This window comes from Alternaria postmessia (assembly GCF_024291825.1).
Source record: "Alternaria postmessia strain BMP 2775 chromosome Unknown scaffold_49, whole genome shotgun sequence".
In the NCBI taxonomy this organism is placed as follows: domain Eukaryota; kingdom Fungi; phylum Ascomycota; class Dothideomycetes; order Pleosporales; family Pleosporaceae; genus Alternaria; species Alternaria postmessia.
Genome location: NW_026260122.1, coordinates 1 through 67171, shown reverse-complemented (window position 1 = coordinate 67171; position 67171 = coordinate 1). Strand labels below are relative to the sequence as shown.

The following is a 67171-nucleotide window of genomic DNA, read 5'->3' as shown; positions in this document are numbered from 1 at the left end:
GTTGGCGATGTTTCTTCAGTGTTGTCCAGCAACGGCGTTGCGGTCCCTACGGCTATCATAGAGAGTGTAGCGGGTAGTGTGGTGAATGCTTTACCCACACCAGCAAATCCGACGAGCATTGCTGCTGAGATTACCGCGACGAGCGCAACAGAGGATGCAAGCAGCACAGCCAGCAGTACTGCACAAACGTCGACAGGAGCATCATCAACCAGAAACGAGGCCTCAAGCACCGCATCACAGGGATCAACTTCATCGAGCTCTGCCGCAGCGGCATCATCACCATCTTCAAATTCAAGCTCTGGACCATCAACAGGTCTCATAGCTGGTGTAGTGGTAGGAGGAGTCGCAGCTCTAGCCTTGATTGGCATTTTTATCCTCCTTCTCCTCCGTCACAGAAAGAGGAAATCCAGAACGGCAGCCATGAACGACAAGGAGGCCAGTGCAGCAGCGTCTTCGTCGTCCGATCATCCCCCACCAACACAGGGTGCATATGCCCGTGTCCCACAACAGAATGCGTACCCTACCACAACCACACTCCCTACGCAACCCGATTTGTCCTCGACACAGCCGACGACAATGATGTCTCCAGTTTCGCCTATAACACCAGGAGGCCAAGCACCATGGGCGTCAACATCAACTTTCGGAGGCGCAACAGCAACGGGAGCCGGAGCTGGAGCTGCAACGGCAGCCGCAGGGCATGCACTACACAGCTCCACCCCAGCGCCTAGATACTCCGACGAAAAGCCACCACAGCGCCACCAATACATCGATTCGAAGATACCGGAAAGTAACGAGATGCCTACAAACGCAAATGTCTGGGAAATAGATGGTAGGGAAATGCCGCCACCTAGCGAACTCGATGCAGGAAAGAGAGACGGGTTGAACTTGGGGAACATAGGAAGTAATGCACAGGCACAAGGGCAGACTCAGCAACAAGAATATGTTGCGTACAGGCCGCCGAGCGTAGGGAATGGACAGTCGAATTGGAGTGGACAGAATGGCGAGTTTTCGGGTAACAAACCGGTTGGTCAAGCCATTTGAGTATGCTGTACTATATAAGAAATGAAGTCATGAAACCTTGTATATACTTGAAGTCAGACTTGTACTACGTCAATGGCTTTAACAAACCTTACCGAACAGACCATACTCCTACCACTTGTGAAACACCAGGCGACGGGCAGTGTTGACTGGCGGGAGGGGTATGCCGACGCTGCATAACCGATACCGATACCTATGGTCTGAAGCGGGTCGTTGCGTTCGTGAGGTAATGGAGGGAGATACGCTAGTTACTGAGGGTCCACGGATAGCGCCATGTGGGGTATCTGGGGAGTGCTCGAAATACTTCAATCGCGATATGAGTGTACCTAAACGATTAATTCTAAAGGTCTTGTCTTTCGTAAAACCTTCCGCGGAAGGAGGGAGATGTCGCTACTTATATGTCTCTTATAAGATATTATTGTGTAGCACCTTGGTTTGTGGAGTGGATCTCACTGTCGGTGCCGGCGAAGCGTGGTGCACAGGGTATTATCAACTATGCAAATTCTGTAGCTCGAGAGCTTGTGAACGTATATGTGTTCTAGGAGAAAGCACACTCGATGTTTGTTACTTCCGTTGATCCCTGAGCCAATTTGCACGACGGGAAAGAAGCATGGAGTTCGTTTGTCATTACCAACTGGGGTAGGAACAAGAGAAGTGAAAAGTGAGGGTAGTTCTGAGCGCTTCGTGGACGACACTGGAGAACATGACGTGAGGGTAGAAATGAACCCGTTGGTCTGTCTATGGTCTAGTAGAACGAAAGACGATATGCCTGCATCTCCTGCTAATCAGCTTATCTATCCGGCTGTGGTGAACTTCGTGGCGTTTACAGATCACAAAGATATTGTGCACAGTTCCATCTCTCCTTCTATGAAGCTCCTTCCCAATCAAGTAGTTTGTAGAAAGAGTATGGCTGAATGTTCTACCCCTACTCTCCTGTCTACCTGTTTATGCATTCTTGAGTCGTAGCCTGTAATGACTTTCACCCTCTTTCCAAAACCTCAAACTGGAAAATCATCGAAGGGACTAGGGAACTCCATATCAAAGCCATAGTCGTGGAAAGCCCAGTCCATCTGAGAGTAGGATGCGTCGAAGCTTGGCCATATCTCACTGAGCTGCCTTTGTAAAGCTTCATCGCTATACAAATCTCCTACTTGGTCTGTAATGGCACTCATGTTGGCGGATGTGGGTAACTTGGAGACTGTGGTGGTACCAGACGTTGGTCGATGTGCAACTTGTAAGCCCCTCAATGTCCCATCACTTATCAGTCTGTGAAGTCGCTTTGCAAGCTTAGCTACACCCCTCACGCTGGTCCATCGTTGGCTGAGACAATCTAGCGCATTGCAACATCTTTGGAGGTCTTCTCGTGCTGCAATCATATCTCTTGCGCCATCATGTAATGCACGGTAGATGACCGTAGTAGACATGGACATCGCGTAAGGTACTAGTGGAAGCGGAGGGAGGCCTTCACACCCTTCGCGAGAGACGATTGCAAGTACTCGATCCGCTGACTTGAGACGGCGGGTGTATTGTACAGTGCCTGGTCCATTGTAGCGACAAGATAACATGGCGGCAACATGATACCATGTCTCCAAGTATGCTATTCCCTTAAGCGAGTTGAAGGATTGAGTTTGGGGAACGTCTTACCTTGATGTGACATGTGGAACTCATCGAAACTACTTCCCCCCATAACTTCTGGGAGTGTCGGAAATTCCCAGCAACCATCAACCATCGTCGTGGAGCTGGCTTTGTATGCTTTTGTTGCGATAGTCATTAGGTCTCCGAGCCTTAGGGCCACAGTCATGATTTGAGAGCGATAGCTATCCTTGCTGGGCAATATCCGTTCCACGCCAATATCTGCATCATCAATAAAGAATGGCGCGGCTGCCATGATTGGTTTACCCAAACGATCAAAGTTTCGAAGTGACCACCACAGATACTTGCACTCGGTATCATCAGGATTGCCAGGTATTTTTAGATGTATACACATGGACCACGCTTCGCAGATGGCCTGGGAAAGATAATTTGAGGCGCGGTCAACGCCGGCTAGTCCATCGTTGTGTAAGTGCATCAGTGCCAGAATCTGAATCTTGATAATGCGGTCGGGCTCAAGATCTGCTTTGATAGCAGCATCTAGTCCGGCCAGTAGTTTTGACGCAAAACCCAAAGGTTCGAGCAGGGGACCGGACTCAGTCAGGCGCAAGAAAGGAACAGCGTGCTCTGTTTTGCATACCACGAGACATATTGCCCTCACCAAATATATAGATGCGTTTCCGTTGCTGTGATGGCGGAATACAGCAGGGCCATCCGCAATAGGCACGAGATCGTCTAATGTCGAATTATACAGAGACAAGAGAGCATCTGTAGTTGTTTTGGGCAGTGCGGTGAATGCTCCTTCTTCTTGGAGATACTTTCGATATGATTCAGATAAGTGTGGCGGCGCGGCGCGAATTTTGTGTTGCTTGTACCATGCCAGTCTGCGCCGTGGTTCGCATGCGACAGATGGACTAGGCACTATAGCTTGTGGAGTAGGCCGCGATGCTACCAGATGAGGTGTCTGTGCTAAAGTGTTTATCCCTGGTTCGGCATCCTCTGACAGAGCTGTCAGAACGGATTCAGGGTTATACTCGCTCACGCGACCGGGGCTTGGGGTAGATTCGCTGGTATCGGTTCCTTGATAAGGCCTTTGAACTCGTTTTTCGGCTCTGTGAGTTTGTTCCTTCCTCCTGATCCCGCGATCCTCAAGGTGGTAGCACCGTTTCTTGCGTGCACGACAAGTTAGGCATGCTGCAGTCGTCCGTTTCTTCGGAACCTTTTCGCCCGACTGCCATACGATCTCCATGTTCGAGCAGCATCCCCGGTTTGAAGCTACTTCAAAGCATGCAAGACGCGGGCGCAACCCGCATTAGGCAAGATGTGAAGAAGGTGAGCTGTCGTCGTACCCGTCTCAAAAGGAGAAACTACCATCTACCCCGCACTAGAAGACGACCCACCATCTCTACGCGCGACACATGTAGGAGCATTGTTGGCCATATCTTGGTTGATGCGCCTCCTCCCGACCCTGATTTGGATGTCTCCGCCTCCCCACTCTCGCTATTGGAGTGAAGTGCGGGGATAATGACCACTAATCTCCTTCTGGGTCGGCAGGCTTAATCTCGTACACTCTCGCAGTTCCGCTACTCCACCTGAACACCCACAATGAGAGACACGATCGTTAACACGAGCAGTTGTTTTGCCACGACGACCTTTGATTTGATGCTTCACTGGTTCCGGTACATGGGTGTGGTCTTCTCTTCATCAATGTAGACACACAGTAAGATGTAGTATAAAAGCAGTTCCATGGTCCGTTTCATCAACATCAGTCAACCACTCCAATTTCTTGTACCTTTTACCATTAAGTTACGTGCCTAGTTTTCAAAGAAAAAATGGCTTCGTCCCAAGTCAAGCGCTATGTCATTGTAGGCATGGGCGTCAGATCCGCATTTTACTACCAAAGCATCATCCAAGATTTTAAATCGGTCGCTGCAGTAGTGGGCATATGCGACACGAACCAGACGCGTATGAAAGCTGCCAACGATCGAATGGTCGAGCTGGGCGGCGAGCGTGTCTCAATGTATAAGGCAGAAGACTTCGACAAGATGGTCAAGGAGCAAAAGGCTGACGTCGTCATCGTTACCACCATCGACAAATTCCATCATGTATACTGCATCCGTGCCATGGAGCTGGGCTGCGACGCAATTACTGAGAAGCCAATGACCATCGATGAAGAGAAGCTTCAAGCTATGATCGATGCCGAGAAGAGGACGGGAAAGCAAGTTCGTGTCCTCTTCAATTATCGATATGCGCCTCATCACACCAAGATGCGCGAACTTATCGACTCAGGCGTTATCGGCGAGGTTTCGACCGTGCATATGGACTGGATCCTGGACTGCGCACATGGATCCGATTTCATGCGCCGATGGCATCGGAACAAGGACACCAGTGGTGGCATTCAGATGCACAAGTCGATCCACCACTTTGATTTGGTACATTACTGGCTGAATACCGAACCGGAGAATGTCTACTGCGTTGGCAGCCTGCGATTCTACGGTAAAGAGAATGCGGAACGACGTGGAGAGAAGAACCTCGGCGAGCGGTATCTCAACAACGAGGCTGCCAAAGACGACCCGTTTGCCATTCACATCGATCAAAATGCCCAACTAAAGAAGCTTTATTTGGAGGCTGAGCACGAGGATGGCTACATTCGTGACCGTAACTGCTTCGCTGAAGGTATCACCATTGAAGACAATCTCTCTATGGTAATCAAGTACAAGAACAAAGCTGTCATGACGTACAACACGTATGCTTACGCTCCATGGGAGGGTTATCGTTGCGTTTTCAACGGCAGCAAGGGCCGCATTGAGATCAATGTCGTCGAGGGCGGATACTCAGCTGGTGGCGAGACCATCACCAACGAAGGGCTTGGTGAACTTGAAGCCAACTACATACAAGGTGGTGTGGAGAAGACGAATATCGTCGTCTATCCCTTGTGGGGAAAACCGTACGTGGTGGATGTCGTCAAAGGCGAAGGCGGCCATGGCGGGGGAGACCCTCTGCTACTAAAGGATGTCATCGTAGGAAGCGAGGGCGAGGACAGCTTTAAGAGAGCTGCGTATATTCGTGATGGCGGAAATGCTGTTCTTGTCGGCGTTGGTGCAAATAAGTCCATGGAATCCGGCTTGCCTATACAAGTACAGGATTTGGTTAAATGGTAGTTTCCAGTCTTTCATATGGGTTTACATGAATGGAGATTGAGTTTCTAGTCAGTGAGCTGTTGGTGGTCCACTCACATGCATCGTCAAAGGATCCTAGGACAAGTAGTATCTCATTCACTGATGGCCGCCACAGCACGCCATCAGCCTCGCACCAACATGATCGTTCTTATAATAGTCATTGGTGCATACAGAATATTGCGCATCCTTTCGGCTTTGCAAACCTCGGGGTCCGGCAGTCACTTCGCGTGCGGCAGCATTGCGGAGACCCGAAACGAAACAACACTAAGTGACTCTATCCAATCACATGTCGTCTACAGAGCTTCTCAGCCAATCACAGAACGAGAGGCAAGTTGTTTCACCACGTCAACGCGATACGCATCGCTGTTTGCGCTGGAACTGTACGTCAGACGTGTGAGCACTACATGCTCAATAAGGCAATTTTGTGGGTTGATAGTGATGATCCGGAGAATTGATGCGGGCCCAGGGTCTTCGATATCCAAGTAAAAAGAAGCCATCGCCAAAAGCTTGAAACTTCGTCATTCATTATTCGACATCTTCGAAGAGTGCAACAGAAAGATCAAGTATTGTGTCGGAGTCATAATTATCGCAAGAGATAAGCACTACGAAACCGAAGACCTACGAAACAGACGTACTCAACAGCACCATCCAATATGCGCAAGTCCTCCCTCCGAAAAACAACTCTCCTTTCCCTCCTCGGTGTTTCCTCCGCACAAACGTCATCTTGGGGCGAGCCATTCACTGTAGAACCCGCAGCAACAACTTCAACAGACAACCTGCTTCCCTCTGCCTCCCCAACACCAACATGGGGTGACGCCTTTAGTGTTGACAACAGCGCTGTGATTACCCCATCAAGCTCGCTCCCAACATCAGATGCCGCAGCGCCGAGTCTGGCAGTCGATACGTCATCACCGATACCTTCCAACGTAGTAACATCTGATGTTACAGTAATTAGTGGAATACAGAGTGTTGTCGCATCGAGGAGTGCCAGCTTTGATACAAACGCTAGTACGCAGAGTGTGACAGGGACGAGCAGTGCGGAAAGTACACAGAGTGCGACGAGTAGTGGGACAGCGGCTGTAGAGGCTACTGGCGCTGCGGTGCCGGTGAGAGGGTTCAAGAAGATGGGTCTTGCAGGCGCGATTGCTGGGGCTGCGGGGGTGATGTTTGTGTAGAGGGATGAGAGCGAAAAGAGGACGTAGGGAGGTGACAATCGATCAGACAACTGGGGTATCTGGGAAGGATAATAGTACTGATGATCTGATTGTGGCTTTTCAATTGGAACAATGAAGCGGCATCGACTTGTGTTCGGAGTTGAGAAGAGCCATGGGAATGAAATTGAGTATCCTTGGTGTTTGGCAAATTTAATTATATGTTGAAGAGCAGCATCTTCCAGAGGTTGACTGGAATGTGATTCTCAGACGCTATATCGTTGCATCAAGAGTGTCCGCTACAAGTTGACCAAGCATAAGCATGAATGACTGACAGGATTGATCCTACCATACCGCATGTAATATTAGGTAGCGTGCTGTTGAATCAGTTTGTATATAGATCTAGATATGATGCAGTGCATGGAAAGTGCAGAGGCAATACATAGCGTATTGATGAGGAGCACAAAGCTTTCGACTCGACTTGGCAACCATCACCATGGTTGTTACAGCGACGACCATACGACCTTAGTAAATCTGGGTAAACATGTTATGTAAATGCAAATGTTAACAACGATGATTATGTCAAGAGCCTGGTCATAATACCGAAGTACCAGCGAGTACAATAAAGCCGGCTAGCGGAAGCGAAGAGAGTGACTAGGCGGACAAGAGGCATACTGCATGATGGCGCCCAACGTTGGGCTACGGACTCTGCGGGTGGCGGCGGGCTAAACAAGAGAGATTCGATGCTAGGACGATTCTGCAAAAGTGCGAAGACTCACCGCGCACTGCTTGAGGCTTGGGTTCAGCTGCGCTCCATATTCCCCAGCTCGCCACCGTTTTACCACCCTTCCACATCCTTGTTTGGTCTTCCTTTCTCAGTGCCACCTAGAAATACTCTTCGACGCGGTCTGAGCCGTATGCGCCTTGAAGGTGCGCAATATATTGTATGGTGCATCCATTGTTCTCTAAGCTCCAAGAGTAACCGGACATATCAGCCTCGGCTTGAGCGCCACTGAACGGCGCTAATGCGAGGAAGTAATGGCAAGACGCTTGTTGGTTAGGGAAGGCTGTTGACCGCGTGATGTGAAGTATTTGACGCGCAGCACACGAGCAAGCAGTGTTACCTGTCTATGCTCCTTTGGGTTGGTATGTTGGTGGCTTGCCTGGTACACCGGTGTAGACTTGCGCAACATTTCTACCTAGTCGTGATAGAACTCGGTGTATGCCGGTTGGCTAGTCTAGTGGTGGCGATGCGAGTATCGCTGGTGAGAAGCTCTGAGGCTGTGTGTTCACGGGGCCGCCGTGAGTGCTGTAGTGCTGCAACCTTTAGAAAGGCAGGATACGGCGAACATAGCAGCTGAGGAGGTGTAGTTACGGTGTGGCAACGAGCAGCGGGTTCTTGCAGCTTGCTTATGCGTCTGTGGAGAGGTGGGAACTGATCCCGCTGTGGGGTCGCTGCAGGGCAGTCAACCACGGTTTCCAGCGCGCAACGAGCGAGCAAGCAGATGCGTTCCTCAACTCCGCGTTTCAAGTTCCTCAGGTGGGTGGAGATCCAAGCGTCATGCTGCGCACAAGCCAAAGGGCGATGAACCCAATGCTGCAGACAATCAGGTTGCTGCGAAGGACGTGCGGATCATGGCGCGCATGCGACGCACAATGACAGCTTCGTACCATGGTACTGACAGGCATGACGGATGTGGTACCACGCGGATGTTTGGTCGTGACGTCTGTGCTAGAAGAAGGATGATCTTGCGGGTAGGATGTGGATAAGAAGCATTCAAAAAAAAAAAGCAACATAACATAGGCCCTGTTTCATAGTAAGTGTGCCTCAAATGGAAGCGAGGGGATTCGAAGAAGCAAAAGTACATCCGACACATCATGAGACAGAAAGCATACAGCAATCATGCTGGTCAGTGGGAGAACAAATCAGGCAAATGCTTCCATATTATCATTTTCTGCTACGTCCATACAAGCTCTTTGCATAGCGTTCCCGTCCGACACATCAGATCACGGACGCCAATGCTCGCGTGACTAGATTGACACTAGATGATAGAGGGGGTTCCCACAGATTCCAATGCTAATATATCGTAAAGGGACAATTAAACTATGAAGTCGTGAAGTGAAACGCTTAAGCGAAGTAGGCGAAAGCAGCGGCGGCACCGAACATGGCAGCGATGGGGCTGCCGATGAGGTTGGCACCAGAGTCGGTAACCTCAGGGAGGCTAGCGCTGCCAGTGGCAGAGCCGGAGGCGGAGCGAGAGAGGGTAGCAGTGGAGACAGTGGAGTTGACACCAGCAGAGGGGCTGATGGAAGCGGAAGCAGATGCGGTGGTCGCAGCGCTGGTGATCATGCTGGACTTGGCGCTCTCAATGGCACTGCTGATGGCAGCAGAGGCGGATGAGGCAGCAGATGAGGCAGCGGACGAAGCAGAGGCAGCGGCAGAGGAGATAGCAGAGGAGACAGGGCTGTCTTCCTCGTCAGAACCACCAGTGAGAGGGAACTGAGCGGAGTAGTTGATGGTGGTTCCCTGCTGGATCTGGAGAGCGTAGTCGGCCTCGTTGGGGAGGGACTTCTCGGGGGTCCACTCGAACTTTCCACCGGTTGCGGTAGCTACGGTTCAGTTAGCATTGTGGACATCAGATTCTAATAGGATCTGAGACATACTGGTGAGAGTGCCGACAGTGTCAAGGTCGGTGGACTTTCCCTGGCGGAGGATGAAGGTAGTTGGGGTGTCGTCCGCAGGAGAGTAGGTGATGGTGTAGGTCTGGCCAGCAACAACGCCCTCAGCAGGGAATTGGTTGATCTCAAGGGCAGCGACGGCGGCAGCGAAGGCCGCGGCGGAAAGGATGGTCTCGAAGAAGCGCATGTTGACGGTAGTTGGATTGATTAGAGTATTAGAACTGTAGTAGCTGTATGGGTATATGTAGTTGGATAGAGAACGAATGACTGTGTACAGCGATAGTGCGACGTGAGAGTGAAGAAGAAAAGACGGCGGAGGGCGACACGGTATAATAAAGAATACGCTGACACCTAACGGTGACTTGGACCGGATCGAGACGCCAAAGCGACGGCAGAGGATGCAAAATTGCCGACCGAATGTGGTATAGTTAGCTCTGAAGCTAATGAAGTAAATGCTCATGCGCCCAATCGGCCGTTCGCCCAGTGAGACGCTTGGCCAGGAGCCCCCTTTTCCTCCTCACCCACAGCCCTCGAGACGCATCTCGCCTAGGAACAGAGCGAGCGTCTAGCCTTGGGGCCACTCACCGACGAAAGCATCCCGGCGCATGAGGAGCACACCAACGGCCGCCGTGCCACGATGCTAGCTGCTTGGAGCTTAGAGAAGAAGCCACCCAATAATCCGGGGAAATTCAGGGGCCTCGCTGCCATCCTGCTGTCGCCTGACCTGCAGGAACACGATAAGGCGAGTTCGAGTACAAAAAGATAGGGACGGACTGTTGTTCGAAGTCGTCGACGTTGGATACGATGTTGCGGGCGCGCGAGGCACAATCGCCATCGCTGCTGTACCTGCATTGGCGCCAACGGCCCCCCCTGTTACCTCGGCCGCCCCAGCACATACCATCTGACTTTCCCTGCCTGGCAAGTCAGCTCCACCACCACCTTATGCGAACGCCGGTTTCGCACATGACCTTAACCGCCGGAGGGCGACGTCATCTCCAGCCAGGGCGACTCCAACCAGCGCTCTGATCGCCCCCCTATCGATATGCGCCGACGTGACTGCGATCTGCGACCGTCCCTGGACAACTTTGCCAGCTTCGGGGCCAGACTATGTGGTCGGTGCGACACCGGTGATGAGCTTACGGTTTTTAGCACGGAGCCGATATGCCTCTAGACGGCCCGACATTTGCGCCCCACTGAAAGGAGATTTGATTATGAACTGTGCAGCTGGCTCGACTTGACGAAGATGTTCGGCAGTAGAGACGCGGTAGAATTGAGTGAAGCGGTCAACGTTCAAGAGAGGGATATCGCAGCTCGCTGTTGCATATGTGCGCTGGGTACAGCTGGACGCTGCCGAGAAACAGAATATGCTATGTCTGCGTACATTATGCGCGCTTTGCTTATAGTAAGCTAAAGCATGTCATCCTTACAGGTCTGCGGCGAAGCCAAATGTATGCCCAGCATCGGCAATGTGAAACCAAGAAAGACAAGAAGCTCAATGAAACCTAGAGAAAAAGAGAAGTAAGTGGATGTAGTCATACATGTACGAAGAGAGGGAGTATCCTGGAATGTTTGCATGTTTCTGGATGTAAACCTCTTGCATCGTCGATTTCACTGTGCTGCAGGCTCAAAATCTTTATGCGGAAATCCATCGCCCATATGCAAGATGTTCGAGAACATGCCGCTAATAGTGTGAAACACAACAACGTTACTAGCAACGAAGAAGCTCGTTTATATGAGCTGTACCCCGACTATATCGCATATAAAAGGTATATCCTATATTCAGCATTAACAAAGTAGCAAGCACAGGATGTTGAATTCTTTGAGGTAGACTATGAGTATGTGACTGAGAAGTATCTTTTTTTCGATAGCTGGGTTTACAATGGAGCTCGCTTTTACTGAGTCTTACCCAACATACTGCGACCTAAGGTTCCATTGAGATGCAGTTGACGATCGCCAGGTTTTCACTATGGAGTTCCTACGAACCATGTCCACTCTTACTCGTGCCTGTTTGCTCTGACCTGAGCTCGATGCTTGTCGCGACTCCAATTTCATCCAATTATGCCCATCGTCCTCTGAGAGAACACTTCCTCCTCCCACTTGGCCTCATTCTTAATGAACTCTTCGGCGTCCTCGGGGAAAGTGTCATCCATCGTCTCAAGCGGGGTCTGGCTCTTCTTTCCACGTGACTTGGGAGTCACCTTCTTTCTGGAGGGGGTCGCATCGTCGGATCCTGAAGAAGCGGCCTTTCTCTTGTTGGGTGTTGCTGGGGTAGTCTGGCCTATACACTGTTAATGTCGTGGTGATGAGAGGTCGAAAGAGTATCAGTACTCACCACGCTTATTGACAGGTGTCACGGCTTGGAAGGTCTCGCCCTTTTCGGCACGGGCTTTCAATTCCTTTGCCTTGGCTGTGATCGTGCGGAATTGATGCTCGAAAGAGCTTGCAGTACGTGTGCCGTCAAGAGCCGACATCATCTCATACTGAGCCTTGGTGATGGTGGTACTGCCTAAGGCCATAAGGAGGACAGAGACGCAGTCGGCTGGGACCACCTTCTGGCCATCGAGAGTAGCAGCTTTGGGGGGCATATTGAAGACCTTGTAAGAAGTGTGGCCTTAAGAAATATGATGCTGTTGGGCGGTGCTCGCGTTGGCCACGTAAGATGAAACTGCACTTCAAGCTTCATCCTGCTACAAGAGAATGGAATTGAGAGCCAGAGGACGAGCTCAAATAGTCAGGCGCCTCACTGTTGCGCTTGCGTGGTGAGATCACTCGTTGTCAAAACAGGGCGGTGGTGACGGTGAGAATCTGTGGAGCCTCACCACTCACCTTCACATAGAAAATGTAGGCTCATGTCTGTCTGCGAACAAGATATAAACATCATGCTCTAAGTGCCTGAGACAATTGTACAGCTCAGCCTATCCGTACTTATAGTCATTGTGGTTGTGGCTTGCAACGTTGTGGGGAGATACTCAATGTACAATGGGTAGTGATAAGTACTGGATCAGTTCAAAGACTATAGAAGCTCATGCCACTGATCACCCTATCAGACGCTGAAAGCTTTCTCCTTTAATTGTATAGTTTCTAGCGGTGTTACCTTTCCCAGAAATTGCCCGTCCTTAGCCCAGTCGCCCATATCCATCAGCCTGTCTCTCTGGACCTCAAGTTCTCGGTTCATGACATCGCTGTTCGGATTGCCAATACTTCTTTTCAGCTCCTCTATCATTTCTTCTGCTTTGGCCTTCACGCTCTTTGTGAATGCATTAGTCGGTCCATGGCTCAGGTGCGCAACATCCAGTACCTGCTTCACCAGCATCATGGCGATGAGGCCCATGTTCACCCCTGGCGCACTCACGCCCTCTTCGGTGCTAGCTAGATATGCAGCCAGCATTGCCATCTGCCATATCTGGACTACCCGAACCGGGTGAAAAGGGACCGGATGCAACTTAGGAAGGATGTGCTTGTACCGCTTAGCGCATTGTGTCCATGCCTCTTGGTACTTCCCTACGGAGAGCAGGTGTACAATCAGATCGTCACGGACCGCGGCATACGGTTGACGGTAAACTGGGCAGAATCTCGACTCATAGCCTATCTTGAGAGTTTCCTGAAGCGCTTCGATAACAAGCTTTGAGTCAGCCATTCCTTGGAGCTGGGTATACAGTTCGAAAGTCTTCTCCTGGCTCCCGGCCATTGCTTCCATTTCGTCTTTGCCCAACACGAACCGAGGATTTGCTGGTACTAACCAGTTGTCTTCTTGGAGAGTAGCTTTCTTCTGGCATTTTGCACAGCGACAGGTGAAGAACCATCGTGATCGAAGTTCTTCTTGCCGCTTGTGGTAGGGGTTGGTAGCGTCAATGTAAGAGATGAAGATTTCTTTGTCTTTCCTGATAGGCCGTAGGGTACGAATGCTCACCTGCGGTCCGTCCATCATGATGTATGCATTGGGATCGCAGGAATGATTCATGTGGCAGAGCATAGGATCTATCATAATACCCAGAGGATCGAGTGTCGGTGTGATCAATGTAAGGGCATTCGACATGATCTAATACGAGTTAGCAAGAGCGCTTGTAGGTCTCGACGAGCAACTTACTCGGCCATACATCGCGGCAATAAAATCCTTGTCGAACATGTTTTGTGACAATGAGAACTGACCAGCACCCATTGCCATAAGTTCGATGTTCTCATAGGTTCCACTGCGCTTGAAATCATCGATGTGGGAAGGTAAGCGGCAAAGCAGCTCCCATTCTTCATCGGAGATGAGATTGTGCTTGCGTCTGATGAGTAGTTCCACGCACGCGAGGAAAGCTTTGGGGAGATGTCTACCAACCATGGGCTTCAGCGTTTTGCACTCATGCTTATGACCCCGATTCCACGCGTCTTTTTGGCACGCCTGATGCATCTTAGTTTTGTGTGTTGATCAAGCATCAGCTCGACATACCTTGCTGCAGTATTGAAATCTCTGGCATGCAGCACATTTGTTCACTTTCGCCCCTTCAGGTACATACAGCCTCGTTCCAGTCGATGAACCTTCAGTCCAGAGGTAACAATTCGCACAGGTGTCGAGTAGCCGTTCGGTCTCTAGTGAGCCAACAAGCGGGCGCTTGAAGTTGGCAATCTCTTCGCCGGCCCCGAATCTTTGGTTAGCGAAAACACCATTACCGATGCTTTCACCTTTGCTGTTTACGCAAACATTCGATTTGGAGATATAGTAAGGTGCTGGTGCTGCTACAGAAGACGCTGGCTCGGTTGACATGATGTGGATAAAAGGTCTTTGTTTGTTGGCACAATGAGGATGTTCAATTTAGACTCTCTCACGACGCGTATCGTGCGGCGTCATGATGTCTCAGACCAGTAGTTATCTCGCGTGAAAACGTGAGCTTCGTAGCTCACTAGCCCGCTTAGGCTTAGACCAACAAGCTCCCTTGCCCCTCCCTGCCCCTCGACTTTCCTGCGCATCTTCAGCATCGAGCCTAGGTCCATTGCACCAGATTCCTTATACGATCGCGTTCGTCACCAATTCTTGGATGCACAATACCGTGGAAAAGTCAATACAACACTACATAAATATCATCCCTATGATGTCAGATTGATGAAGCATGAATACTGTTAAACTTGCAAAACACCGGGTAACGGACTTTCGCTGCAGCGTGTCCTTACTGCACAACCCCTTTCGCAACAAGGAATCTCTTCCGAAGCATCAAAGTCAACATCATAGCGCCCAGCACAAGCACTGGTATGAGGAGATAGCGCGCTGCCTGGAGCTCTTTACAAAGAGAGTCTGCGAAGTTGTTCCCATTCTGTTTCGAAAACGCGCATGCCCAGGTCTCGACAGTAAGATATCCGGAATATGTACTAGTCTCGCTCTTGACGGCACGACCCCACTCAACGAAAGTAAAAATGAGTACTATGAGTGGACGACCGAGGATGAAGCTTGCGACGAACAAAAGGCCATTGAGATATGCGGCTTGTTTGTTAGTCTTTGCACCGTCAGCATGTTTCTGTAGACCGCTATCAAGTGACAGACATACTGAGCCTTGTTTCCAGGGAGTCAAACTCCATAATAGAATGAAGAGCAGCATATCGACTAGGCCACCACATCCAGGCCAGAAAAGGAACGTCATGCCAGTCTTCTTAACACTAGATGGCAAGATACTATCAAGCTCATCTTTCAATGCTACTGCGTGTGCTGTAAGACCAAGGATGGCAATGCAGAGGCCGCCGATGAGCGCATTTAAAATGTGTATGAGAATATTGGTATTTGACATCGTGCAGCTTCTCGCTTCATGAGTAGAGAGGTGAAAGCCAACATCTTTTCACACGAGGAAAACTTGCAGCTTATGTGTCGTCTTCCATGTCAGCAAGAAAGCGTGCCTCCAGTTTCTCGATCTCTATAGCGGGGGCTGGCGTTCGCATCGGTAAGACTTTCGCATTCGCTTAAGCCTGTCGCCAAAATCTCGTTCGTCATCGTACATTGGCAACATTTCCCAGCCGATAGCATGGCATTCTTGATCGATGCACCAAATTTGCTGTCTAGACCTGTCGTGGATATCATAGCGTTTGCGGGTACCCAGGCCCCGCAGACATGACTGAAGCCTCACTGAAGCCGGGCGTTTATGCAGACGCTCCAAAACAAACTCTCTAGCCGACGTACTGTACTCTCCATACTGTACGACTGCGTATGTTTCTACAGCGAACACTGAAGAAGAAGTGGGGCTCTTCCTCAATTCCGTATCAAAACAAGCTTGTTTCGCTGACGAGACACCTAAGAACAAGAATAACGAGGAGTACCGCACTGAAGCGGCGAGCAGTTCATATACACACTTTACTATGAAACCGGGCAAGCATAGAGGAAAACTCTGAAAGTAGGTCATGGAGATAACTGCAATGAGAATACTCCAACTGATTGCTCACAAACTCGAAGGCATGCGGAGATCTAGACAACAAGCACGTCTTGAACAGGGGCTTAGCTTACTTAAAAGAACAGACAGGGTTGGGAATGCTCACAGAAACTTCTTCAAGGAGACACAGTACAACTTCTAAGTCAAATATATCCTGTTTCAGAGACTTCCACACAGAAGATAGGTGGATCGCCGGCGGCGACATCGTAGCCTTTTTTCACATGAAGGAAATTCAGTTCCGGAATGATGAGGTGAAAAGAAGATCCAGCTACAGTTCGTTCCACAAGCGATACCGCACCAACATACACTGACTGAAAAAAAGTGTGCGACGTAGCCATTCGCATACCGAACTGCTGAAAGGACGAAACATTACACTAAGGCCTTGAATACTGACTTGAGAGAGTGAGAAGATGCGATCGTGGTACGATGCGGGATTTAACGAAATGTTGTAAGTGCTATGAATGTGAGAGTCTCCGTGCTGGACCAACACAAGGTGGCACGGGCTTCATTAAGACGATTATGGAGCGACTAGAGGGCAGGCGGAGGTAGCAGGAAAGGACGGACGACATACGATGGGACCTCGAGCCTTGGCTCAAAACAACCAAAAGATCCACTCTTGTGTGTTCGAGAGCGGACCAACAGTTCTTCTCCGATGTATTAACATCACCTCCTCAGCACAGGACGCGTACAGACGAACACCAAACACGCTTCATGTTCTGGTACCGGTAAGAACTATTGATCGAATAAAGAATGACGGTGCTGAATATGATGGGAAACTTTCTGATTACTGCCATAGTGCCAAGATTGAACACGCGTCGACCCCGTGCTCAGTTCTGCTTTCGCGATCGATATCTATACACTGTTAGCCGTGTATGCAAATATAGAATGCCGGTTCCACTAATGCATATCCTATACGCTCTCCTCTTCCAAATATCCGAAAATGTTCCCACTCCAATCCATTTCCAGCACCAAGTTCGCGACGGGTCGCGTAATCTGTGTCACACCTTGTCACTCGTCCTTAAAGCTCGCATATACTTCGATCGTGAAACCATGTATAAAGTTCACATTGGGGTAGTGCTGTTAATCAAGAAGTATCTTTACCAGAGTATGGACAGTCGCTCTCTCTTTCGGAAATAACACGACGCTTGGTCATGGGTAACCTGGAGATGGTCGAATCTGCCCTGTCGATTAGGCTAGTGTCGCAAGGGGGTACTACGATACTCCACGATGATCTGGAGAAAGCTACTTTAGTGGGTGTACGTCGGCAATCAGCTTAGTGGCATCATGACTTATTCAGGCTGATGGAAGGAAGATTTCGAAAGGGGCGATACATGCCTTGTCACATGCGCAGCAGGTCAGCCGAGGGAGAAGATGCATTCCATAAGCGTGCTATGTGAGATCCGAATGTCGAGTAGATGTGCTGTGTATTATTGGATCGTGTTATATACCAGATGCGGGCTGACCTGCTCGGCGACTGTACCGAGTTGATTCACTGGATATTGACTGATCGCATCGAATTAAGTCAGCTAGGCGAATCACATTAGGCCTGTCAAATGTAAAGGTAAAAAGGCGTGCTCTCGCGATACTGCAAGGGAGTGGATCTAATCGTTAAGGTTTCGACGGACCTGGCGATCACGAGGCATATGCGCCAACTGTGGGGCCGAAGAACGGCGGCAGAAGCAATAAAGGGTTCGTAGGGGTCACTTAGTGAGGCCATGGCTTGCATGAAAAGCATGTGATGGACGCAAAACGTTGCATTATAGTACGCCCCATGATGTGATGTGAGAAGTCCCTGATGTCCAAGCTTCCAATGGACGCGCGATCCGCGCAGCTCCTTGACACCCCGATCGGAATGCGATCATAATGAGGATCAGCCCTACAAGAAAACAAACTAAGCACTACATTACCTAGAGGGCCATGTGGATTGACGTATCTATTAAGAAGCGGGTATGTAAGATTCGTGAAATGGGTATCTATGTTGGAGAAACTGGCGTCCAGAAATGCCGCCGTACATGAAGGTCGCCGAAGCGAGGAAAATGCTGGATATCGCTAATCGCAAAAGTTTGTACATAAGTTGGCGTATCAGGACGCGAGTGTCGGTGTGGCACTGGTCGATGATCGCTGGGGATCGCACGAAGCTACCCACTGGGAGTCAGTCAATGCGCAAGCTTTGCCCGCAAAGCCTATCCTCTGGACACAGCCTTCCCAAACATCGACAATCGACTTTTCTTGGGCTTACCTGCGGCCTCTCTCTCTTCCCCCCAAGGTGAGACATCATTTATCTGAAGGCGTCTGCCCAGACCTAGGCGTTCACGTGGAGACTCATACCAATGCTTGGAGAGCTCAGATGGTGCAATGGTAGAAGGTGCAATCGAATATGAATCATCGTCATCTTCATCGTCGCGATCTTGTCGAAGATCGTCGGTGCTAGCCAGTGAAGCTTCGTACAAGGTCGGCAGCGCTGGGGCTGATGGCGTCCTCCTATAGTGTGGCATGTGTGTAGAGCGTTGAACTGGTCGTGGGCCCCTAGTTGCCATCGGCCGACTGAAATTCTGAACTGGTCGTTGAGGGGCATAATGAGGGATTGACGATGCAGCCAGGGACGACTCGTATATAGTGGGCGGGTCACTTTGTCGGCGTTCGATGACAGGCTGGGGTTGGAAGAGAAAGTCATGTGAGTCAGGCACATGATCAGAATTGTCCTCAGTAGGTGACTGAACGGCATGTGCACCGCTTCCCCATGCACCTTGGCTGGGTCGGTCGTTGAGTTTTCTGAAGATGGTATCTGCAGTATCCATGACAACTGTATCCGTCGATGTCGTTGAAGAAGCAGGTGAATGCGGTCTGGAGTCTACCGATCCGTCCATGCTTGGACGGTCACTTGAAGTTGAGTCTGACAGTCGAACTGGCAGTTGTGAGGTATAATCGTACGTTGCGCCTGCGCTCTCAGATCTTGGGGGTAACGCGCCAGATGCAGCGGGGTCGTCAGGGAAGTAGTAAGACATCTCAGGGAGCGTGGTGGTAGATGGCGAGGATCCGAGTCCAGAAGCTTCGTCTCGCATGGCAAGATTCGACAAGGACATGGAGGCGACTGAGTTTGGTGGATTACGAGTCCCGTCGGTCATGACCGAAAATCTGGATTCGTTCCAGGGAGCATGTTTGAGAGGCGAGCCGAAGGAGCCCTTGGACGAAACGCTGCTTCTATTGTCCTTGGTTGATGCGCTTGATGTCGAGTAGCGGTTTTTGACGGACTCGGGGACACCGTCCCATTTCGAATTGACCTTGGGTACAGATGGCGGGAGCTTCTGGCCAACATAGTTGCTGCTGGCTCTGGACTGGGGTGTGGATGTTCCCGAGTTGGCGTTCTGCTTGCGCTGTTGTTCGGCGAATTGCTCCAAAGCAACTTGAGACGGCTCCTTTAGAGAAAGGAAGCCGAGCACGGAGCTGCCCTTTTTCTTCTTCTTCGATGACTTGGAGCCATTTGACGAAGAGTTGCTGGAGGATATGGAAGCCAGACTGGATGACGTCACGGAGGTAGTTTCGAAGGAAGGACGGGAGATGTTCGAAGGAGCGTTTGAATCCGGGGTCGCGGGAGGCTCTTGACTATATGCAGAGTGGGGCCCACTGTCTTGGGAAGTATCGGAGGCAATCGAAAGGCTGTCGGCCGGCAGCGGGTTTCTGTACTTCAGCTTGGGCATGCGCGCCAGCGGGGACTGTGCTGTTAAGTCTGCACTCGGAGCCATGGCTAAGGAAAGTGATTTCGGTCGCGTGGGCGTTTAGGGTTTAGCGGCCAGTCGGTGCCAGTTTGATCGTCGTTTGATTGGCAGGCTGTCGCTAAGGCGTGGCGCATGTCATGCAGGTAGAGGTAGGTAGTGGACGGTAGTCGAGGGTCGAGAAGTGAGGAATTTGAGTGGCATTGCGAGGGATAAAATGCAGCTGCAGAAGGGACGGTTTGATGACAGGACGGGACGGGTGGTGAGGTAAACGGGCGTGCTTGGATTGAGCTGGAAGTTCTGCAAGTAGAAGGCGCATTTGAGGGCTCGCAAGGCTAGGAAGAAGCAAGAGCGACTCACAGTGGTAGGACGCCGCCCTGCGCGGGTACGCTACACACATGGAGACTGATCCTGATGGCCATCCACGCGGCACTGTCTATCAGACCAACGCCATTGGCGGGCTGGAAATGGCGTTGTGGTGGATTTCATGGGTGGCTTCGCTCTCTCTCGCTGACCCTTGCAGGCGGTCGGCTGCGTGAATCTGCGAATATGCCGCCGGACGAGATAGACGCGTTTTGAGAGACAGAAATTGGCAATCTGACGGGCAGATCGCGAAAGCCGTTATGTCGGTTCTGAGTCGGCAGCAGCTTCAGATGAGCGCACTGACGCTGCTGCGTCGTGCCGGTGCCGTGTTTAGCTTGTTACTTTGTCTCCTATGTCCCCAAGGGAGTTGGCATTCTGCTCGACCAAGACGCAGACCGAGTGGACATGACCGAGTCGTCTGCAGAGACTGCCGACAAGCGGCGCATCACGCAGTCGCTGTCTGAGCATGGCTCGCACGGCCAGAGAGCAGTGTAAGCGACGTCGGGGGCTAGAGTAGATTTGTGATTGTGGTATATACCATCCTGAAGCCGAAGTAGCATCCATGTTCGGGTACACATGTCTCCTAGACGAGATGGAACTCCTTCCGAGCTCTCCGTCCAGCCGACTGCCAGCCAAAGAAATTCTCGCCCGCAGCCGGCCCCGCACACTCTCCCCAACCAAATCGCGACGTGTCGATAACTGCGTGGGCGTTCCCGCGCGCGCAATCTCAAACGACACACATTCCCATCGCAAATCGCATCTGGCATGGACGGCCCAGGCACAAGTCTAGACAGCGCCTAACCGCCGCCACCTCGCGGCGAACCACGCCGGAGATTTACCACAGCAGCTCCTAGGCCTCTGCGCGGTCTGCCCTCGTACCTTCACCGCAGAGTGGTCGCCGATCGGTATCCTGCCACGACTCTCCGGCTTTGCGCCTGGAGACGTCTCCCTCTACGCCGCCATGCCAGCGCTCCTGGTCGACACGACGACGCGCCCAGTCTCGTCCAGCGACGCCTCGACCGCCTCGGAGCACTCTGGCAACCGCTCCAAGTCGCCCACTCCTGACCGCCCGCCCGTGTCACCTCTCACGCCCACAGCTTCTGCTGCCCAGCTAGCTCCTGTGGAGCGCACCGAACCCCGACCCCGCCCTGCCCCTCCGCCCACTGCCACCTTCAGACCGCAGCCGCCCTCTGTCGCCATATCCGAGACAGAGAACCCGGATGCCATCGCCCTGCGATCCGCCATATCGCTCCTGCAGCTGCAGCGCGAAAAGAGCAAGCGCGACCTCAAGGCCCTCGAAGAGCTCAAGGCAGCCGCTGTGTCTGACCCGCAAGCCTTCGTCAAGTCGCTGCAGGAACAGAGAGCCCAGGCCTCCCATTCCTACCAGGACATACTCACCCCAACGCTGTCGGGTCTGGCCGACTCGTCACGTAGCAATGACGAAGACACCAATAGCGCAGACATGCGCAAGGACTCAACGCATATGGACGCGAAGCCAGACCCACCCAAGTTCCCCGCGATACCACAGCCCCAGAACATCGTGCGATGCCCGCCCATCAATTGGGAAAAGTACCACATAGTCGGAGAACCACTGGACAAGATCCATGAAGAGCAGAAGAAGTGGCCAGCATCTGCCGAGCCTCCACGCACAAAGTCTGGCCAACGAGCACCCCCGCACTCAGTGACGGCCCCATACTCTCCCTTCACGGATGGCATCAGCGCTGCTTCATCGTCGGCAGCCCAACCGGCAAACCACTCCAAGAAGACGCCGTCATGAGGCTGGGTAGCACCGAGCCAAGTGACTTCGACTCAACACCAAAGCGCAACGCGCAACATCACATTACTACCACAACCGCTTATAACGATTCCACTCAAAAGTCTGAGAGCACAGGCTGCTCCGCTCACGAATGTAATGCACTTACGGTCATCATGATAGACGATGCCTCATGAATAGAAGACGGGAGCATAGCGACAGACCCGAATACAAACGATTTAGACAGTCAAGTCTTAGGTCTACCATGGTGCGTCTGCTCACGTAAATGTGCTTCTGTTGAATCCAGTTTCTATTTGTGTCACCCGTAGTCTTGTCGATTCGTACTCGCACGCGCACATTGCGGCTGTGCACCCCACATCCACGTGGCTGACACATTTGCAAGCGCTGCACTCTTGCCCACACCTTTGCAGTCAGTACAGGACGAATCATTTTGATACTTTTTCTTTTTCAGAGCCTTCCCTTGTCGACCAACCAAAAAAATTAGGCATTATTATGCTGCAGTCGTACCTGCTTGACCCCTGCGCGAGTGCTTCGCTTAGCGCTACGTTGCGTCATAGTTCCAGGGTCTGAACAACATACGCCCAGCAACACGTCAACATTGTGGTCAGTGTGCTGAATAGGCCCTGATTCGTATTTCCAAGACGTTGATCTCGAGGCTGAGGCCCTGTTGGTCAGGTTTGCTATTCGCTTGTTGCCATGGCTGGGCCCTAGTGAGTGACGTGTGGGTCTTTTGCGCGGTCGTCGCATTGCAAGTTTGTATTTGCGCGTCACGTATAAGTGGTTGGCTCTTTCTTTATCGTCTTTGACATAACTCACCATCCATCGCTTCCTGTCTTTTGTCTGCGTTTTAGCCCTTCGTTGCTCTTTGAATACAACGCCATTCACTAGTAGCATCTAAAACGATCGCGACCGTCCACACATCTACACCACAATCGCAAAGTCAATAACACCACGACGATGCGGTTTATCGCTATACTACCGGTGCTCTGCTGTACCGCCGCCCTCATACTATCATTCCTATGCCTATTCGCGGGTCACAAGAAGGGTTTCATGGAAGACTACTCTCTCCTCACACTTAACACTTCTGCTGTTGGGCAAAACCTCATCTCCTCTGCAACATCAGATTCCGATTCCACACTCTCGTCGATTATAAACCTCATCCCTGATTCCATCACCGATAGCGTCACAAACGAAATCAATGAACAGATTGATGAGCTCCGCGAGCGCATTGGTGTCGAAGACTGGTACTCGGCACACATGTTGAATTACTGTCAAGGACAGTATGAGCCTGGAGAAGTGGCAAATGCAACGCTGAGTCAGAGCGACATCAGCAAGAACGTTACCGAGTGCGCGAAGAGCAGGGCTACCTACAAGTTCGACCCTACCCAGATCATTCAGGATGCGCTCAACAGGACGGGTGTAGACATTACCCTACAAGACCTGCAATGGCCAGATGATATTCAAACGGGAATCGACACACTCAATGCGCTCATGGCGGCCATGTTCGTTCTCTACGTCATCGCAATCTGCCTTATCTTTATTACGCTCATTACTAGCGTTCTTGGAATCTTCATCGGAAATGGAAGACTCACTCCATGTGTCAACTTCCTTCTCGCCACACTTGCGTTCCTGGCCATTGGACTGGCGAGCGCGCTTGTCACTGCGGTTATGGTTAAGGGCACCGATATTGTCAATGATAAGGGCGGTGAGATAGGTCTCAATGCAAAGTACGGCGGCAAGTTTCTTGCCCTTACTTGGGCTGCTACCGCGCTTATGCTTATCGCCCTCCTTGGCTGGATTGCGAGCTTCTGCATCGGCGGAAAAGATCGTGAGTCGCGCCGTGCTCGCAAGCCCTACAAGGTGTAGAGGAAGTGGAGTTGGAAGTTGAAGATTGCATTGTGCGCTCCTGAACTTATTAAGTTGGTTGTGTCGCAATGGGGCGATACTTGGAGTACAGCGGTTTCCTCTTCTTCTCACGACCCCCACGAACGAGCTCATGTCTTTCCTTAAATTTGTCATATACCCCCAGATACCAGAATGTGTTTCATAAGGATCTAGCGATGAAGAAGATTGTATACCCATAGTTTGTTTGAATCAACGTACTCAATATAGGACATCAACTTTTCATGCTCGTGCACCTCGTCTTATCTCCTATGAAACACCAGCCTAATCAAATAATTCCTAGAAAGGCCACAGATGACTCCATCACCCCTTCCTGCCTATACCATCGATACTGAGTGAAAAGCACTTTGTCTTGTACAATACTTGTAAGAAGTACTTTTGTTCATTGTCAGTTAAGAGTGACAGAGGGATTCTCAGTGAAGGACATAATATCCTGCAGCACATGTTCTCTTCACGGTCTGTCGTCCACGACAAGCCGTGCTCATCCGCCTCCAGACACGCCTCCGCCCTGTCCATAGGGGATGTGCAGCACGTACTCGACACCTCACCATGCCCCCAGTCACGCTCCCACTATCACGGTATATAGCGATCCAACTTGGTTATGCATTGTGATCGCTCTTCTACAAACTCTATAATTGAGATACCACAACCTTGACCACCAGTCCAGATACCCCGTAGTACCCTGATTTCTTGACAAAACTCAAACAGGTACTAGTTCCGCGCTATTCAACGAATACCACACACAAATACAAAGGATGGTGCCGTGGCGACCTGTCCAACCGCGTCGTTGCCAAAGTATCCGCGGCACACTAGGTAGCCCGGATAGTTATCGTTATGATCGTGCTACGTGAATAATTCTCTCTCACCGTCTCACTTAGATAGCATACGTCGTTCTACATATCGCCTTTTTTTCGGTTATCACTGACAATAAGGATGAAGATACCACTACGGTCCAGAATTCGACTACAACGGCTACCGCGATGGTTGGGGTGTACGAGAACATATATATACGCATGCCGGCTCGGGAAGACAGGTCAGAAGGTACGATGCTGAGCCCGACGAAGATGATTATTATTACGGCAGCCGACGGGATACGAGGAGATGGAGAGATAGATTTCGGTGTTGGTAGACTACCTTTTTCGATAAGCACAAGCAATTAGTCAGAGAGACGCAAATGTGGTATGGAAACTTTCGTTTGTATTAAACGGGTATCTAAATTCGTCACCTTCATCAAGCGTGCTTGGTTTCCGACCAACACAACGCATGTTCCCGCACTGTTTGAACCAAATCAGATTTTCCATCATGCACCTTCGCGCTAGGTCACTTATGAGTGGTCTGTAGAGACGATCTGTCCGCCTCTGCAACGATGGGATAATGCTGGGCGGTCCCCGATTTGGCAACATATCCAAGTGTTGAGCAAATCGCGTACTTGTGTTCCTGCTACTCATCGCTGGCGGATGATTTCTAGTAGAGTCCGGTATCAGTGGTGGCCGAAATGGAGTTGAAGAGGAATAAAGCTTGCGCACCTGTGAGAAACTCCTCGCTGCAAATACAGTTAGCCGTGATTCTGAGAACATGTTCCAAGCCCTCAAGTTGGACCACTTACAAGCTCAGTGTGATATAACCATCGCGGTCCTCGTCATACTTCTTGAACACATCCGTCATCCTCTTCAGACTAATGCACGCTTGCACAAATAGATCGAAGCTCAGTGCATTGCGACCATCACGGTCGTAGGTGCGGTACAGAAGGGTGACGAATTGCTGGGAAAGGCGGTATCCAAAGGCAATGAGGGCCTCATTAAACTCGGCGTAGGATATGCTACCGCTGTGATCTTGATCGAAACGGTCGAAGAGGCTGCGCCAGGCAGAGAGGAAGCCCCATAGTCCACTGTGAGCGACGTTTTAGCTTTAAATTCTGATAAGAAAGAAAAGGGGGCAAGAGCAAGTACCAGAATTCATCAAAGTTGACAGATCCAGATCTGTTGGTGTCGAACATCCGAATCATCATACGGACAGTGTGTGGGTCGAAAGGTGTCCAATCTCCGTTGACGAGCGCAGTCCGCAGTTCAGCTTCTGTGAGCTCACCACTCTCTGCCGCATCCGTTAGCATGGTACATGGCCAAGCTCGTGGCTACAACATACTGTCCTTGTCGACGGCGCCGAACAATCTCCAGAGTGCCTCGCGGTCATTCGCATCCCTTGGCGGCGCAGGCGTGGGCGGCGGCCTCGACTGTTGCGCCAACTGCGGTCTTCCATGATATCCCTGTGGTGGTGGTCCATGGCCGTAGTTGGCGGGTGGAGGCGACCCAACTGCCATTCTGTTGTCCTGTCTCGAGTCGTACCGGCTGTCGTAGCGCGTGTCGCTGTATGCGCCTGGCGGGGGTCTGCTATCATATCCACCACCTCCTGCGCCGCGTCCCCCACCGCCGCCATAGCGCTCATCTGGACGGGTGTCGTATCTCTGGCCGCTGGGAACGGGCGGGGGAGGTTTGTTGTAGTCCGGACGCGCTGAACTTGTGCGCGGTGGGCGTGCGGCTGCAGGTGCGTTTTGCGACATCATGGCAGCAGCCTGGTCTTCGTCAGTCTTGCATGCGTGTCGACAATGTTTGAAAGCTATACCTGCTCAGGCTCTGCATGCATAGGCAGCCTGTCCGGGTTGAAGCCTTTGTTGTACGCCATGATGGGATCAAATTGTCGAGTGTTTGTGAGGTGGAAAGCGAATGTCGCAACGTGTCGGGGCTGATGATATATGAATGTGACACCAAGCTTCAGCTTCTCGGCGAGCGAAGGCAATCGTCAGGCGCGCAACTGACTCCAAAACACAGGGAGATGCTAGTAGCTTACGGCACAAAGTCTTTATGATCAGCCGAGTAAGATGCGGCTCCAACGATCAAAGCCCAACTTCGCCCTTCACAGCCCGGTTGCGGCTGATAGCAACGGCGAGCCCTTGGGCAAGGCGTATGCGCAGCGGGGCAGTCGGCTTGGCCCTATGACGCAGTAGGTCGTGCCCGGTCAACATCACAGGGAACGTCTACCACGATACGAATACGGGCAAATCAGTACGCAGCATACGCAAAACTTGAGCCTGCCCTTCTTGCCAACGTTTCGCTTCCCGAAGGTTCGGCCAGTTGCTGTCGAGTTTGCACGTCAATCACTCGCTGCAATGTCGAGTCACACAGAGCTTGTATAATGGGGTACCCCTGGTTGTTTATGTGGACTAAGCCAAGCCGTTCATTGGTATTATTTACAAAGAAGTACATATCTTGACTCTGATCGTTCGTCATGCCATAACCGGTATGCCCAACAAGGTCCATGTGCAACCGTCAAATTGTGAAAAGAGACAAAATAGTAGATGACAACAACGACAATCATCGTGGGTATCCAACGCCCCTGCACCCAAATTCTACAAAGCCTTCAAACAAAATAGCAAAAAGTATAGTATGCATCGAGCATCGCTTGTTGGTCCTCAGGAAGTAAAGACCGGAATAGAAGCACCAAGTATGGGGTACAAATACAGCATAGCCGTGGAAATAGGCCATGCGAGAAAGACTGTCGCTTCAAACAACTTTTCAAACTCCGCTGCACTGCTCAGGTTTTGACCCGCTTTTGGTTGCCGTCATCCGAGCCCTGATCAGACGTCTTGCGCTTGCGCTCCGCCGAATCGTCACGGGCGAAGCTGGGTCCATTCGGGGCTACGGGTGTCTGGAAAGTCAAAGGACTCGGCAGCATGTTGGAGTCGCGACCAAAACCCCACTCGGGGTAAAAGCTCGAGGGCGAGGGAAGGAGGCCATTCTCCACAAAGCGGCTGGGAAGTGCTGAGATTGGCGTCTCCATGTCGTTGCGGCTACCGTATGAGTTACTGTTAGATGGCGGCGGCGGACGAGCAAAGGGGTTGGGCGGGCCAGTTGCACCTGCACTGAGCAGCGAGTTCGCACTCGGTGACGGAGGAGGCAGGACTACGCCAGAGGAGTGCGACGCATCAGTGCTTCGTCCTGGGGTCGCACCAGTTGTGCCAGAGTCCTTTGGAGACGAGTCGGCCGTGGCACTTCCAGCATCCGAGTGTTCGCTCGGGATCTGCACCCTCAATCTTGGCTTGCTTTCACCACCCATGCGCAGACTGTTTGTTCGTGACGGAGGAGGGATCGTGGGCATTGAGGATGTAGACTGCGTTCGCTGCGGTGGTTGCTGAACAGGTAGCTGTGAAGGCTGTGCTTGAGGTTTTGGTTCCCCGTTCGGCTGCAGTCGTGACATGGCGGCTACATCAATTGATTGCGCACGGTTCTCTTGCTTGATATATGGCGCTTCGCTGCGAGACAGGTTTGAATTGCTACTGCTACCCCAATGCGCAGCGAGCATGGACTGGCTGTCGTCGATTGGTGTGAAGATGCTGTGTCTGGCGGACGCGTGTAGTGGCTTCGGCTGGGGGAGAGGGGGACTCTGAAAATCGTTCTGTTGCGTGGGGGACGGGACGGTAATCGTAGGCTGTTGCGGGAGTTCTTGCTGCGGCTGAGAGGCTTGCGGAGGTGGAGGGGGCGGGGACAGTCGCTGTTGCTGCTGCTGCTGTTGCTGCACTTGTTGCTGTGCCTGCTGTTGTGCCTGTGCCTGTGCTTGTGCTTGCTGTTCTTGTTGATGCTGGTGTTGCACTTGCTGCTGAAGATGGTGCTGCTGCTGTTGCTGCTGTTGCTGGAAAGTAGGCGGCATTGACTGCCGACGTTGCTGCTCTTGTTGCATGTACTGCACTTGAGGATGCGTAGGCATGGGATGTGTAAATTGGTACTGTGCGGCGGGTGGAGTAGGCTGAGGCTTGGGGGCCATTTGCTGGGCAGTTTGCGGGTTGTAGAAAGGCGGGTTCGGCATGTAGGCATAGCTGTTGGGCGGTGGAGGGGCTTGCGAAGGGTATGGCTGGGGCGGCGCGAGGTTCGAGCTCGGTCTGCGAATGTGGCCTACTCTCGAGTTGGGTCGCGATAGGTGGTGAGGAGGCTGGGGAGAAGGACCTCGCTGTTGGAAGGGGACGCCGTTGCCGATTGGCGGAGACATTGATGGCGCTCCTTGTCTCATGTGCTGGAACTGCGGGTGCTGCATGTGATGGGGCATCATCGAGTGCTCGGGCGGGGTGTGCGAGTCTCGGGGAAGGGCGCCCTCTTCATCGTCGTCGTCGTCATCGTCGCCATCTTTCTTGCCCATAAAGTCCTCTGGGCCCTTGTGCTCGTGTGCGCCGCCATACTGCGTGACCTGTCAGTGTCATGTACTTTAGCGCAACTCTCTGTCCAGGGTAGCAGGGGATGCATACGTATTGGTACCGGCCAATGGTCTCGTTGATGTCGCCGGAAGAGAATTCATAGAGCTTCTTGTTGTGGCCGAAGATGATGACGGCGACGTCTACTGAGCAAAGCACAGAGAGCTCGTGCGCCTTCTTGAAGAGACCGCCTTTGCGCTTGAGGAAGGTTCTATGGCGTGTTAGTGGCTGATCGCAATGTGTCTGGGGCAGCTGGCTTACACGGAGCGGTTCCGGTCGTCCTTGATGGCCTTGATCTCGATCTTTCTGCGACCCATGGTGGATGGCGATGCTAGACGTCAAAGCGCATGGAGCGACGGTGATGTCTCGAGGAACTGAAGAAGACAGTACTAGCTTGCGCGGCCGAGGCGTGATCACGAAGACGCTGAGCGTTTCAGCGCTTGCAGCAGGAAGAGGCGGGCGGCGAAAGTCGGCGCGGTGGATGTGCAATTCTTTTTCGCGACTCCAGGGCTATATGGCTGTGATGCGCGACACAAAGGTCGGTTGCTGCTCTCACAGTTTCTGTGAGGCTCTGAACGTGATGTGCAGAGGAAACCATGATGGAGTGGGTGGGCGCCCCTATATTTAGAAATCTGGCGTCTGCAAAGCCCAGGCCATCCGATCGCTAATATGCCCGGTTACGGGTTATTTGCTGGGGTTGGGTCCTGGTGCCACGTCCGCTGTCCCCTTGCAATTGGGTGTGCAATCTGTCTGTCAATCATCACAGGCATGCCTAACTCCATCGAGGCTGTTTACTCCACTTGCAACGCCCAGCTGAGTTATTTTAAGGACATATCAGAGCTGGGGTCCAGCGGCCTCACACAGGCAGAGCAGACCCTTGATGCGGTACAGTATGAGAATGAGACGACCAGCCATTTTACCGGCATCGCGCTACTCACGACCTCTTCACGGCAGTCCCTGTTGACTGCAGAGGGTACTCTCAGATTAGCAAGACCATCTTACCGGCTCTGCAGCATTCAGACGGGGGTCGCTCGCTATTCTTGCGTGCCATGTCTAGCGGGAACACATATCGGCGCTTGCAGACGTGATGACGAAAGTCATGGCCCTGAGGTCGACCGAAGGCGGAGGCATTCGGTGCTCCCTGTGTGTGCGGCATTGCACTTGCCGGTGCGCCATTTGCACCCTTTCCCGAGCAATGTTTTGCTAGCGACACATGGCGGAGCATTCGGTCAATCATTTCTCTCAAACCTTAGCTTCTTTTACTGCAAAGGCAGTCCCTGTGTGAAGCTGTGGCCTGCCAACCAGTCCTTCGCTGTCTGCAATCGCTGTCATCCATCATGGATAGCCGTCGAGAACGCCCCGCTTCCCCACCGGATGCGGGACGGCTCAAAGGTGTCCATCTTCACAGTCCCCGTCCATCTGTATGCAGTCATGTCCCCGGCAGACGATCCAAGAACATCCAAACAGATTGTTTCCAGTATCTACTTCCATGTCCTAAGGTTGAAGTTGGAATAAAACTCGCAGCACGCGGTTCCTAGCGCGACTACCTCCCATGTCCGAAACGCGGTATTTTTAGAAGGCCATGCCGCAAACCCACATCTACCACTGGCATGACGCACCTGCTACTGCACCTGATTGACTGATCGACCCAGCTTACCTCGACACACACGACCAACACTCCAGAATGTTACACATTGCTAAGCTGCTGTTCGTCTATTCTTTCCACTCGCATCGTTGTTTCTTCCCGTTCTCATAATCTCACCCACCTAGCCGCCAGCTCCATATGTTCTCCCCACTTCACATTAGCTCGTGCTTCCCCATACGTACATTTCACGGCCAGGATGCTAGTGTATGTGATTGTTGACTTCACCTGCTGAAGCGAATGCGCCGCACCGAGCTGTCGGTTCTATCTCTCCACCACCAACCTTCACCATTCTAATTGAAGTATCACAGATACCGGCATCACTCAGCAACGCGTCACTCCATCAAAGAAAGGTGACGTTCACCGGAAAATAGGCGGCCCGGCGCGTCTAACTCTCTATCAGATGCAGGTACACGTTCGGCTGTTATTCTTAGTCTCACACGCACACCACCCGGCAGCCATTCCTTTGTTTCTGACCAGTACCTCGTATGTACCCTCCCAGAGGCCTGGCTGATGCAGGTACACAGATCTCGTGTTATTTTGGGCCGCACGCTGGCCCTCGTGCTTCCAATTTCTCCAACCGCCATGGCCTGTGGCCCCAATCCGAAACCTATGCCTCGCTGAAGAACGCGTGGTAAATGCAGGTACCCTGCTAGGACGTTATTCTTGGGCGATACCTCAGAACGACGTATGCCTACACGACCTTCATGATAGCCTACCGAATGCGATCTCCTGAGCATGTCAAGGAGGTCTTCATCTCATCTCAGTTTCAACAGATATCATTCTTGTCCAGATCTTCGGCCAATACGTTGAATTGATCGACGTAAGCGCTGAGGAGATTCGTGTACACAAATGGTAGGACCAATGGCAAATGCATCTCGATTGCAACAGGCTCTTCATCTTCGTCCACATCCTCACCTTCTAGATCATCCCCCTCTTCTCTCTCATTCGTTACTAGAGGAGCAAGCTCTTCCCTGATTTTCCTGGCGAGGCGGACATATGCGGCTTGCCCAAATGCAGGATCGGTTCTTCTTGAGAAACTGCAACTGTTCTTTCTCTGCTAACCATTCATATATCAGACACCCATCAAGTGCCTGCGTATCTACTTGTGTGTGGTAGTCATGCCTAAGAACACCTCGTAAGCCGTTGTGTACAGTGACCCGCCATTCTTCTTCTGCTTCCTGAGATTCCGTTCGTACGGTGGATAGCCTTTGCACATGCTTTACAGTGGCACCATCAAGAGTGATAGGATCTTATTTGACCGTAAACACGAGCGATTGTATGAGATGGCCTGGATCCTAGCGAAGGAGCTCGCGCTCGACATGTTCAGCCCATTTATTGACAAAGGTATTCCAGGCTTCATCGTTACGGTAATCTCAGCGGTAGATGACAAACGCCCGCTTGGGGCGGTCTCGAAGCTTATTGAGAATTCGGACGACAGTCCTTCGTGGCGCTCCCGGCATACCTTGGAATAGTTATGGGCATTAGCTTGGTGAATGGACGGGGCTCTGCCGTCAGATTGTAATGGCAGGTCAGGGCGTTCTGGAGAGTGGGTCAGCGAAATGTAATCTCCAAGTGCCTCGATGTGGTACAAAAGCGAGCTCTTCACATGACGCACGCTGCCTGGAGAGCATCATCTGGATCCATGCCATAGTTGCTTAGATCAAAGAACCCTCCCCCCTTGGTCTCATCATTTTCGTCTCATGCGTCGAGTAGAATCTCGAGGTCAGGACCTAAAACCATAGACGCTGGTTAACATAGTTCATCCAAAATTGATGTCGGTCATCCCGACAACCATTATACTCCACGTAGGAACGATTCCTAGTTTCTTGAGTGTCGGCACAATGATATGGTTGTAGGTCGGATATGGATGGCAACGAGCTGAGGGATCGAAGATATTGCTGAGGAAGTCAACCAGAGAAACAGCTTATCCTGGCTCCTGCAAGAGGAATGGTCAATAGAGGTGAGTGGAATAGCGGTGACGTACCTACATCTCCACGGCCAACCATTCCACATCGTCAGCGCCTACGAAAAAATCGTCAGGGCACACTTATCAAGAGAGCGGCGATGGGACGGATGGTTAGAATACAACTCGACATGTTGGGTGTTTCGAGTCTATCCAGACGTCTTCTTACAGCGCCTATCCTAAGCAGTATAGTAATTAATCGAGCAGCTATCGCTTCGCCAGCCGAGCAGAAAGAGGACTGCATGGAAGATTTTCTGAGTGGAAGATGAGGTATAAAAGTATTCGCTTTCGCAGATTTTGATTAGCTATAAAATTCCGGAGAGGTTGCGCCTAAAGATGACACTACATACATTCGTTTACGTCTGCGGAAAGTACACTCTCTTCACTCCAAACTTCGGCACAACGGAAAGACATGTGACAAGAGGAAACAACAAAACCCTATTATTGACCTAATCTGCATAGGTCGAGGTACCTTGTTGAGTGGGCTGAGAGACTACAGTTAGCAGTGGTTGAGCCTTTGAAGCCCCTACAATGATGTGTCATAGTGAAAAGGAACTTTTTCCTTGAGACAGCGACAGCAAACAAAGCACAGCGACATGATGCTTCAGTATATTTCGGTATTTGTTGGAAAGAAGAAGGTAGAAAAGAACTCAAGCCTTTTTGTGCTGGGTCAGATATCTCGAAAGCACCAGCCGCACATTTTCGAGTGCTGACAAGATGACACGATCAAAGTGACGGTGACGGGGCATGAGCAGAACAGGATCACAAGCTTGCGCACGTCTAAGCAATTGCACTACGCAAAACGTCTTGATTAAACATTCGAAAGTTCGCACCTCCTTCTCTAACATATAACATACTACGTGATCTTCGCGATGGTATATATTGTCGGTCATCGAACATACGTGACCGCATGACTGTGCATGTCCGCAAATATGTGTACCTAGACAACGATGTACATTCCTCCCGAGGTATCTCAGCAAAACGTAAAAAATCGAAAACTGATGCAGATTGAATGGAAAACAAGCCGATGTCAGACATAAGTGTATGGCGCTGACGGGTATTAAGTGTGAAAGCACAAATTATGCTGGTTGTCGTAGAAGAAAAAAACCAGAAAGTCGAATTCGGAAAGGGTATCGAGCTCTTTGTACGCTTGGAAAACAGATGGGGTATGTGATGCTAAAGGACGATCTGGGCAATTGTTAGCAGAACTCTGAGCAATAACGTAATGGGAGCCTTACAATGCGCATTCTACCACTGTCTTCCGCCAGCTCCTGCGCCCGGCTGACCATCAACATTGCCAGTGAGTTCAGCAACACGCGCCTTGATGCGAGCCACGCGGCTTTCGATGGTCTCCTCGCCACTCGTCTCGCCTTCGTCAGTCCGCTGGCTCTGGCTTTGACTTCGGCTACGGCGAACCTGTTCTTCACTCAGCCTCGCTGCGCGTTCGGCAGCGTTCTTCCTAATCTGTGCCCATCGATCTTGAGATGGTGATTGTTGCTTTGTGAACTCGACGGATTCTTCCGAGATGTCATCCGAATATTCTGGGGCACGCTGGGTCGGGGTTCTAGGGTTCGTCTGTTGCATCTGTCGACGAGGTACAGTTGGGGCAGCAGCGGCATCGTCATCACTCTCGTCGTCGGCAGGGGCAAAAGCAGGCATGTCTTCCATCGGGCCTTGGTCGAATCGTGAGAAGGCCTGGTCGATCTCTTGTTGTGTTGCTGGTCCACCAGCCACAGGACCGCCAGCTTGATTTGGCTCCACAATACCGGACGAAGCCGCAGGGCTAGGCTCGTGTTGTGGCGATGGCGCCCGTATAGGCTCGGGTTGATCATCAGTGTAGGTTGGCGATGGCTCTCGTACATTGGATTGGTGGTCGTCAAGTCGGGAGTTGCTCCGGAGGGCATCAGATGCTTGGAAGTATGAATCATCTGCAGGTGCTGTTGTAGCTACTGCTGCAGGCGTCTCAGTCTTCTTTCTCCCAAATAGCTTCCTAAAACCACCGCCTTCCTTCTTCTTCAACTTGTTTGGTGAGATCTTCTTCCCTGGTGCGGCTCCGTGATCCTCACTGACGCGGCTCTTGGGCTGGGGAGCCACAACTGGTTTCCGTTCGGGCACTGCCTTCCTCAAGGCAGGGTGCTGGTTCGGAGTCGTGCCTGACTGAACAGACTTCTCGTCCGAGATGGGTAGCGGCGTTGCGAAGGGCGTCTCCTCTATGGGAGTGGACTGGTCTTGCGCAACTGGAACAGGGAACGACTGCTGCTGAGGAGTCTGAGTGGGCGAGTCGTTTGGCCAAGGTACCGGAGTCACAGAAGCTTCCGTAGGCTTGGTATCAATACGAGCTGGTGAGCGTGACTCTCCTCTCTCGGACTTTGGTAGCGCGGGAAGATCGCGGTTGGACACCTCTGGAGGTAGTGGCGACGAGCGACCATTAGCAGATGCCATGAGATTGTTCTTTGAGCCTCTGCCGGCACTGACATCTCCCAGGTACTGGGCACGAAGTGCGTCCTTGTCAAGCGCGGCTTCGCCAAACTTCTTGTCCCACTGCATGGCCGGACCAGCCTCGTTCACCAGATGTGGTTGCAGCGTAAGCACACTGTTTGTTTTCACTGATGTGGTATCGTCGGTACGTCCTCGGCGTTGCGCAAATTCCTTTGCGTCCTTTTCGTCCCGCTCATTCTTAGCCAGCTTTGCTGCTGCAGCCTGTATCCTCGCGTGTTGATCTGGTCCAATACTGGTCTTGCTCATGGGTGTGTTGTTAGTTGTCCGGTTGTAGGGCTCTTTCGGGGTGGGCTTCTTGCCGGTCGACTTTCTGCGGCCAAGTCGTCCACGCCTTGTGAAGCTAAATTTGGACTTTTTCTCGGCGATGTAAGCACCTTCCTCAGGACCAGGAGATGCGCCTTTGACTTGCTCTTCCATGACTAGCCACTTTGCGCCTTGGATGCGTGTTTCAATCAACGTGCATCTTCCGAAGGCGGCTTTGCGATCAGTAGTCTCTTCGGAAGCCAGACTAATCATCCATACCCACCAGAAGGTCTCGTCGAGGTCGAACTTAGTTATGCTTGCCAACTCGCCAGGCTCAAGGTCATCTTCGTTAAGACCATTTCGCACATGTGACTGGGAGCTGTGTACACGGTTCTCTCCTAGAGGTGGGAGTTTCTGGTTGGGCATTAACAGAGTAGTCGGGGGAGATTGATTGTTCTCGTCGGCGAAGCCCGAGGACAAAAAGTCCGCCCACGAAGGCGTGGTAGGGCGACCCAAGTCGGTATTGTTGGAGTGAGGCCCCGATCGAAGACTGGAGAACTCTCGTGGGCTCCCTCCTACCGAGGCACCATTTGTACTGCTGGAGCTGTCCATTATGCCTGAAAACCCAAAGTCTTCAAAGCGGGACCACGACGGGTCTGGTGTCGTTGGGTCTGTTGACACTGTCGACTGGTTGGCTGTTGCAATACATTTGAGTACTCTCTGGCACTCATCAGTCAGAGCCTTGACAGTGTCTTCGTAAGCGGAGAACTGTTGCAGCGCTCTGTCATCGTCGCGGTACTCGAAGTTCTTTGCGCGACGCAGTAAGGCGAACGGTGTAGGCGAAACGGAATCTACGATCATGACAACCTTGGTTGTGCGCGTTTGCATGAGGGTCGGCGTTTGCGGAGGGTATTCGGTCTGGGTAAGTAGCGCTTGGAGAGAACGAGGCAAAGCTGAAATGCCACCAACTACGTTCATATCTGGAGATAGCGATCGCAGGTAGGCGAAGAAGAGATGGCTGGCAGCATCCGCGGCCCTACAGTGAAGTCAGTATGTATTTCACATGTAATGGATGGTAATGCTTACTTCTCCCATGTGCGATAGCCACCATCGAAGCCCTTGCCGTCTTCGACGAACTCAAATGCCCACCATCCGGCTAAACGAGAGAGCTTCCTGCCACCCATACCGTTGCTCTTGCCCCTTGCTGCGACGGAGGACAACAGATCGAAGAAGTCAAATATGATGCGCTTGCGAGCTTCGGAGTCGACGCTGATTGGTATGAAGGTATCGAATGCGTGGCGGGCGAAGTTTGAATCTGTACATGACATCAGCAGCCATCAGGGGTATGTCCTTGGTGCCAGCTTACCAGACTCGCCGATTCGGAAGAGCTCATAAGCGTCCCAGGTGACGACGCCGCCGGGCAATCTGCTCCAGCACCATTTAATGATGCTGCAGAGCGTCTGTCTACGTCAGCGCATTGCTCGATGTGGGGGTGCAGCTTTGTCGGCCTACCAATGGCTCAGTGAGACGCAGTTCCTGCGCCAGCCCCTCGCCTGAGTATTGCCGCGTGTTCTCGTAGGCGGCCTTGAAGAAGTTGCGTATGAAGTTGCGGGAGGCGCTCGTGTCGGAGGTGGGGCGGAAAGGGAGAAGCATAAAGGGCATGTCCAGGGCTATTGGGAGTCAGCAACGACGATGCAAGTGCCAATTGAGCATTCCCACGTACCCCTCGACTTCATCTCCTGTGTGCAGACGTGGATGAGCTCCTGGATCTCGTCTGGAGCGACATCCTTTCGCGTCCACGACTCCTCCCAGCGAGGTTTTGGCGGCGCGACGGGCTCGGGGGCAGTCTTGGCGCCCTTTTGCTTGTCCTTTGAGTGGAAGACACTCTTGAAGAAAGGCATGTTGGCGTATGGCGGGGTGTCTGGCGGGCGTCCCGTGTGTAATCGCTACCACCTGTAGCGGGTGACGCAGTTGCGCTCTGAGGTGGATGCGCGACGCGGTGGTAGCGCGATGCAGGGACTGGTGCTATTCAATTGCTTTTTCTGCGAATATGCCTGTGGTGTTAGCAGTGTAGGTGTAAAAAGGCACTGCAAAGAGGTTCCAGGGCTCCGGCGGCCGAGAAGGTGAATTGCTGCTGGCGGGAAAGGAGGAGGGCGAGGCAGTTGCCCTCAGGCAGGGCTCCTTAGGGTTCAAGCGAAATAAGTTCCAATCGACGCCCGTCAATCGCCCATCCCTGCCCCCCGCCAAGCCCTCCCTTTACAGCTAGTCGTGGCTCTCCTCTGTGGCACCTGCAGGAGAAAGTGCCTCTGTTTCGTATCTTTGCTTTAGTCGCCAGCACATTGGGGCCCGGGACTCGAAAATCTACGCGGTCAACGGCTGCTTCTGGTGTGCGATTGGTGGGGCTGAATGATGTGTTGTCCCTCTTCGCGTCATCCACCGCGCATCGGACCATGTCATCGTTGACACCGCCTCATATCGCGACCAGTCGCCCTGCCCGCGCTGCTTCATCGCCAGCAGCCCCATCCCAGCGACAAACACCACAAAGCAACACCATACGACGCCTTGTGGGACAGACCCTGCGTAATGCGCCCGCTGCTGATCCGACTAGCTCCCGAACTCCAGGGCCGTTGTCTCGTACGCATGAACCTGACTCCACTGTAAATCTAATACTCATGATGCTATGACTGAGGCTGGAAAGAAGCACTGCACGAGCTGAGCCCGTTCCCGAGACGCAGATACCCGTCTTGTAGCCGCTGGTAGTCGAATGCATCACATTTCAAATGGCTCCTACTGCCATCTCCTGTTGCCATCTCCTGTCACATGTTAGAAGTTCGCTTCAACGTTGACAACAGTGTACAGTTTGTCTTGATACAACAGCAGTCCTACAGGAGCCATGATGTTTTCATGCTCACGTCAATAGCCGTCGTCTTATCGCGTGAATGCTTTTTGGTTCGCGGAGAGACGCGTGAGAGACGTGCGTAATTTCCTGCAAACCCCCACTGGCGGTACTTCGGCGTATCTTTGAAACGGCAGAACAAAGTCAACTTGCCTTCACTCCCGCCCTCGTTCTGGCCAGACACCATAGTCCAACACTCGCAACCATGGGAGCTCGATAAACAAGAGCGCTGAAGCTGCATGGTTTTCCGGATTCATGCTTCATGCTGCCGTTTGCTTGTAAAGGTGAATCATCGGCAGTATTTCCATCGGAGGCACACTGTAAATTCAGATCGACAATTGTTGCACCGCGAAAGACACCGTCTCGACACTTCCTGATGCAGATGAATGCTCACATGGTGTCTTAGAAATTATGCATTTGCCAAGCGTACAAGCACGTGTTTTCGATCTGTTTTCGTGATCTGCGCTAGCAAAAGGGTCTAATTCCGTTCTGGCTTAGGTCCATAGCTCCCGAATTGCTGTCTCCCGTTGACATGTTGTCAGCTGTGCCCTGAGCGCACACCCAAAAGCAAGTCACAGTGACACCAATCAGCGCCATTGCTGCAGCCAGCCATTTCTCAAGTCGTCCTCGCACGTTCTGAGTAGTCTATTTTCATCCATCCCGCCCCCACTTGTGGGCTGTAAACAATTTCCGCCATGCCAGCCCAAACAACATGCCCAATACCCGAAGTCGACCGCGCACTGTCGTCATACATCAACAGCCGGGAAGACACATTGAGGATCCGACGAACGCTCTCGAAGTACCTCACATCAAGCCTGAGGCCTGTCAATGCAGCAACTCAGAACCAGCATCTGAATCATGAATGTCCGCAGAACCTCTCCGCAGCCAATACCAACCCTCCAGGCTTGAAGGACGTTCGTCTGGAATATTTGCAGGCTCTTCGGGCTAGATCGCAGGCGCAAGCCAGACATCGTGAACTCCAGGCATCGTTGGAAGATTTACGCAATCGTTATGTGGACGAGAACCCGACGCAGCCAGAGTCAGAATACGACAATGAGGTTACTCGAGGCTACGTCTCTTTATTGCGACAGCGCAGACGATTTGCAGAGCTTCAGGTCATTCAAGAGTCTCTAGACAAGCTTCTGACCGCAAAGCCTTTGACTGTTGCAGCTGACCCTAGGGCTTCCATCAAGAGCGCCATTGGTGAGCAACCAGATTTACCTGCCGAGAGGTTCGAGCAGCTAGCACAGGCTGAAGAAGACCAGACATGGGTCTTCAAGCTGAAGCAGGAGGTTCTTGAGGCGCGAACAGCTATGGAGCGTGCCCAAGCCGCAAGGAAGAAGGCCCAGGACGAGCTTCAGGTTGAGCCAAGCTTGCAGGTGCAAGTTCATGCACTCGAGCGAGCGAGAGATGAACTCGTCGACTGGGTTCAAGGAGAGCTGGCTAAGATGGAGGAAAACAGTGTCTTCCTCGAGGACGCCTCGCCCATCAAGCGCCCAGTGAACGCCGTAGCACCCGTCGATCTTGCATCAGCAGAATCGCAGATACGGGAATCATACAACAAGTACATTGAAGCTCGTGCTGGCTTACTTGAAGCTCATGCAAGCCTTCAGCAGCCATTGGACGTACAGACTGAGAACCAGAATGGCGGTCAATCCATCCCCTCCGAAGACAGCAACGCCACAACGACGAAGCCTGTTCGACCGATTACCAAGCTCTTGCCCTGTCTCCCACACCTTGCAAAAATAGCCAATAATGAGCGATCTCTACTCCAGCAATCTGTATACCTCCAAAATCAGATGGCATCCGCAAACCAGGACATGGAGGAAGCGCTTCTCCGGCTCTCTGGCGAAAGCCATCTATTACCCGCTGGCTCCAAGGATGTAGCGATATGGGGAAAGATGGCGCGAGAAGCGGAGGCGGTTACGGAAGAATTTGTGAAAGAGCGCTTACAGGCTAGCCGGCAAGAAGTGGGAAGTGTGAGCACGATTGTGGAACTTTGCTCACTGCAGAGTCAGGTCCTGGAATCGGCTTAGAAAGCAAATGTGAAAATTACATCCACTGAAAGGCTGAAATCACAGTTGTTTGAAGGATGATTGGAGCGCTCTAAAGCCAAGTACTTCGCGCGAGTTGAGTCAGGATCCCTCTTTGCGCTTGTAGAGGTGAAGGGTACTGCGGCCTTTCGTGCCAGAATTGACGGGGGATGCACCATCAGTAAAATTGAGTTTGATAGAGCATTCTGTCGCGAAATATGGTATCTCTAGACTCCAACTCGTATCATTCGAGACGTTTTGCATGCGTTTGAAATTTGTTGATATTACCACGTTAATTTCAAAGTACCCGGACAGCAAGCTATGGAAGGTCATCTTGCAGACGGGTCAAAGACGTCTCACAGTAACCCTACATCCGCGACTGCCGAATTCACCTGATCACCCTACATGGACTTGAACGGTTCCCTACCGCAGTAAAGGACAGTACACATGGTAGGGCCTAGGCTTCTGAAGAAACGCTATGACGGGCTGTGACCCTCCATAGTTTAGTAGTGTAAACTCAGTTGAAACGACGCACTCAATTTTTCCCTTTTGCCGTCTCTCCCAGCCGAGATAATGACAAGATATTTGGATGTGCCATTAGCTACCAACACAGACACATACGATATAACTTGAGCGACCACTCAGTTCAGGACGAAACAACAATAGGAAAATTGGTTCAGCAATGGAAAGGCTGCTCAGAAGCAGCTTATCAACAGAATGTGATTGGATCTCGAATGGGCGCGTAGTTCCCGTTTTCTTGCTCACGCCATTATCCTTGTTTGAAGAAGGCACAATATTCGGGAAATCTACGCATCCAAAAAGCACTCCAACATAGGTAACCTCAGCTGAATACAGAAAGTGGTTCCAATATTGGTTTCTCATGACATGTTTGTTTGCCATTGTGTAGAGACGAGAACGAGTTTTGAACGAATCCCGTCAAGCAAATTCGAGTAGCGCAAGATATTCATGTGTGCTTTCATCTTGCGTATCTCGTCTGCTCGGCTCAATCTGGGTATGCATGATAGCAATTTAAGCGCACATCACCTGTGCAGCCACACTTGCCGAGAACACTATAAACGCCTCTAGCCTACATTAAACAAGTGATGCATGACCAGAGTGGCTTGTTGTATATATCTTCCTGATTACTACAATGTCGTCTATGATCGTTCGCAACGCAGCTTCCCATCTCAACTTGCCCAGAATGCATCTCCTTGTAACTCTTTCCATCCTCGCTACTACAGCGCAGGCTCATTGCAAGTTCATCATAGCCTGTTTGAAGGCGTTGAGCTAACAGTTGCAAGATCGCTTTCCCAAGCTCATTCTTAATGGCGTTACTGAGGCGGCGGAATGGACATCCATTCGGCAAACCAAGAACTACCAAACTAATTCGGGTGTTACCTCCGTTACTAGCCCTGATATGCGCTGCTTCCAGAATCGCCCTGGGACAGGTACTGCAACTGTGGCTGCCGGCGATACGTTAGGCTTCGTTGCCGCAGCTTCTATCTCGCACTTCGGACCGGTGCAATTCTACATGGCAAAAGTACCCGATAGTGCGGATATCAATACGTGGGAGGCAGCGGGGAACGTATGGTTCAAGGCAGCGAGTATAAGCGCAGTGGGGAGTCCGTTGACTAGTGGGGAGAGCACATGGCCCGCATATCGTCAGTTGATCCGCACGCGTTATCCTTTCCGCCCTGCATAACTGATGCTAGACCAGAGAAATCGCAAGTTGAGTTCCAGATTCCAAAGAACGTGCCGAGCGGCAAGTATCTTGTTCGTGTAGAGTCAATCGCACTCCACCAAGCTTCTTCGGTCGGTGGTGCGCAAATGTATCTTTCGTGCGCACAGGTAGAGGTTATTGGTGGTGGAAGTGGTAAGCCTGGACCTTTGGTAGCGTTTCCGGGTGCATATAACGCCAACGATCCTGGTCTGAGGTGGTCGTACTATCCGATCGCGACGAGTTATACTGCTCCGGGACCTGCTGTGTGGAATGGCAACTGAGCTGCTTTGGAGCTGGTAGAGATGACGGTCCGCGCTAGTTATGTCGATTCAGAAGCTGGAGGTATATCTGTTGCACCATCTCTTTCTTACGGAGTCCGTATTTTTTCAAGAACAAGCACCTAGCTGGCGTTCTTTCTGCTCGGTCCTACCGGGTTCATGCCATGGAATCTTCTCACACCAAGTACCGCTCCATTCTCAACTTCTCCGCCTCCTCTTTCTTATTGAGTACAAAGGCGACCTCAGACCCAGCAGCAACTACAACAGTTGCTACCATACCGATGCCAGCTCCGATAGCCGCGAAGCCCAGGATCGTGAAACAAGTGTATCCAGTGAAAATAGTCAAGTACATGACACGGAAGAAAAGCAAGAAGAGGTCGTCTGATCGGGGCTTCATCGCATCCAGCTGAGATGCATAGTCGATACTCTGGAGCAATCAAGATATGGTATCTGTAGACGTTGCTATTTTGATCGTCGCAAGGCTGGGTTTCCGCTTTCGGTCTTCGAATACGAGGTGATGTTTGACGCTGATCTTAGTTGGACAGCACGGCCATGAAATTGTGGAGATGCGGTTCCGCGCCAACCGAGCGATCGAGTGCGTGAAGGGAAGAGAAGGGCATAGTACCACAACAAGTGATTTGTAGATAATACAATCTGACAAGGTGAAGCGTAGTTCAAGCCACGTGAACTGGCGTTCAGCTTGCAGCGTTGGCCGCGTCAGCCTCTCGGCGATTGGCCCTTGACGTCGTGTCCTCATGCCAATACTGCACAGTTCAGCGTACCATCATACTACCTTTCTGTTTATAGCAACAGCTGTGCAGGCGAAGACTCGTGCAGGAGGGAACAGACATGACGGAGGCGCCCCTGAAGGTTTCTAGACCGACGACAGAAAGCTGGGAAACAATATTTGAAGCAATGCAAGAATATTTGGATATGACGTTATAAGGGTTCTGCATAACTGTGAGGGGATTTGACTGCTTAGGAATGACTTTTCAAAGTCGCAACCTTGAATGACTTTGCGGACACAAGCGCGTTCGCTGATGTAATCGCCCTACCAACCCGCTGGCAAGCCCCCACAGACCAGACGTGTGCATTGGGAGAGGATATCTGATTTGCCGCTATGGGATTCGGAGGGCAAGCAATCATGTCTCTGTACCAAGGACGCTGCCAATCGTACGAGGACGTAGTGATGGTGAACATGTCGGCACCTTGATATCGCGCATCTGCACGTGTTGACGCGTTTGTCTTGGCACGCGTTAAGCCGCTCAATCGCCACGGGTTCATCTGCACATTCTCAGGCACAAGAGCAGCGCAAACCTCACCAGTTATGCTCAAATAATTTCTCAATGTTCAGAAACCCTCGAGAAAACCAGTCCTTACCGGAAGAATCTCGATTGACCCCCTCCACCGGCCGGCCTCCCTCGCCACCCCGCCCGTCCTCAGCAGCAGGAATGGCTTCCAAGACGGCAACGAAGAAGGTCGCGCCAAAGCCAAACACGAAAGCCCTTCCACCGAAGAAGGCCATTGTGCAAACTACTCTCACACCAGCCGACTTTGCCAAGAAGTCGCCCGCCGGCAATGGCAAGAAGCAGAAGCCGGCAGGCACGCCAAATGGCAACATCATGGCCTTCTTCAAGAAGGCCGAGGAGATCAACAGCCGCATATTCTTGCAAGAACGGGGGTCAAATCCAACTATTGTGTTCGACGGCGACGAGGACGACGTGGGTTGGAGTGACGAGAAAAGCAATGGCGTCATGACTACCGACAACGATGAGGAGCGCTACAATGAGAATGGCGGGAGCGTCAAGAGGCGAAAAGTCAGCGAAGAGGCGGTAGCACTTGTGCCGGCCTGTTCGCCACCTCCACCCACTGATGTAGAAAGCAATACTCTGGACGCGTTGGCAGCTGATGTTCCCAAGCAGGCGTCAAAGCCGCGGAAGAAGTCTGGACCCTTCGTGGACGACTCAGAATCCGAAGACGATAATGTAGAAGTACCTGCAACAACTTCAGGTATGGCCATACGAGGACAAAATGACGATTCGCCAATTGCTAAACCAACCGAGGGTCGGTTACCCGCAGATAGTATTGAAGACCACATCCCCCGCGAACTCCCACCGCTGAAGTCCGAATCCACGTCTCAAAACGGCGACGAAGCGCTAGACGAATATGAAGATCTTGAAGACGACGATTTGCTCGAAGGCGAAGAATACGATGAGAGGCGATGGATGAAGGAACAACAGAAGCTGGAGATGGAGGAAGCAGGCTTTGAGGGCGATCCTGACGAATTCGACGCTCCGCCTCTGTTTCCAGAAAGCGGTACCTCCGAACCCAAACAGGAAGAGCCAAATGCCAAAGATATACCCTCATGTCCAATATGCGGCAACGATCTACCAGGCCTGTCAGAACAGGATGTATCTGTGCACGTCAACGCATGCTTAGATGGCAACCCAATCCCGTTGCCTGTAGCAAAGCCCAAAGAAGAGAACAGGCTGACTACAACGAGCAAAGCAAAGGCATTCAAAAGACCAGATAGGCCAGCCAAACCGGGTCAGGCAAACCCATTTCAACTTGCGAAGCCCAGCACCCAGCCAAGTTCGGCTTTCTCGAAACTTATGGCAGGCCACGCTGAAGACGCAGCATGGGCGTCCGCTGCGGCGGAGAACAACAAATCCCGCGGCAAGCCCGCATACCAACGCACCTGTCCATTTTACAAAATCATGCCAGGTTTCTTCATTGCTGTGGACGCATTTCGCTATGGGGCCGTCAAAGGTCAGAACGCGTACTTCCTCAGTCACTTCCACAGCGATCACTACATCGGACTTACTTCGTCATGGAAACACGGGCCGATATACTGCAGCAAAGTCACTGGCAACCTGGTACGCCAGCAGCTTCGGGTAGATCCCAAATGGGTAGTTGATCTGGACTTTGAAAAGAAGACAGAAGTGCCAGGAACTGAAGGGGTTCATGTCACGATGATCTCCGCAAACCATTGCCCGGGTAGTTCTTTGTTCCTGTTTGAGAAAGAGCTGAGCAAGGGCAAGAGCTCAAGACTACAGCGAGTCCTACACTGTGGAGACTTCCGTGCGTGTCAGGAACACATTGAACATCCACTATTGCGACCAGACGTTTTGGACGCTGTGAGTGGAAAGAACCGACAACAGAAGCTTGACGCCTGCTACCTCGATACCACCTACCTCAACCCCAAATATGCTTTCCCACCTCAGAAGCAAGTTATCCAGGCTTGCGCAGACATGTGCGTTAGCCTCAGCAAAAGCCGCGCGGACGACTCCGATGGATGGGAGAGAATGAAAAGAGAACGCGCGGGTCAAGGTATGGTTCAGTTCGTTCGAAAGGATGCCAGTATAGATAATGCGGGCGAACCTAAAAGTCCGGAACGAGGCCGACTCCTCGTTGTCGTGGGCACATACAGCATCGGGAAAGAGCGCATATGCACTGGCATTGCAAAGGCCCTAGGGAGCAAGATTTTTGCGCCTGCCAACAAACAACGCATTTGCAAGGCTCTCGAGGACCCCGAACTGGACGCACTGCTTACGACGGATCCTCGCGCAGCCCAAGTACACATGACTCCACTGTTCGAGATCCGAGCGGAGACTTTAGACGATTATCTGCGCGAATATGCTGACACGTTTTCGCGCGTTGTCGGTTTCAGACCCTCGGGTTGGAACTATCGCCCACCAAAGGGCCGCTTTACTGAATCGCCTCAAGTACAGACTGTACTGCATTCTGATAACTGGAAAAGTACTTTTGCTATGAAAGACCTCACGCCCCAAGCCGGCAGTGGAAGTCGGGCAAGCTGCTTCGGTGTGCCGTACAGTGAGCATAGCAGCTTCAGAGAGTTGACCATGTTTTGCTGCGCTTTGCATATCGACAAGATCATTCCAACGGTCAATGTGGGTAGCGCAAAGAGTAGAGAGAAGATGAAAGCTTGGTGCGATAGGTGGGCAGCAGACAAGAAAAAGAACGGGCTGTTCAAGCTAGGCGAGCACGGCCAGGGCTGGTCATAACGACACTCCATTGCCATAAGCGGAATTCAGTTTATAGAATTTGTTGTTCGCTAAATCTCACATCTGTCGTGGTATGGATGCCACTTCGCCCATCACGCGCGTCAGAAGAAGCCGCTACGAACTACTGCAGATGTGAAGATACAAAGTCAGTGTACGTCTCGTATGCATTTCGTACAGGCGCAACTTAACTACCAGCATTTTCAACTTCACTAGTTTTCCACTCATAACCAGTCATCGGGATCCGAGCGCTACTCGAAACATGGGAGCCAGTACTTCCCTAATCTGTTTTGGAACAGAAGCGGAAGCACTTTGAACATTTTCGCTGCCTGTCGAGCCAGGTACCGTGGAAATCCATCAAGGAGCGAGTACCTGTCCATTCATTCATCGTCAGACGATTCCCAATAGCACTCTGAACAGAGATGATGGAAGTCAAGAGTGCCTACGCTCGGATTGTGCATGAGTGCTCACTCTAGATTTTAGGTGGCGCGGAATACTGTGATACTTTTAGAACAAGTTGTGGTAGGATCCTGGGTGGGCAGGGTCTTGAATATAGCAGAGGAAAGATGAGATGAATGATTCTGCCCATGTGAGATGGATGACTGCGTCATGTACAGCAGTTAGATTGCTACATGCAAAGGAATGTGACTACAATCATACTGGTTGTACATGAGATGGAAGCCGATGGGATCCAACGCAGGGGATTCAAGATAAAACGAAACGTGGCCAATATTACTGAAGCGGTGCAACGCAAAGACTGCGACATCACGCCAGAAAACTTACGCGGTTATACATCCTTCATGCGGAAAAAGTAACATTGAACACCTGAATACAATTCGGCCCTTAGTAAGCCTCATGCGGTAGCGCTGACCGTACGAGCTGTCGTCGCGTCCACCTCGACGGCCTTGACCACCAGCTCTTTCTCTTTCTTCAACTTCTCTTGTATAGCCTGGTAGTTCCGACTCATAGCATTTCTGGTAAACTCCTCTCCTGTTACCACTGGATACTTCTTCAGCGGACCTTGGATCTTAGCGTCTTTGCACGGTTGGTTGAAAAAGGCGATACTATAGCGCTCGCCATAATAGTCGTCGGGCTCACACGGAGCCTTAACGCGATGGAATGTGGATTTGAAGCGGTCGTCAGACCATGACATGAGCAAGTCACCGACGTTGCAGACTGTATGATGTGGTTAGAGTGCTCGTATTAAGTGTCGATACAATTAACATACCGATCGCGTTCTTCTCAGCGTCAGGCTCAACCTTTGTCCAAGCGTCTCCGTAGCCAAACGATGTCGAAACTTCCCGTCCTGGACATATCTCGAGGCCAGACTGCCCTGCCTTCTGGAACAGTAAGGTCAAAAAATCCCAGTCAGCATGCGCACCTGCTCTGTGATGCACTTCCCCAGTGGGATTCGGTAACCGCGGAGTTTCGAAATAGTGTAGTAATCGGCACACCGTCTGAGACTCTGGCCTTCTGACATCATGTGCTTTGATAAAATAGTCGTCCTCAAAACCCAATCCTCGCGCAAAGCACCTCATGAGGTTCTCGCTGACCGCTTGTACTTTGTGCATGAATGCCAGGGCCTCCGCCTGGAAGCCAGGCAAAGTCTCATCATCTAGCCATCGGCCTGATCATCAATCAGTATGGTTACACATATACCAAAGATGGAGAGAACTGGCTCACCGTTCATGCCTTCGCCAAATTGCATCTGATAAGATTCTTTGCGGTCGACTGCACCAGTCGATGGCCTGATTTGCGCGTTCTTCTCCCATCCAGCATTGTGCTGAGGGGAGAAAGGCACCTGAGACTTTACGGGATCAGGTTGGTTGAAGAAGCGTGCTGACTGGTCAAAGATCCCATCAACAGCATCGCGTGTTATGCCGTGGTCTACGATACAGAAGAATCCATGGTTCTCTGCAGCATCGAGAAGTTCCTGTGTAATCATGTCCATCCGAGAGTCGAAGTCGCGGAGGGAGATGGTCGGCACAGGGCGATCAATGTATTTCGTTGGTGCCATGATGAGATGTTGAAGATTCGGGTCGCTTGATGATGAGTCTGATGAGTCTGATGTACGAAACGAGTGTATCATATTGAGGGAAATCCATACCTGCTCTTATGTTCCGCCATTTTTGTGTAAATGCATATGGTGTCGCAGTAAGCCCCGAGGCGTACCAAAGCCGACGTGGCCAGCGCGGCCGCTCGAATCGGCCGTCATCGCCAGTGGCTTCATCGTAGTGCTGAGATAGGCGGCTGCTGTTTGTAAGACGGAATGGACGCGGCTGAACTGAAGTGGGGCAACTAAATTGGTGGGTTCCGCATTCTCGGCCGCACCCTGTTCCTTTCTGTTCCCTATCGCACTACATACCGACGACCAACTGACAGCCGGTGCCTCCTCTGGATGCTAGACACGTGGTTCTGGAACTCCGGTTCTCATGAGAACAAGGCGCCCTCGAGTGTAACAACTGACAGGCCGATACGGTCAACCTCACCATGGACGATAGTAATGCCTCGAAAGGGCCGCGACCCCGTTTGACATGTACAGAGTGCTATAGAAGGAAGATCAAATGCGACAAGCACGTACCTTGCAGTACGTGTACCCGAAGGTCAGCGCCTCCGTTCTCAAAACAACCCCGAGCTTTGGCAGTAAAGTGGGCTTGCAAGAGCGTATATTGGATCTTCACTGGGAGCTGGCAAACTGGCTTCTGAGTGCGGCTCTGCCATTCCAATTCATCTCATGCTAAGTAAAACAGGGGTTATGCAAGCTTTTGTACAAGAGAAGATATCACCGTGACATCCTCAGCGCCACCACCTGCATATCAAGCTCAGAGCGCGACAATAGGGTCTGACGACCTCGTGCGCGCACTACTCGACCGTGTAAGTCAGCTTGAAGCTAGACTACAGGAGCAATATAATATCGTCTCGAGCGAAACACCGCTACCACCTGCGCAACTGGCTGATAACCCAGCAAGTCCCGCAAATGATGAAGCGATTACTTTATCTACGGACAATAACATCACGTCACAATCTGTGGAAACTGGTGATGCAGCTACTGTGCTAGAATTTCTGGCATGGGGCCGTAAGAAGGATGCCGATTATGGAACTTCGCCAGAACATAACAGCGGGCCAAGACGACTGAGTGTCAGACACGAGGATGGAGCGACCACCTCAAATATCCCATGCGAAGCCAGCAGAGATGCACAGCTTGATGTACTCGAATCGCTTCTTCCCGACAAGACTCACATCATACAACTTGTGGAGTACCACAATACCTCCATCTTATGGTACCATGGCTCCTATTCTTCAGCGATGTTCGGAAGTGACCTGGACCTTTTTATGGGTGAATATGAAGGCAACGTTCGACATGAGGACCTGAATCTTCAATGGCTAGGTCTGCTGTTCGCCATCATGACTGGAAGTATTACATGTGCACCATCATCTATCTATCGGTCTTGGGGATTCTCATCGGAGGAGCGCATGGTCTTGTCTCAAAGGTGGTACGAAGCGACCGTGACATGCCTTGAAGTTGCGGGTTATATCGAGACTCATACGATATATTCTGTCCAAGCTATCGCGACTCTGACGATTGCGGCTCACATTCTAGGCAAGTCGAACAGCCAGTCAATACTGCTTGCATCAGCTGGTCGCATCGCTCAAAGCCTCGGTCTACACCGCCTTGGACCAGAGAACGCAGCTGGGGCTACTTCAAAGGAGCAGCTGCGTCAACGTGAGGCCGGTCGACGGGTATTCAATCAGCTTTGCACGCAAGATTGGTTCCAGATTCCGTTCTCTGAGTCATATTCATTGAACCCTCGCTTCTTCAAGACCTCGAAGCCTCTCAATTGCAACGATGAAGATATGGTACCCCTGCCGCTATCTACTCCAACCCAGGCGAGCTATTGTAACTATCGTTATGATATTGCGGCACTTATGCCGCAGCTATTGGATGCAATGACAGGCTGCAACACGCTTTTCACAAAGTATGAGCAGGTGCTGCGGTACGACGAGAAGATGCGCAAGCTTGCTACCGCATGTATGCCTACATTCCTCTCAAACAATGCGCCCGTAGCAACGGGCTGGCCTATTTATGTTGGATGGGCCAGACGCTCATTGGCTATATGTGCCTCGCACAAGATCATCATGGTGAGAGATTCCCTGTACGAACTGTATGTGACATGTACGCTGATTCCACACGCGCATCTTTTAGATACATCGAAAGTTCATTGGGCTCTCATTCTCGAACTCCGCATTCTCATTTACCCGCCGTACCTGCATAGCAGCATCCAAAACCATATTGAAAGAAGCATTATCTGACAACGACCAGGGGCCGACGCTGTGGATTGAGCAAGCTTTCTCCGTCGCAGCGGGGATCATCCTCAGCCTCGATGCATTTCACCGGTCGGCCATTGAAAGGAAATTTGAGGAACACAAAAAACTTGTCGAAGACGCAATCAGCTACTTGAGGACGTTTGAAGACAGCAAGATAGCTTCACGTGGTGTGCAGTTGCTATCTGGCTTGCAGCGTGAACTCCAGGATGGAGGAAGCGTCAACTCCAGGAAGCGCCAACAGCCTGCAGAATTCGGCGAACTGGCTCCCTCGTCTAGCAAGAGAGCACGTACGTTTAACGTGGAAAGCTTTATCAACAACGTATCTAGAGACTTGCAAGTAACAACCCCCACTTCTTCGACCGCAGATGTCCCTGCAAACGTAGGAGATACTTCATGGAATTCCTTCATGAATTTGTTACCACTACAAACTGGATTCGGGGGACAAAGTCTGTTCGATGATCTGCTTTCATTCCAGTTCTAAGACTATGTATACTTTAACGACATATGATTCCGTGCACCCACACCGCTCCTTTTACGGATGTCTGCTACTGACGTCTTCGCTCTCTGTATGATCTTGCTCTCATCAACGTGCAACAGCTTGCCACTACTGACAAGTAACTGACCGTCTACGATGACTGTGTCGACGTTTGCGCCAGACGAATTGACGAGCACTGTGACTGGGTCCATGCCACCAGCATTTTGCTCGGCCGGATCCCACGGAGTACATGATGCGCCTTTCGGCTCCACAATGACAACATCAGCTTTCTTCCCAACTTCTAGGCTCCCAATCTCAGCTTCCAACCCTAGTGCTCTCGCGCCGTTAATCGTTGCAAACTCTAAGACATCGTATGCGCTCAGTACGCCAGCGTTTTGTCTAACACCACCATGTAGAATGGATGCTAAATGCATCTCGCGGAACATATCGTACGTGTTGTTGCATGGCGCTCCGTCGGTCCCTAACGCTACATTCACACCTTTCGCCACCATATCAGGTATCGGCGCCACACCAGATCCAAGCTTGAGATTGCTCGTCGGATTATGCGAAACTGTGCTCTTACTTTCAGACAAGATTTCGAAGTCTCCAGCTACTGGGTCTGGGTGAACACAGTGGGCAAAAACCGTCTTCGAGCCCGTCAGTTGCGCATCTCGGCAGAACTCAAAGGGACTGCATTGGTAATAGTCTCGATAGATGGTAAGATCTTTAGGCGCTTCGGCACAGTGCATAGTGAGGCCAATACCGTGTGCTCGTGCGGCTTCGCCTATTGCAGCATGAGCCGCCATTGGTGAGCCTCGAGGTGTACCTAAAGATCAGTGTATGAAGTCAGTGTTTGTTTCATATGCTCTTCAAAGAAAGACATCACCTACCGGCCGCAAACCACATGTGCAAACGGTCGTTCAAAGAGCCATGATACTTTTCGTATGCTGATGAAGCAGCAGCGACTGACATAGAGTCCACATCCCGATCTCTGGCATCTTTCATGTTAAGCTTCGGGTTTGACTCAGCGGCCTTGATCAGTTTACCCTGACATCTATGTTAGCTTTACATCATATATATTGTACTGGGAAACTTGCCAGACACGCGCGAATACCACTTTCCTCCACCGCTCTGACGACGTTCTCGAGTCCGCTTCTATGTGTAAGCATAGCCTCCAGGAAACACGTCGTTCCCGTTTTCAACATTTCGGCAATAGTCAGCATCGAAGCCACATAGCCATCATCCTCGGCGTAATTCGCTTCCAAGGGCCAGATCGCATCGCATAGCCAGTTGTGTAATGGAAGATCTTCGGCGAGCCCACGTAGCAGTGATTGCGCGAGGTGTGCGTGGGTGTTAACGAGGCCTGGTATGATGATCCTGTTCTTGCACTCGATAATTTCGATGTCTCGGTCTTTGTTAGAGTTTAGCTGGTCGACGAGGTCAACTGTCTTTCCAAGTGCCGCGATCCGGCCATGTTCGATGAGGATTGCACCATCCAGAATGACCTCCCGGCTCTTGTTGACCGTGATTATCGTCGCATGCGTAAAGAGACGCGAGGGTAACCTGTCCGCAGCTGTCATGATCATCTCGGCTGACCTATTTTCGATGAGGATATACAGGAGAGAAGCTGCTGTGATTGGGATTCGTAGCCAGACGTGTTAGTTCAGGCTGCTCCAAGGCCCTTACGCTAGCTCAATCTTGTCGATGGATCTCATCATGAGGGCAACTCTGCTAATTACTTCACACTGTGACTACCGTTAACGCTCACACAGCCGCGTCCTTCTAAGGCGTGCTTCATGACTGGAGTGATGGGGACCACCTCCGCCGATCTCCGCTTTCGCACCTTCGCTTGAGTGACATGGGACGGCCGACGCTAGTGATATCTTCACCCTTATCTAGCTCGCCTCCCCTGTCACACAGTGTACACCTCAGTGCATACGGACAATATCGTCGCAGTGTTATCGAAGTCTGAAGAACAGCCGGGCTCCGATGGGCTGGTTATCGCGGGGTTCTCGAGCGCAGGAACGCCTATCGTGGTAAAGGCTCTTTGCAGATCTAGAACGACGAGTCAACGACGGCCTAGAGGTTGCTATATAGCCATGCAGCTCCATAATGATATGAATTTACTACCGGCAGTGGATCACCGCACTGAGTGTCAGACCGGGTCAATCAGCAGTGGCCATGGCCCTCGAATCTAATGGCGAGATGGAGCCGAAGTCCAAATACGCAGAAGAAACGGGTCCATACTCCTCAGCAGCGAGCGAAGATATGGGCACAGTGACTGAGAAGTGGCAAGATACACTCGCAGAAATCAAATATGCTTTTACAACGAAGGATGGGTGGATTGGCGACTATGTATGCCGATTCTGTACCCTGAGCCTAACATTCAGCAACTGACAGCTTTAAGGATTATATTTACCTTATCACCCCAAACATTTGGCCACTCAACAGAAAGTACAAAGACTACCAGGCACCATTTTACGGAATGAATGACCGCGTTCCTGTTCTCTTGACCCTGCTTCTCGGCCTTCAACATGCCCTCACCATGATCGGATCCATCGTCTCTCCGCCACTCGCCATCGCTTCGGGAGCGTTCAACTTCGATCCGGCGATGACAACATACCTGGTGTCTACCGCCTTTATAACCACTGGCATCGCGACGGCGCTTCAAGTCACCCGCCTACACATCATGAAGACACCATTCTTTATCGGCACAGGACTCCTTAGTGTTGTAGGACCAACTTTCGATATCTTACCTATTGTCTTCAACTACGCCGCTCTACGATACAAATCCGGAACTTGTCCTGTTCTCGACGACGGAACTCAGGGGCCTTGCCCCGATGCCTGGGGTGCATGTCTGGGTACTATGCTATGTTGCGTCTGGATCCAGATAGCTCTGGCATTTGTGCCGCCCAAGATGCTCAACAAAGTCTTTCCTAAGCTCATTACTGGCTCCCTCCTCACTCTCATTGGAGTCTATCTTGTCGGTAACGGATTACAGAACTGGGGTGGCTCGTCAAACTGCCATGGCGGAGAGGGCTTCTATGCTCTATGTCCAGATATCACCGCACCACGGCCGCTCGTCTGGGGACATCCAAAGTTGATCGGCCTGGGTTTTAGCGTATTCGCTACTATCATTCTAGTTGAAGCCATCGGTGCGCCACTCATGCGTTCAGCTTCCGTAATCATTGGATTAGCTGTAGGCTGTGCTATATCAGGCGTAACGGGGTACTGGTCAACAGAACAACTCACCCAAGCGCCTGGTGGCACTTTCCTCTGGGTACACACGTTCAAACTCTCCGTCGATGGCGCGCTGGTGCTGCCTATGATCATCATGTTCGCGTGTCAGGCTGTGTCTTGCATTCCCGATATCTTGGCCACTGCAGAGCTATCTGGTGTTGACATCGAAGGCACGGAATTCAACAGCAGGATACAAGGCGGTATTCTGTGCGATGGTCTAGGCAGCTTCTTCAGTGCGCTGGGTACGGGGCCGCCAATGGTCAGCCAGGCTGGTAATAACGGCGTCATTGTCCTGACTGGATGTGCATCTCGTCGTGCAGGATGGGCAGCAAGTGGATTCCTGATACTCATGGGAGTCGTCGCGAAGTTCGGTGCTGTCTTCGCTTCTATGCCGCCGTCTGTGCTAGGCGGTATGCAAGTCTTCCTCTACAGCACCATCGCTGTAGCTGGCATTCGTGTCCTCGCGCTCATCCCTTGGACCCGCCGCGATCGCTTCATACTTGCCGTTGCATTAGGAATCGGTTTTATGGATATCTGTCAGCCTGATTGGTTTGCGCAAGTCCTGGCATACGATGGGCCGAATGAGAATCTGGTTGGGTTCGAACAGGGTATAAACCTGGCTGTCGAGACACCCTTTGTCATTGCTGCAATCGTGGGCATATTTTTGAACGCCGTGCTGCCGAAGGATAAGAGCGCCTCGCGAACGGTGGGGTATGGGGATGAACAGAAACATCCAAGAATAGGAGTGCGTGATGATTAGTGAAGTCTTGTCGTTATGGAGTTTCTAAATACACCATCATAATATGACTTCTCTATAGGTCTTCCTATCTGGGATATCTCGGCGCAACTACCACTACGCAGCACCCAATATAGACTGCCCAGGATAATGTTCACATAGGCAAACGGTCACTCTTTACTTGAAGATTTACAAAGTCCGTCCGTAAACATCACGCCACCAGCCTCGCTCTACTTTCTTCTCCAACTGTTCCGCCACAACACTCACTCCAGTATCCGCCCAACACACCATCAGAATGTCACTGTCCACCTTAGATTCGGCCCTTTCCCGCTTCCTTGCCACACATCCAGCCCCACAACTGTCCATTGCAACGCGCATCTACACCGTGTAAGTTTCATAGTGCCTTCGCGTGGAAGTGGTATGTGGTTTCAACTTCGGCGCGCGGCAGAAATGCGGATACCTGAACACAGCACAGTGTGGGTAACGGCTTAGCCGAACATTTCTGTTGTTGTAAACGGAGAGGCTGGTCTGCGAAGATCAGCGGGCCAGGAAATCTCGGCTGGTTTGCCGAGTTACATCGGGGCGACCGGCTGGTGAACAGAAAGTGGAGAGTGGAGAGAATTGAAATGCGAGTTTTCTTGATGGTGGGTTTCTGATAGTCGATGAAGATGGCGATATTTACTTGGCGCATTAGCCATAGAAAATCCTACGAAAACAAGGCTGCACTGTACTGTAGGAGCATCGGACGACACCGAGACGAACACTACAGTACTCGTCAAACCGGTCCTTCTTTGCAACCAATTCTCCCGCTTCTTCTCCCGCTCCCCCTGCCCTCTTCATTCTCTTGACCCTGGTTCCGAACGTTGATCATCATGCATTACATGCGTGCCAGACAACGTGTCAAGCGCGCGCAATCGTTTAGATCGGTGAGCGAACTCGTAACAGCCCACTTGGCTCCCTTCCTTCGCATGAGAGAAACATGACTCGCCAAACAAGTCGACGAGACAGCCGCCCTAGTCAGCCAAAGACGTTGGAAGTTGGTCATAGCACATGGATACCAGCTCCTGCTGGGTGGGTTCGTGTTGATGGGAACAAACGGACTGTGGGTAATTCGCTTGGGGAAGCATTACGATGAAACCAGGGGCCAGGGGTTATTCTACTGGGATTTTGGTGGTCGGCGACTGTCTGGCCGAGTTGAGGTTAGTTTGCTATCGTCGTTGCTGTTGTGGCTGATGGAAAGTGCCGTTAGAGTGATGTTTAGAGCATGCACACGCGGCAGAGAAAGTGTGAAAGAAGGTTTGAACGACTGCGACATGCAATAGACTGCAGGTTCACGTTACATGATTGCCCACTGGGCGTTGTGACATGATGCAGTAGCGTACGTTTTTTCCACGCTTTACCCCCCTTCTTCATCGCCCATGTCAGATCCCATAAATCTCTAGCGTCTTCTCCACATCACGAAAAGCGGTCCGTTCGAGCCAAGTATTGCAGGGGTGTATGGCTAGCGGACCGTGCATCGACTTATTTTTTCACATGTCGAAAAGATCAGGGGACAAAAACGCTCGAGCATTTTTTACCTCGGGATCTTTCCAGGCTGGTGGGTGGGTGGGCGTGTGCCTCGATATTGGCCTGGAGCCGCGAAACCCGGTTTGAAGAGACCGTAAAATTTATTGCCTGTGATATTGAACATCCAGGTCAAAAGGGTCCCTGTTGCATTCGCGTACTAATGTCGTACGCATGGTGCGGTCCGGGTACCCAAACCGTGTCAAGATCAGCGTTGTCTCCCTCGTCAGCGTCGCATCGCATTGACTTGGTTGACGATCAGGAACAATAACTAGGCTACTTTTTACAAACGGTACGAGCTGCGGGTAGAGGGATGGAAGGTCGAGACGAACGTTGGTGATCCCCACGTGCGACATTGCGATTGGTGCTTTTGTTGTACCGGGCCGTTTGAACGTTCTGGCTTCGTTGAATTAGTAAAGCCGGGTGGCTGGGATGCGTGTGGATGCCTGGTGATCTTGAATGAAAGGCGTATGACGCGTGTATGTTAATGTGCGATCAATTTCTGTGTTAGCATAAGGTAATCTACGGTGTCGGACGGCTCCGGTGGAACTAAAGCAGATAGAATAGATTTAGTGGGGATAGCTGGTGCGCAAATGATGTAACTTGAAGAAGCCAGTATTGACACCTGGGGCTGTGTCTTGGAACAATGGGGCTCTGAACGTATGGTAGTACGATTGGGTAAACTTGAGTGATTGTTGAGGCTATCGCGTGTATGGCATACGAGAAGTGGGTACGATACCCCATACTCTCATGGATGAGGAAGGTCCGAGTATACATTGCGATAATGAAGGACCAGTTTGCTCGCCCAGAGTGTTGTTCCAGTGATAGCATTATGCTAGCTAGATATTGCTAGCGGCGCGTAATCGTCATTGCAGTCGTACTTGCGGATATCGCAAGATCAGTGTATTGTACAGGCGCGCTGGTGTTGGCAGCGCTTTTTGTGGGCTTCCATCTCAAAATGCTGGTGCAGTTGAACTGGTTTTCTAATGCCATCCGTTTTGTCTTCCAAACGGATCCATCTTCATCCACCAAATACAAGACTTGGACAGCAATTTCAATGCCGCAGAAGCGCAGCATGCTACCATCTTCGCCGTGGCATTATCTTGACGATAGAGTAAACATGGGCTTGCAAGTCCAGACTTTTCCACCCATTGAAGCTTCTCTGGAGTGCATAGCACAAACGATGTAATTTTGATCAAAGCTTGACGTCATCATTCAACGTGCACGTTTGTACATTGACTGGTCCGCCATGGAAGCGTTGTCGTCCCACCTGCGCTTCAACCCGTCCGGTATGGAACTGGCAACCGCTTCCTGCCACATCGTTGGGGTGACATATATAGGTGCAGCGTTTGCATAGGTCGACGAGGGTGGCATCTGACCTGCTGCCGCATGGACATGGCTGGACTGAGGTGACGTATTTGATATTTGGTACCCGGGTTGCATGCCCTCCTGTGCCGGCCGCATATCGTAATTGGTTCCTGGAGGATTGGGTCTTAGCGGCGGAGACGCCTGAGAGGAGGCGCTAGTAGGAGGGGGCGTACCAAAGGCTACATTCCACTGACTGTGTTGTATTAGCTTGGTGTCTGGCGAATGGATGGTACCTAAACTTACTCAAAGATGCGTTGGGGGTTCCATTGAACATTCTCCGGCATTTGTATGCTGGAAGCTGGCTGGGCCGCACGGTGACCAGATGCCATCATAACCAAAGACTGAGCTACGGGAGAGTCAGCCTTGGATCCGCGGTCGGATACCGAAATTGGTGGAGTAATGGGGTGTGCTAGGTAGTTGGCCTGACCTGGTTGTTCCAAGGGCGAGGGATGGCTCGGATGACGAGGTCGGTATGATCCCTGATGTCCCATAGGACTTGTCTGTGTAGTCACTTGGGGGCTCCCCAACGGGAATGATGGTTTCAGGTCAAAAGGTTTCGAACAGTCGGCCGAAAATGCTTGACGAAGGCTGTTCACTTGCTGCTGCATCTCAGGCATAGGAAACGAAGGGGAAACAGTTTCCAGGACGCGCATGTGGCGTACGAAAAAGCTTCTGGCATCGTGATTGATGTCAGGGTCAGGACATGTCACGGCAACCTACAGTTGTCAGTCTGGAATCTTACTGATCTTCATAAGTGACGTACCAGGTGAAGCATAGTGCAAGTCAACACAGCATAGATGTGAAAGCTTATGCCTCGCATCATGCACAGCAAACCGGGCATGCCGTATGTCTTCAAAATCGCCTCCTGGAGCTTACATAGATTCTTTGCAGCCGAATAGCAAGTGAGCATATGCTGCTTCCATATACCGTCATAAGACTCAGATACAGCATGCAACTGCGGACGAAAGTGCATGATGATGGCCAAACAATGGTAGCTGTGCATATTCGCCAGCTGATGAGAGGGAATCCAAGGAGCAGAACCATCCTGGGGGTAGACGATTTGCATGTCCTCAGGAAGCTCACGTAGCCAGAGAGAGAAGTCGGTGTTGTGTCCAACGAAAGCCGGATCCAGTGCCCAGTCCGGGTTCTTCTTCCTTAGTTTGCCGTAGATGAGGGCCGAGTGGTGGACGTTCTTGGCAATGCGGGCGTATTGAACGAACTGACGCGCAACCTGAAGCTCAGAAGGATCTTGTCCTGCGATGTGCCTTGGCATCTCCAAATCTACCGTGTCAGTAGTAACACCAAAGTCGTAGCGCCCTGAAGAGATTAGCATTTCGAAGCTTACTGCTTTCTAGGCGACCTACCTTGGGGACCTCCGATCATGACCTCGAAGATCAAGCACATCTGCCATACCCTGGTCTTAGCAACACAGTCGTGCGTCGTGGATCCACATGATTTCCCCATCTGATGAGTGTCGTAGTGTTCATGTAGTTCGAGATCCTTCGCCATGGCTACGAGGCTGACAGTGGCCATCCATGAACGCCAGAAGTAACCTCGCTTTGGTGAAGCTTCACGGGCTTTCAGCAACAATATCATTGCCTGCATCGTACTTAGCCGTGATACGTCTTTGAAGCTCTCTTCATGCTCTACATGTTGTTAGCAAGAATGCTTTATCAATCATTGATACTACTGACTCGTGGCAAGGGCTAGCCATTTGTTACCCTCCTCTGTATCGCCCAGCATTAAGGTGGCGCAAGCGAAGATGGACTCTAGCATAAGTGGAGAAATGGAATCAGGTGCGCTGTGCCATTGCTGGAAGAAATAGGCCTTGTTGATGACCGGACAATATGGGTGGATGTTGGTGAAGAAGTAGTCAAAGTAATGCATAGCCCGATCATCATCGGGCATCATTTCTGGGGGTATGCGAACCGTATGGTCCAAGCTTACGGATGCAGGCAGTTGTACTTCGTACTCCTCCTGTGCAGGTGTCTCGGCCAAGGCCTTCTTCATGTTAGTGATGTACGGAGCTATGCTAGTCAGCGCGATGTCATTTTACTGAGATGTCATAAGACTCACCAATGGCCGTGTGGTCTATTTTGAGTTCGCCCAAAGCCTCGGAGAGGCTTGATACGGAATCACTTCGCCAATGGGGTTCAGATTCTGGCGGGGTCAAAATTGCAGGCGGAGCAGCTGACTGCTGTGAGTAGCCATGTTGCGGAGCATAGCTCATGGTTTGCTGAATGACCTGAGGCTGGGACATCGCCTGGTAGTGACATGATTCCGGCGCCTGTTGATCCACATAAGGTGAAGGTTGGTACATGCCCTGGGTGGTAGGCATGGAAGGCGGCATCTGGTGAGACATGCCCTGCGACATGGACGGATGGCGTTGATAGTCATGCTGGGAAGACGGATCCGAGGCATACTCCAAGGGCTTGGGCTCCAAATCGAAGGTCTGCGAGCCATTGTAATCTTTGTCATAGCTGACTGTGGGCGGCACGCAGTTGAGTTTTAGACGGATGCAAGCAGCGCAAGGCCATGCGTTCGTCGTCGCTGCATCGCATTTGATCTTGCGTCTACGACATCCTTCGCATGCTCTCATTACTGCTCAACGTTAGCATTTGCATGTCAACCAGATTTCATGCTATCACACCTTTCAAGCGTTTGTGTCTATTGTGTTCGTCTACGAATACATAATCTAACGTCATGTCAGTCACCTTTTCCCCACCGCGCGGAGCGGTGTATGGACTTACTGCGCTGGTTCTCACGCGGCGCCAGCGTGGGCGGCGCAAAGGTGAAGCTCTGCATTTGCGCCGTTTGTGGCAGCAGTGGCCGTCCAGTGGTCTCCGGGGGCATAACGTTAATAGGTACAACGAGCCGGTCCGGAGTGACAGCGCAAGGCCTGGCGCAGTGGTTGCAAGCAGCGGGGTTGTCGGCTATCCACTAAGTCGATGAGGTTGTGTGCGGTGGTCGGTGAGCAGCCAATAGTAGCGGCGCGCGATGACGGTCCAGAATGTCCAGAGGGCCGGCGGACGGAAGAAATCGCGGAAAGGCCAGAACTAAACACAAAGAATGCGAAATCGAGAATAGATGCACTGTAGAATCCTGTAGCGCAAGGGAAATCTCCGCGACGCCGCGGCGTCGTTAGGTTATACGGCAGATCAGGGCAGAAGGCGCATAGGGATGGTAGGTGGAGACGATGTCTGGCATGCCGGGGTTTCGAAGACGCACTGGCAGCCGGCTCGCAGCGTGGCTCACGCGCACAATAGTGGCGTCGCAGTGTATGGATCTCCTGAGAGTCGAGAGTATTGTGGTCCTAGGCGGTTCACCGTGTATGAAGGGGTCGATAGGCGGGCGAGGGGTAGACGATATGCGACTTAAGCGTGCAGGATCCAGGAGCCGCACTGCTGCACAAGTAGCGCCTTTGGTATGGGCGCCCAAGCTGCACGCGCGTGAGCGCAAGCGTCCGCTTCCAAGATGCTGCGGGCACAGGGAACTGCCGTGCTGTGGGGGTGTGAGGCAATGGGACGCAGGGATTGTCGTGCCCGTTAGAGATGGCCTGAATCGTAACACGTAGAACGACGGGTAGTGTGGACCTTTGAAGGCTGCCATGGGCCGGGAACGATTGCTATAAAATCAGCGGGGGCAAAGTCTGACAGCTGAAAAGGCCGTCGTACACGGCGCCGCTCTCACTCAGCACATTCCAAGGCAAGTAAAACCCTTCAGCGGACCGCGTACGCAATCTGTCGCGAGGTTTTGGTGGCGGGTGCATTTGCTGGATTGCCCAGAAAAAGAAGATCAAATGTGACCAGTAGACTGCAGAAGCCCGGTCCTGCCCGTGATAGGGCTGGACGATTTCGAAAACCTTGCGCGTGCATTTAGTCGGTTCATAGTCGTACCTAGTTTCTCATCTCGCACAGCCTTAGGTGCCTGAATGTTTGAGACATGGTCTGGCAGTGTACCGCAATGACAGGTGGGCCTTCTAGAAAGTGATCTCCGAATGCTAGCTTCGATGACGAATGTTATGCTTTAGCCGACATATAATACAACAGGTGTACGACTATAGCAGACTAGATAGGGGTACGAACATTCGTCTGGTAGGACGCTGCACGACTTTCAGGGAGACCAAAGCGAAACAAGTCTTGTCCACATAGTTGCGGCAATGACTTGGCTCGACACGGTGTGAGGATAGGCGTCCACTACTCGACGTCGCGTGTCGGCCTCGGTAATGTGCCGCCGTCTTCATCGGTGGCATCTCCATGGCCTCAGACTCGACGTTCACTCAAGAGGCTTTGGACGGGTTGGGCATACGCGATCCCGTCATATGCCGCAGAGCCTACGGCAGAACCGGTGTGTGTCGTTGAGCTCGACACGTCGGCGAATTGATTCGTACGGAAGCTTGGTAGGGCCATCTGCATGCAAGGTTCTAACGGCAGACGCATCACCATCAGCGTAGCCTGCATGAAACAATATTACTCCAGATGGCTACTCTCTGTTGGGCTAAGATGATTTTTGGACATGTAGTCTGCACAGACAGACGGCATGGTACTGCATGAACCGAATACGAGTATTGCGGCCGTGAAGCGAAACATAGCTGATAGAAGTTGGAGAAGGCTTCGATCCGATGCATGGATCGTGTTCTCGTCCGCCACGGGCGATTGCATGACATGAAGAACGACCGAAGATTGCATGGAAAGCTAAGGTTAGGGTCGAAAGTCCCTTTCCTTAGGCACCCTCTTCTAATCTGTCAACCATACTGCCGGGTCGCGCTCGCTCTTGCGCGGCAGGCGAAAAGGCTGTGCAGCTGAACAGCTTAGTTTGCCCGACAGGCAGGTGGCATGATGCTGGCTGCGATGGCAGAGGCAAATAGCAGCCAGGTCACTTCTGCTAGCTTCGATCACGCAGAGACGTGACGGGCGTTGCCAAGTCGCATCTTGATGGAGCGAGACGGGATGGTTCGATGACTGACAGGTGCTGGCGCCAGGCTACCGTCGACACATGGAAGGTCGATAGAAGCGCAGTGTTTTCCGTGGCGTCCGGGCAAGATAACGCGAATACTGACCTCATCTTGCGCTGATCACTGCCGTTGATCTCCCTGCAGCTCAGGAACACGGCAATCAAAGCAGGGACAATCCAGCAGCACGGTTGGTCGTGCACCGGATGAGGCAGCACATCCGTTCTGAAGGCAGTACAGTGCGGGAGGAGCCGACAGATGTTGTTTGTACCACAGCACGACAGTGAGTTGTAGAGCAACACGGTCGTCTCAAAAGCCTCGATAACATGATCAACATGCCTGTGCAAAGCGCGAAGAGTCGTCGAGCTGGTCGATCAGCCGGAAGCGTCGGCTGCCGATGAAGCCCAAGCACACTCGCCAGCCGCGATGCTTCTCACCTTCTAGATGCGCACTGGAGGTTGGCCGAGACTGGCCGAGGGAGACGGCAAGATGGGCGCAGGAGTTGACGAACTGCATACCCCGGCGCCGTGATCGAATGACACGATGCTGCTCGGCATCTGCAGACACTAGTCAAACACGGGTACCCTGTGGTGTGAACGGTGCACCCCACACCCAAGTGTCCCCTGTGTGTCGCGGATAATCTGCGGGAAATTATTATATTACAGAGCAATTGGTAAGGCATCCAGGAATCCCTATGCGGCGCCGGCGGCCATGGCCGGGCGAAGTGTGTGGGAGAGGGTGGTGAGGGTGAAGGACCAATAGCGGGTGACTGGTTCCGACTGTCTGGCTGGCTGGCACATGCTAGATGACGAACACCGAGGAGGGGCTGCGGGTGGTCCGGGCGCACCTTCCTCGCAGATTTGCTGGAGAGGCAAGAGCCCACGACGGCTCCTTCCCTCAGCCACCACTACACCAAGACGACGCATCCCCTGCAAACCACGGCAATGGAGCTCGACAAGGACAACGCCAACCCAACCATCTTGAATCCCTCGGATCTGCCCTCCCGACGCAGCGAGTCGACGGTCAAGAGGCGCGATGACGGCGGGACCGGCCTGTTTGATGATTTGATACCGCGCTACAACTACCTCAGCGACCCCTTCGACGACTCTGTGTCGGCAAGCGCATCTGATAGTGACGACGCACGTGAGGACATCGATGAGCAGGAAATCTACGGTGGGCGCGCATGGTGGCTCTCTATCAAATTAACTTTGGCTGACCCCGCGCATGACAGACCTCATTTCCACCATCTGCGACCCTGAACACCCGTTGTCCCTCGGCTCGCTGTCTGTCGTCAACCTGCCCGACATTCACATTCTGCCGCCCTCTTCACCGCTTTCCAACATCAGCACCGTCGTCGTCGAAATCACCCCGACCATCACCCATTGCTCCCTGGCCACCGTCATCGGCCTAGGTGTCCGCGTCCGCCTCGAGCACGCCCTACCCCCACGCTTTCGCGTCGATGTCCGCATAAAAAAGGGCACCCACAGCACTGATGAGCAGGTCAATAAGCAGCTCGGAGACAAGGAGAGGGTCGCCGCTGCCCTCGAGAATGGTACGCTGATGGGCGTGTTGAAGAAGATGCTCTCCACGTGCGAGTAGATTCCATGTCGCTCTGTTCCCCAACAACACTCACCAAGCCGCCATCTTGGTTCGGAATCAACGGCGTGCCCGAGATCGTCATTTCCGCCGTATCCATAATACGGCAACATTGCGTACCATGGCAGCATCTCCCAGCGGATATACCTCCATGTTCGGATCCGATCATAGCTCGCCAGACTAGGGAATGCCTCGGTTTGTCACAATATTGATCCTGTCCGGCAATATGTAAAACGCTCATGCAGGAGGCGCGTGCCCAACCCCCTGCGTCGATCATTAGTGTCCTGTTGGATATAGCATGTTCCTGCAGGCTAATGTCGTACACAAAGTCAGATCTGACCTCACCACAAGGACTTCGCCCACAGAGAGCCTGTTGCCGCTATTCGTGTATGTGAAAATAAGTTTCGATGGCGTACTTGGCTAGAATGGCGGCGGCTGATAAGTCTTGGGCTCATCACAAGATCCGGTTGATTTAGCCGCGCGCACACCGCAACGTGTGATGGGCGAGAAGACTATTAGGCCGAGTAGCATTAGGAGCAGATGTGGTATGAACATCTTCGGAAGTGTCAGAAACTGCGCATGCAGCTTTGGGGTCACTCAATAGCCATCCTTTCGTTGTTCAACTATGCCGGCTTCATGTTTTTGCACTTGTTTCCTTCTGCAAGTGACGCATTCCCTTTTACAATCGCATGTTGCAGAGATGACGAAGCATCCGTGCAGCCTGGAGCATACGTCGATACCCGTCTGCTTCCTCAACTGAACGCTCAGATCGACCGACCTTGGCCAGAACCTTCTCTCGTTTTGAATGTGATGCCGGATGACTGTTTGTGAGAGCTATTACGAGCTCATGTTCTGGTGCAGGGCATGTAGCATGCCGACTTGGGGAAGTTACCCATAGTATGAAAGAAGCAGCAACCTACTTACACTAACCGACAAGCGAAAGAAGATCCGCCTAGCACGCAGCCACGTTCTAACGCAGGATTGTTTTTATACCCACCTTTAAATCTCATAGTCTCTGAATCTTAGACAGCATTAACACCCAGCAACCATGTCACAAGCTAGTACTGTATCCCACGTAGAAACGGGTCTCTGCGTTGCAGCCTCTTTGTTGGTTGTTTCTTCCGTTCTCAGAAAACTAGACACGTCCATAGAAGTTGTGATAACGTTGTTTATCTCCAAAGTTTCCATCATCGCCGTCTTGACGCTGTCGCTACTTCAGAGGCGCAAAACAAATCGCGCAATCGGAGAGCAGATATGGTCGAGGAGGTAAGTCACAAGCTTGAAAAGAGTGAATGCATCTGCACAAAAATTCGGAGCAAAAGAGCGATTAGAACAAACGCGCAATCACGTACTTAGCTCCCTCTACTTGGCACTTGTATACTCAAACTGACGGAATATAATCGAATAAGCAAACACACGAGCCTCCACTTAAACAGATTCTCACACGCCCAATTTCCTTGTCAAATTAAACATCCACAATCTCTCAACGTCATGGCGCTACCCTCGGGTCAAACTGCATGGATCGTGCTACCATGCATCCTCCTCTCTCTCTTCGCGGCCCGCTTCCTCCTCGAAGAATTCGCATCACCAGACGAACGCGGTCTTATCATACTCGCTAAAGCAGCACTCGTCTTCTTCATCACACTTGTTCTCACCACCAGAGCAGCGAACTTGCTGTTCCATCCCGCTCCGTCACCAACACAACCACCAACTAGGGATGTTCTGCGTAAGAAACGAAAGATTTCCCCAGCAATCGAGGAAGACGTACGTTCCTGGCGTGAAACCAACCCTCCGAAGCTACGTTGGAGCTCTGACTCATCAGATGAGGTAAAAGAGGAAGTGAAGCGCCGAAGGAAAGAGAAGAAGAAGAATAAGACTGGCAGAAAGAAGAAGGAGAGCGATACTGACAAGTCTCTGAGAAGGAGCTTGTTCGAGATGTTCAAGCCGAAAAGATACGAGATGCTTGGAATAAGAAGGGAGACGGTTGAGGAAGTCGTATGGGAAGATCCATTGCTTTAGATGTGAATGAGGAAGGACAAATGAATGACGAGTAATTATGACTACAGAAGGCTGATTACGAGTATAATTTCTCGAGTAGCCCCTTTCTATGGCTTCCTTGCGCAAGCTGTTCCCTTTCACATATTTTAGATTTGCCATTGGCAGACATAAAGGTAGCAGCAAACCCTGAAAGCTTAGCGAACGTGCGACGGAGCGCGACTGTCTAATTAGTCAGTCCGAGTTAATAACTCACAGCCAATGTTTACATACTTCTGTAGACTCCCAAGACCAGTTAACAAATCCTCAATCTCCTCACCCTGTTCCAGTCTTCCACTGACAGCCCCTCCTTTTTCCCTCATACAAGCCCTGAGCCTAATCCCCGACATCGCCCTATAGTATCAACCTCCGCCTCTAGGATCTCGAGAATTTCCCTTTCGAGAGCAGTATTGACTGCCATACCTATAGAAGGGTAGACCAGAGATGTCAACAATCAAGCCAATCAAGCTGAGCTAGCCTTATATAGTAAGCTACTAGCCTATGTAAGCTAGACTCCTACTAAATATGGCTAGCTCAGCTTGATTGGCTTGATTGTTGACATC

At 51.7% G+C, this 67171-nt stretch overlaps 21 protein-coding genes across 21 annotated transcripts; 11 read left to right on the top strand and 10 right to left on the bottom strand.

Annotated features, from left to right (window-relative positions):
* Window positions 1–420: 420 nt before the first annotated feature.
* J4E82_007340 (uncharacterized protein) lies at window positions 421–1041 on the top strand (the record flags this gene model as incomplete). Its single annotated transcript, XM_051733586.1, has 1 exon — window positions 421–1041. One exon carries the CDS (start codon window positions 421–423, stop codon window positions 1039–1041), a length of 621 nt encoding a protein of 206 aa, XP_051586633.1.
* Window positions 1042–2036: 995 nt separating this feature from the next.
* On the bottom strand, window positions 2037–2575 carry J4E82_007339 (uncharacterized protein; the record flags this gene model as incomplete). Its single annotated transcript, XM_051733585.1, has 1 exon — window positions 2037–2575. A coding segment is annotated over one exon (539 nt), but the record flags the coding sequence as incomplete, so codon positions are not given.
* Window positions 2576–4460: 1885 nt separating this feature from the next.
* Window positions 4461–6982, top strand: J4E82_007338 (uncharacterized protein; the record flags this gene model as incomplete). The annotated part of the gene is made up of 3 exons (XM_051733584.1): window positions 4461–5785; window positions 5879–6187; window positions 6424–6982. The coding sequence occupies 3 exons, from the start codon at window positions 4461–4463 to the stop codon at window positions 6980–6982; spliced, it is 2193 nt and encodes a 730-aa protein (XP_051586631.1).
* Window positions 6983–9086: 2104 nt separating this feature from the next.
* On the bottom strand, window positions 9087–9824 carry J4E82_007337 (uncharacterized protein; the record flags this gene model as incomplete). The annotated part of the gene is made up of 2 exons (XM_051733583.1): window positions 9087–9568; window positions 9623–9824. The coding sequence occupies 2 exons, from the start codon at window positions 9822–9824 to the stop codon at window positions 9087–9089; spliced, it is 684 nt and encodes a 227-aa protein (XP_051586630.1).
* Window positions 9825–11685: 1861 nt separating this feature from the next.
* J4E82_007336 (uncharacterized protein) lies at window positions 11686–14387 on the bottom strand (the record flags this gene model as incomplete). Its single annotated transcript, XM_051733582.1, has 5 exons — window positions 11686–11915; window positions 11973–12231; window positions 12687–13676; window positions 13725–14024; window positions 14073–14387. The coding sequence occupies 5 exons, from the start codon at window positions 14385–14387 to the stop codon at window positions 11686–11688; spliced, it is 2094 nt and encodes a 697-aa protein (XP_051586629.1).
* Window positions 14388–18215: 3828 nt separating this feature from the next.
* Window positions 18216–19775, bottom strand: J4E82_007335 (uncharacterized protein; the record flags this gene model as incomplete). Its single annotated transcript, XM_051733581.1, has 1 exon — window positions 18216–19775. The coding sequence occupies one exon, from the start codon at window positions 19773–19775 to the stop codon at window positions 18216–18218; it is 1560 nt and encodes a 519-aa protein (XP_051586628.1).
* Window positions 19776–21069: 1294 nt separating this feature from the next.
* J4E82_007334 (uncharacterized protein) lies at window positions 21070–21885 on the top strand (the record flags this gene model as incomplete). Its single annotated transcript, XM_051733580.1, has 1 exon — window positions 21070–21885. One exon carries the CDS (start codon window positions 21070–21072, stop codon window positions 21883–21885), a length of 816 nt encoding a protein of 271 aa, XP_051586627.1.
* Window positions 21886–22839: 954 nt separating this feature from the next.
* J4E82_007333 (uncharacterized protein) lies at window positions 22840–23748 on the top strand (the record flags this gene model as incomplete). Its single annotated transcript, XM_051733579.1, has 1 exon — window positions 22840–23748. One exon carries the CDS (start codon window positions 22840–22842, stop codon window positions 23746–23748), a length of 909 nt encoding a protein of 302 aa, XP_051586626.1.
* Window positions 23749–25386: 1638 nt separating this feature from the next.
* J4E82_007332 (uncharacterized protein) lies at window positions 25387–26463 on the bottom strand (the record flags this gene model as incomplete). Its single annotated transcript, XM_051733578.1, has 4 exons — window positions 25387–25672; window positions 25734–25875; window positions 25927–26353; window positions 26404–26463. The coding sequence occupies 4 exons, from the start codon at window positions 26461–26463 to the stop codon at window positions 25387–25389; spliced, it is 915 nt and encodes a 304-aa protein (XP_051586625.1).
* A 909-nt stretch (window positions 26464–27372) lies between these two features.
* On the bottom strand, window positions 27373–29337 carry J4E82_007331 (uncharacterized protein; the record flags this gene model as incomplete). The annotated part of the gene is made up of 3 exons (XM_051733577.1): window positions 27373–29016; window positions 29075–29231; window positions 29282–29337. The coding sequence occupies 3 exons, from the start codon at window positions 29335–29337 to the stop codon at window positions 27373–27375; spliced, it is 1857 nt and encodes a 618-aa protein (XP_051586624.1).
* A 4539-nt stretch (window positions 29338–33876) lies between these two features.
* On the bottom strand, window positions 33877–37271 carry J4E82_007330 (uncharacterized protein; the record flags this gene model as incomplete). The annotated part of the gene is made up of 5 exons (XM_051733576.1): window positions 33877–36406; window positions 36457–36685; window positions 36737–36830; window positions 36883–37040; window positions 37094–37271. The coding sequence occupies 5 exons, from the start codon at window positions 37269–37271 to the stop codon at window positions 33877–33879; spliced, it is 3189 nt and encodes a 1062-aa protein (XP_051586623.1).
* A 1690-nt stretch (window positions 37272–38961) lies between these two features.
* On the top strand, window positions 38962–40302 carry J4E82_007329 (uncharacterized protein; the record flags this gene model as incomplete). The annotated part of the gene is made up of 1 exon (XM_051733575.1): window positions 38962–40302. One exon carries the CDS (start codon window positions 38962–38964, stop codon window positions 40300–40302), a length of 1341 nt encoding a protein of 446 aa, XP_051586622.1.
* A 1156-nt stretch (window positions 40303–41458) lies between these two features.
* On the top strand, window positions 41459–42300 carry J4E82_007328 (uncharacterized protein; the record flags this gene model as incomplete). The annotated part of the gene is made up of 3 exons (XM_051733574.1): window positions 41459–41512; window positions 41594–41960; window positions 42017–42300. The coding sequence occupies 3 exons, from the start codon at window positions 41459–41461 to the stop codon at window positions 42298–42300; spliced, it is 705 nt and encodes a 234-aa protein (XP_051586621.1).
* A 1448-nt stretch (window positions 42301–43748) lies between these two features.
* On the top strand, window positions 43749–46322 carry J4E82_007327 (uncharacterized protein; the record flags this gene model as incomplete). Its single annotated transcript, XM_051733573.1, has 1 exon — window positions 43749–46322. One exon carries the CDS (start codon window positions 43749–43751, stop codon window positions 46320–46322), a length of 2574 nt encoding a protein of 857 aa, XP_051586620.1.
* Window positions 46323–47172: 850 nt separating this feature from the next.
* Window positions 47173–48336, bottom strand: J4E82_007326 (uncharacterized protein; the record flags this gene model as incomplete). Its single annotated transcript, XM_051733572.1, has 3 exons — window positions 47173–47495; window positions 47548–47946; window positions 48003–48336. 3 exons carry the CDS (start codon window positions 48334–48336, stop codon window positions 47173–47175), a joined length of 1056 nt encoding a protein of 351 aa, XP_051586619.1.
* A 473-nt stretch (window positions 48337–48809) lies between these two features.
* Window positions 48810–51126, top strand: J4E82_007325 (uncharacterized protein; the record flags this gene model as incomplete). Its single annotated transcript, XM_051733571.1, has 3 exons — window positions 48810–48922; window positions 49070–50493; window positions 50594–51126. 3 exons carry the CDS (start codon window positions 48810–48812, stop codon window positions 51124–51126), a joined length of 2070 nt encoding a protein of 689 aa, XP_051586618.1.
* Window positions 51127–51128: 2 nt separating this feature from the next.
* On the bottom strand, window positions 51129–52706 carry J4E82_007324 (uncharacterized protein; the record flags this gene model as incomplete). Its single annotated transcript, XM_051733570.1, has 3 exons — window positions 51129–51946; window positions 52011–52167; window positions 52218–52706. The coding sequence occupies 3 exons, from the start codon at window positions 52704–52706 to the stop codon at window positions 51129–51131; spliced, it is 1464 nt and encodes a 487-aa protein (XP_051586617.1).
* Window positions 52707–53301: 595 nt separating this feature from the next.
* Window positions 53302–55120, top strand: J4E82_007323 (uncharacterized protein; the record flags this gene model as incomplete). The annotated part of the gene is made up of 2 exons (XM_051733569.1): window positions 53302–53475; window positions 53528–55120. The coding sequence occupies 2 exons, from the start codon at window positions 53302–53304 to the stop codon at window positions 55118–55120; spliced, it is 1767 nt and encodes a 588-aa protein (XP_051586616.1).
* A 2754-nt stretch (window positions 55121–57874) lies between these two features.
* Window positions 57875–61796, bottom strand: J4E82_007322 (uncharacterized protein; the record flags this gene model as incomplete). Its single annotated transcript, XM_051733568.1, has 10 exons — window positions 57875–58220; window positions 58271–58743; window positions 58791–59344; window positions 59392–59673; window positions 59722–60054; window positions 60104–60628; window positions 60678–60722; window positions 60778–60960; window positions 61621–61652; window positions 61702–61796. The coding sequence occupies 10 exons, from the start codon at window positions 61794–61796 to the stop codon at window positions 57875–57877; spliced, it is 2868 nt and encodes a 955-aa protein (XP_051586615.1).
* Window positions 61797–63922: 2126 nt separating this feature from the next.
* J4E82_007321 (uncharacterized protein) lies at window positions 63923–64577 on the top strand (the record flags this gene model as incomplete). The annotated part of the gene is made up of 2 exons (XM_051733567.1): window positions 63923–64151; window positions 64210–64577. 2 exons carry the CDS (start codon window positions 63923–63925, stop codon window positions 64575–64577), a joined length of 597 nt encoding a protein of 198 aa, XP_051586614.1.
* A 1488-nt stretch (window positions 64578–66065) lies between these two features.
* J4E82_007320 (uncharacterized protein) lies at window positions 66066–66593 on the top strand (the record flags this gene model as incomplete). Its single annotated transcript, XM_051733566.1, has 1 exon — window positions 66066–66593. One exon carries the CDS (start codon window positions 66066–66068, stop codon window positions 66591–66593), a length of 528 nt encoding a protein of 175 aa, XP_051586613.1.
* Between the last annotated feature and the right edge of the window lie 578 nt (window positions 66594–67171).